The sequence below is a fragment of the Curcuma longa genome, chromosome 18 (assembly GCF_044706935.1).
Source record: "Curcuma longa cultivar G26 ecotype Majalengka, Jawa Barat chromosome 18, ITB_CL_G26_1.1, whole genome shotgun sequence".
Classification (NCBI taxonomy): Eukaryota; Viridiplantae; Streptophyta; class Magnoliopsida; order Zingiberales; family Zingiberaceae; genus Curcuma; species Curcuma longa.
In genome coordinates this window covers 5,514,960-5,574,245 of record NC_133878.1, presented here as the reverse complement: position 1 = coordinate 5,574,245, position 59,286 = coordinate 5,514,960, and the positions used below count along the sequence as shown (strand labels likewise).

The window sequence follows — 59,286 nt, the reverse complement described above, 5'->3', positions numbered from 1 at the left end:
CTGAAGTATGCTAAACTTATTCTAGCGTTGATGTGGTATGCTCTATATAAGTCCATGTGGTCTTTACATAACTAAGACAGTACTTGTTGAGCTTGAAAAGCTAGGAAACATGGTGGACAGGTTAGTATTGGTTGAGGCGACTTATTGGGGTTTCAAGACATAAATCTAGTTAGTTGATTGTGTTGCAATAGTCACTTTCCCCCCATTTTTCCATCATCCCACCTAATAAGAATTGTCTTGATATTTTGGCAAAGTTTCTTAAGATAATTAATCACGACATTTCAGGTTGATAGTGAATTTCAAAAGGCATATGAGAAAGGGATGCCCAAAGCCAAGTAAGTTTTTCTTTTCTAAAAAAAAAAATAGTTTATTCAAGTGCATAAAAAGGCAAAAGAAGAAAAAAAATGTCTTATTGTGTTAGGTTTTGGGAGCCAACATATGAAGATTCAATGAACTTGATTGCTCGCCTTCCAACAGTGGCTTCATATGTTTACAGAAGGCAAGTATCTTCCTTTTTCCTCTTTTTTCCTTGTATATGCTTACTTTATTAATATTTTGGTGGTCTTGTAGCCTTCTACTTAAGTTTGTAGATTATATAAGGACTTGATTTCACGTGCTCTCTTTTATAACAAGCTGCCTTAATTTTGATATTTTAGACAGAAATTAATTTCACTTACTCTTCTAGATGTTAGACATATTATTGTTTTTTTGTACAAGTGAATGCTGAAAAATACCATAGTCAATTGCTTTATGTTATTGTGACTAATCCGTCCAAGTAGTTGTTATCTGTTATGATTCTTATCATCTTGAAAAGAAGTCTGTGGCTTCACTTTTTCTTTTTGGTTATTGTGCAGGAAGTTCTATTGATTGAATCTCTTGTAAAAAGAGTGTGGAGAGGATATCACTACAGATCAATTGAAGGACTATATATGTCTGGAAAACCTTGAAAAGTGGCAAGGTACTACAATATATGAGTGATGGATTGGAAAAGGCACAAGTTTAATTGTCTCATTGCGAAGGGAATATAATGCCTTGACCGTTTTTTATAATTTGTTGGATGTTGTCTTGGATTGACGATTTAAATAGTGTTTCTGTTCTGAATTTCAATTCCTATGCTACAGGCCATGGAGTGTTATGAAAGACAGATCCAAGATATACTTGCCAAAGAGAATTTGCTCTGAAGCATTTGCCAGATGATCCACTTTTTAAGCTGGTTAATCCGTTAAACTTTTCTGTCATTGATTTTGCTAGAAAAAAGGATTGGAACAAAATTGAGCCATCTTCCTGTGAAATTTCATTTGTAGATTTCAAAATTGTATGAAGTTGTTCCTCCTATACTCACTGAGCTAGGCAAGGTAATGTTATAAGCATCTCATCGTTCCTACTTGATTAGCAAGATTTTTTTTATAAATGATTTTTGCTTGCAGGTTAAGAATCCATGGCCCAATGTTGATGCTCATAATGGAGTCCTGCTGAAGTATTTTGGTTTATTAGAAGCACGGCAAGCTTTTGTCAAACGATTCATTACTTTGTAAGTTTCTGGTAAACATCATCGACAATATCAGTATCCTTAGAAGGTGAGTTATTTTGATTGTCACAGATAATTTTTACCACAAAATCATAATTTCAGAAGAAATAAAGATGAATCCATAAAGAATAGAATTGAGAGAACACCCCCGTTATTGAGATTAACAAGTGAACAGATTTGGTGGAGAGTGCATAATTTTTCATCTGAATTTTGTGTAATTTGGAAAGGATCTTTCCACCATCATTTTTTGATTCGATGGAGCATCTATTGGTTCACTTGCCTTATGAAACCAAAGTTGGAGGTCCTCTACATTTTCGATGGATGTATCCATTTGAAAGGCAATATTATTAGTAATACTATTTATTTTTTTTAAACAGGTAGTTTTTATAAACAAATCCAAAAAAAAAGGTAAGTCTTTACATATTTAATTTATAGGTTTTAGTTTTATTTTCTATGCAGGCGAAGACAAGATAGTGACGAAGAATCAAGCAGAGTTTCCGGCGGACCACGATGATCTCTTCTATCTTGTCTTCATATATCTTCTGATTTGTTTGTATCAGTACTTTGTAGCTTCTTTGCTGGATTATGATGATGTGACTTGGTTAGACTTATAGACATGTACATACATGTCTAATGTAGTTATTTGCTGGATTGTATTATGATTTTTATGGATTGTAGATGTTATGGATATTTGGATGTTATGGATATGGATATTTTGGATGTTATGGATTCGTGTATGTTATGGATATTTGGATGAAATGAATGGATGTTATTGCTTTATTTGTATTGGATTTGATATGCTTGTTTGTTACAGGTTACATGTATTTATGAATCGATCCGATTGGATCGATATTGTTTGTATATACAGGATAATCAACAAATAAATTGTCCCAGAATTTTTTTTTATTTTGCAACGAAATTGGCGACGAAAACTAATTTCGTCGCCAATTGAGCGACGAATTTTGCAACGAAACAACGTTCGTCGCAATTATATCGTAACTTACTATTTATCGAATATTTAAGACGAAATCACCATTCGTCGCCAATTGGCGACGAAATCGATTTTCGTCCAATTGGCGACGAATCGCGTCAAAGTGGCGACGAATTAATGTTTGTCGCCAATTGGCGACGAACACTCTGTTCGTCGCCAATTGGCGACGACTTTTTATTCGTCGCCAATTGGCGACGAACACAAAATTCGTCGCCAATTGGCGACGAATACCAATATTCATCGCCAATTGGCAACGAATACAATTCGTTCGCCAATTGGCGACGAATAAAATTTCGTCGCCAATTGGCGACGAATACAAGAGTTCGTCACCAATTGGCGACGAAAGCCATTAATTCGTCGCCAATTGGCGACGAACTATTTATTCGTCGCCAATTGGCGACGAATTACTTGTTTTGTCGCAAATATTTGCGACAAACAGAAAGTTTTCGTCGCAGAAATTTGGCGACGACTTTATAGCAACGAAAATTTTTCGTCACAAAATTCGTTGGAAAACTTTTTGCGATGAATTTTTTTAGAAAATTCGTCGCAGAATTCGTCGCTAAATGCTATTTTTTTGTAGTGTAAATAGTAAACTTACGATATATTTGTTAGGAACTGGTTTTCGTTGCTAATTTCGTCGTCAATTGGCGACGAATCCTATATTCGTCGTAGATTTCGTTGCAAAAATAAAAAAAAAATTCAATGCAATATTTATTTTGGTGATTATCCTGTATATACAAACAATATCGATCAAATCAGATCGATTCATAAATACATGTAACCTGTAACAAATTAGCATATCAAATCCAATACAAATAAAGCAATAACATCCATTCATTTCATCCAAATATCCATAACATACATGAATCCATAACATCCAAATCATCCATATCCATAACATCCAAATATCCATAACATCTACAATCCATAAAAATCATAATACAATCCAGCAAATAACTACATTAGACATGTATGTACATGTCTATAAGTCTAACCAAGTCACATCATCATAATACAGGAAAGAAGCTACAAAGTACTAGTACAAACAAATCAGAAGATATATGAAGACAAGATAGAAGAGATCATCGTGGTCCGCCGGAAACTCTGCTTGATTCTTCATCACTATCTTGTCTTCGCCTGCATAGAAAAATAAGATAAAGAGAAAGTATCATTCTTAAAATTAAAATTAATACTAAAACCTATAAATTAAGTATGTAAAGACTAACCTTTTTTTTTATTTGTTTATCAAAACCTGTTTAACAAAAAAACAAACAGTATTATTAACAATATATAAATTATTAACTTGCAACTATAACAAAATGCATGTCAAATAAATAAAATAATGTAGAGGGGCCTGCACCTGAAGGAGTACTACTGCGTCTACCCCGTCGCCACTGTCAAAAAATATATTAGGAAAGATAGATAAAATTATTTGCATAATTAAAATTTGTAAAAACTTACCATGATGTCAGGATAAATGATGTCTGCAATCTGAATGCACCAGCAAGTCAGGATAAATGATATATATAAGAAAAAAATGCACAGTTAAAATATTGTAAATGAATCTATCAAAAATTACATATTATGAAGAATAAAAAGAAATTTACAGATTAAAATGAAATATATACACTTACATTCCATTAGGGGGTTTAGGGTTTTTGGATTTAGGTTTAGATTTAGGGTTTGAGGATTTATGGTTTAGTGTTTAGTGTTTAGGGGCTTTAGAGTTTTAAATTCTAGAATTTAGGATTTATGATTTAGAATTTAAGATTTAGAAATTTTTAAGATTTAGTGTTTAGTATTTAGGGTTTAGTGTTTAGTACGTGTTTAGGGGCTTTAGAGTTTTAGTGTTTAGAGTTTAGGATTTATGATTTAGAATTTAAGATTTAGGAATTTTTAAGAGTTTATGATTTATTGTTTAAGGAACATGCTAAACAATTTATGGGCTGCAGAAAAACAAGCAAGATAGGTACAAATTGATAAAGACAAAGAAAGCAATAACATTAAGCAAGATGATCATATAAAGGATATAGCATATCACTTATGGGAATTAAGCAAGTAATTAGCATAAAATAAATCATGCAAAACACTATAACATTCAATAGTTTTCAATACAAGTAACAAATGATTCTTCCTCCGTGGAACTAAGATGTCCACCATCCACCAAATTCCTCAAGCTATTTACTAAACCAATACCAGTAAGGGTTGGACAGCGCCGGCCAGGGGCGGCCAACGCCGGCCAGGGGCGGCCAGCGCCGGCCAGGGGCGGACAGCGCCGGCCAGTGCCGGCCAGGGGCGGACACGGGCTGCCAGCGCCGGCCACAAGATGCCAGCGCTGGCCAGGGCCGGCCACAAGCTGCTAGCGCCGGCCAGGGTCGGCCAACGCCGGGCAACACCGGCTAGCGCCGGCCAGGGGCGGCCAGCGGCGCCCGACGCCAGCCAGGGCCAGACAGCGCCGCCCGACGCCGCCCAGGGCCAGGCAGCGCCGCCCGACGTCCGGTGATCTCTCTCCAGCGACGCCGACAGCGAAAAACACAGAAAAAATAAGTAAAAAGGAGGGAGAAAGCTTACCGAGCGAGGAGGAAAGATTTCGAAGAGAAAGCACCGAGATCCGGTGAGACAGAGCTTCGGCGAGGGAGAAAACCGGCGAGGGCTAGAAAGACTGAAGTACCATAAGTAGTACCGGTAAGATGAAAAGACGGCCCAAGTAGAATGACTGAGATGTTGTTCCGTGGTGCTTAAGAAGGAAGGAATTTGAAGTCTGGCTGGCAGCAGCAGGAGCTCGGGTACGTGTGGGATCTCTATGATGGGAGGAAGGGGCACATTCCATGACGCGGTCAAAGTGAAGGAGAAAGTCTTCGGCGAGAGCAGTTCGCGTGGGAAGAAAAGGAAAGTCCGGATTTAGGTTTAAGTTTTTTTTTTGGCGACGAAACCTATTTCGTCGCAAAATTCGTTGCCAATTTGGCGACGAATTCCAAATTCGTCGCCAAATTGGCGACGAACTCTAAATTTCGTCGCCAAATTCGCGTGGGAAAAGCGGCGAAACGTTTAGATCTAGGGTTTTTTGTGACGAAACCATTTCGTCGCCAAATTCGTCGCTAATTTGGCGACGAATCGAGTATTTCGTCACCAAATTGGCAACGAATCGATTATTCGTCCCCAATTTGGCGATGAACTTTAGTTTCGTCGCCAAATTGGTAACGAATAATCGATTCGTCGCCAAGTTCGTGTCGGAGGAAAAAAAAGGTCATGCTAGGGTTTAGTGAAGTTTTGCGACGAATTTATTATTCGTCCCCAATTTGGCGACGAACTTAGTTTTCATCGCCAAATTGGGGACGAAATTGCCGACGAATGTTTTTTAGCAACGAAATTGGCGACGAATATATTGAGTTGTTAAATTGGCAACTAATATTTCTTTCGTCGTAAATTTTGTTGCAGATTAGCGACGAAATGTATATTCGTCCCAAAATTCGTTGCTGATTGGCGACGAATACGATTCGTCCCAAAAATTCGTCCCAAAAGATCTGTTTTTTTGTAGTGAACCCTAAATTAATCAGAAAATCATAATTGATTTCAGAACTACTTTTGAACCATTCAGCAGCTACAGTTGATTATGTCTATATTTCTTTTACGCATCTTATACCCACTAAGTTAAAGACATGGTTTATATGTTAGTTAAAGACATGGTTTTTATTAAGTTTTATATTTTAATTTTAAAATTTAAAATAAATAAATAAACTTTCTTAACCCGCGGGCCAACCCAAGCCCGTCGCGGGCCAACCCACGCGGGTCGCGGGCCTAGGCGGGCCAACCCACCTCAACCCATCTTAAAATGGGTTGATAAAATTTCAACCCAATCCGTCTAAATTTCTTGACAGGGCGGATCAACCCGACGGGCCTAACCCAACTTGACGGCTATACACGCGGTTTTACACTTAGTACAAGTTTGACAAAAGAGGATAAGAAACCGAAATAATACTTTAAAAAAAAGGATTAGTTGTCCTTCCTCATAAAAAAAATAAAATTTATTACTCCAATAATTTTATATGATTAATTTTATAATAAAAAATAAATTAAAAAATTATAATTAATCATAATAGAAAAGGATATTATCAATTAATCATAATGAAGAATGATATTTCGACTTCATCAAAATTTAAATCTTTATCTGTAATTTTATTCTATACGTAATCAACTCATTATATTAATTTTAAGCTGAGCCTCTCTCTCTCTCTTTGCTTTGACTCCGATGTCCTATAAATATATATCATTACTAGCCAACTTTCGCCATCACCTGGACTCTAATGGCTCACGCCTTCTCCACGCTGCTGCTTCTGCTTTTGCTTCTTCTTCTTCTCCCCTCTTATCTCCCTGCTGCACTCGCTCAGAGAAGCAGTTTTCCCACTGGCTTCATCTTCGGCGCAGCCTCCTCTGCTTACCAGGTCCCTAGCTCGCCATCAACTTCACTTGCATCTAATCTTCCAAATACCAAAGAAGCTACACCATTCTAATCTTCAACCATAAAGTTTAAAGCTTTAATTATGTGCTTAACGTCGTTTACAGTATGAAGGAGCAGCATCAGAAGGGGGGAGAGGACCGAGCATTTGGGATACCCTCACCCACATTCACCCAGGTCTCTTTCCTTTCTCTCCATTTTTTATCTATTATCTATTATAGATAGAACATGTACTGTCTTTAACAGGCATGCAATGGCCAGCTCTTGAACTGCTCTTAAATGTTGAAGACTTAATCTAATTATAAAATGAGTGTTAATGTTTTTGCAGAAGCAATAACGGATAGGAGCAATGGTGATGTGGCTGTTGATTTTTATCATCGTTATAAGGTACGTAATCATATTAAAGATAATCTATCTATCGATATATATATTTATATATTACTGATGAACTCTAGCTGTGGATTGTTGCAGGAAGACATAAAGTTCTTAAAGTATATGGGGATGGATGCTTTCAGGTTCTCTATCTCATGGTCTAGAATCCTACCAAGTATGAAACCCACATTGAAATAAGCTTTTGCTAATATATAGAACCTTGAGATGAATAAAGAATTCAAAACTTTCAGATGGAAGCTTAAGTGGTGGAATCAATAGGGATGGCATAGATTTCTACAACAATCTCATCAATGATCTTCTAGCCAATGGTAATCACTAGCTATTACAATCAAGAAACTGAAACTGAAACTGAAACAAGAAGTGTGTTTGTGCAGATTTGCAGCCGTTTGTGACCCTGTTCCACTGGGATCTTCCTCAGAGTCTTGAATCCAAGTACTTGGGCTTCCTTAGTCCCCTTGTCGTGTGAGTTCAGATGATAGATAATTCATTCATTTAATTTTCACCTTCATTAAGAAAAAGAAGAAGAAGAAGAGACAATCACTGCTCTGTGTGATGAAAATGTATGACAGAGATGACTTCAGAGATTACGCCGAGCTGTGCTTCAGGGAATTTGGAGACCGAGTGAAGCACTGGATCACATTCAATGAGCCATGGTCATATTGCAGCAGTGGGTACTCAAGTGGTGTGTTCCCTCCAAACCGATGCTCTCCCTTCGAATTTGTTAAGTGTGGAAGAGGCAACTCATCCACAGAGCCCTACCTCTGTGCCCATCATCAATTACTGGCCCATGCAACTGCTGCCAAGCTTTACAGAGACAAATATCAGGTATCCTTTGTCCTCCAAATCATATGTTTTTGTACATCTTCGTTTAATTTAGACAGCGAAAGCCGATCGAACTAAAGCTTTGAGGATTGCTAATGCCTTGCCAAGAAAAGTTCAATAGAACAAAAAAGGACTATGAAAGAATAACCTATTTAGTGACTGTCTTTGTTCAGTATCTGATATAAAAGAGTCTACATCCTCTTTTGTGTTTCAATGGTTTGGACTCAATGGTTCTAGCTTCTAATCAAAGTTCTTCCTGGATTAAGACTTTTTGTAATCCATTCTTAGGTATCTCAAAAGGGATTGATAGGCATAACATTAGTAAGCCACTGGTTTATGCCTTACTCCAACACCAAAGCTGATGAAGATGCAGTCTCTCGTTCTCTAGATTTCATGTTTGGATGGTGAGCTCTATCATTTATATATCTCTTTTTAAATAATAATTATTCATGAATGAAATAATTTTGTTGCAGGTTCATGGACCCCTTAACTCAAGGGGACTATCCTTTCACAATGAGAGCCCTTGTTGGGGATCGCCTTCCAAAGTTTAGCACAAAACAATCTCAACTAGTTAAATCATCATTCGATTTCATCGGACTTAATTACTATACCACATACTTTGCTGATTCCATTTCACTCTTGTCAAGAGTTAATGTTAGCTATGATTCAGATTCTCACACCCTACAAACTGGTAATGTTTCTATAAACTCAAATCAAATAAACTACTAATGCTTGAACCCATGCGGTTTCATCTAACTGTATTCGATATTACAGGTATACGTAGAGGAGTTAGAATTGGCACACAGGTATATATTGTTAGTTTGAGAAAAGATGAATAAATAAAAACTTTATAGAAAACTATTTTTGTTATAATAAGAAGGTATGTGATCCATGTAGGCGGCCTCTAGTTGGTTGTTTATCTATCCAAGAGGGATGAGGGAGATACTTTTGTATCTCAAGAACAAATACAACAATCCACTCATCTACATCACAGAGAATGGTAGGGTTTCTATTTGATAGTTCCTAGGAAACATCATTTATTTCTTTTTTTATGTAAATTATTTTGTTCATTAGGAGTTGATGAGGCGAATAATGCATCATGGCCACTAGACAAAGCCCTACAAGATGATATGAGGATTGACTACTATAAACAACATTTACACTTTGTTGAGGAAGCTATCAGGTATGAGATTAAAACATTAGTAGAATTTATCTACTTTGACTTGAAATAGAGTTTGATATATCTTTAAAAACATATATAAAATTATTATTTTTTACTTACATATGTATGTTACTTTGGCAGGGAAGGAGCCAATGTGAGAGGATACTTTGCGTGGTCATTGTTAGATAACTTTGAGTGGTTGAATGGCTACACAGTTCGATTTGGTATCATATATGTGGATTACAGAAATGGATTAAAGAGACACCCCAAGAAATCTGCTTCTTGGTTTCAACAATTTCTGAAAAATTAATTTCCTAAAACCTATACTAGTAAAAAATAATAACAATAATAATATAAAGATTGTTCACCTCCAAATTGTTATTCTAGTAATGTAAGTTGTCTTCTCCTTTCCAAGTTGCTAGAGATAATTAAGTTAATGAAAAAAATTATAATGGAAGTACCTAAAGAAACAAAAAAAAAAAGAGATGTCCCTATTTAGGATGGTACTTTTTCACCTCTATGAGGATATATATGTGTAATGTTGTATATATGACAATAAAATATATATGGATGAGCTTTTATGCATCTTTTTTGTATGAGTGTATCATATTAATTAGTCTAATAAAGCAAAAGTAAAGATTATCCGTATGAGCTTTGAGATTTATATTGTTCTATCAAGAGAACAATCTTCCACTATTTCACATATCTTTGTTTAATTTCCTCTATAACTTTTTCTCTAATAATGTTCTTCATATTCTCATAATTGGATAACTTTTTAAAATTTTCATTGGCAACTACCCATCTACAAACATGCTCAAAGAATTAAACCCTATGAGCTTAAGGTGGAAATTTATAGTCAGCAATTTTAATTGTGGTTGTTTAAAAATTTTCAAAAGCTTATATGTTAACAAACAAACTCTTGGGAGGAATGATCTTTTAGTTCCCCTTGACTATAAAATTGAAGTACAAGGTTGATAGATCCCCTATTATGAGAAGGCCAAACGGTCGCCTAACTATTTGCAATGCCCTTATGAATCTAAAGAGGATCGGAAAAATGAAAGAGATAGAAGAAATGGAAGAACATTGTGGGAAAGAAAAGAAGATAGGAGATGAAGATGAAGAAAATGAGAAAAGAAGAGGAAAGAACACTGTGGGAAAGGGAAGTAAGTAAGAGAGGTTTAGGGTAAAATTATGGATGAGAATGGAAAGGGAAAGTGTTTATGAAATTTAAGATAGTGGCCAAAAAGCTTATCTAACTAAAAGGGAAAGAAAAAATCATGGTGTTCAATTATAGTCCTCAGATTGGAGCATAGGAGGCTTTCTCTAGGGGCTTTAAGTAATCCATCTCTCTTGTTTTTATTGTTATATTCTATAAGAAAAGATCTTGTATGAGATTTCTCCTTTTGATGAATTTTGAGAGTGATTCGCCTTATGAATCAATAGACCATAGAGTAGGATCGGGGATCCAAACCATGTAAAATATTTTGTGTTGATATTGTTTTTTGTATTGTTGTTGTTTTCATTACAAACTAACACAACACCATAAAATCCATGCACAGGCATCAAGTGTACTGACAAGTGTTTTTTGGCCTTGCACATATGCAAAAAAAATCAAGAACTTGTAATATGTAGGTACAGGCTATTCGCCTCCCATCTAGTCGTCAACTATCCATACAAACAATTCGACAAAAAAATCCTCATACAACATGTATTATCCTCTTCTATTGCTATGAATGATCTTGATCATTTTACTAAGTTAATTTTCAAAATCATTCTTGTAATGTTTAAACACTCAAGGGCCTTCTCCTTTCTCCTTAGCAAGAATAAGTAACAATATATTGGAGAATCATCAATAAAGGTGATGAAGTAATTCTTTCCACTTGCTTGAATGAACTTTAGGCTACAAATATCACTATGAATTAGTTCCATAGCCGCCATGTGTTAGTGCAGGTAGCAACAGATAATTAAACTTATATTTTGATATTGGTAAAGGGTTTAAAGTTAAGTCCTTAAGATCGAATTTGGTTGTTAAGTGTACAGAACACTTGACAAGGAAAATCCTAGTAAGTCAGCAGAATTGGACACTAGGTAATAAAGTCATAATGGGTCAAGAGGACTGAACACTAAACAGTAAAAGCCCTAGTGGATCAAGAGGATGTGATACTGGGCAATTAAATCATAGTGGATCAGGAAAATCCGACAGAAAAAGATCAGATGGGTTGATCTGAAAGAACATACTTGATGGCAGTTGGATTGGATATTAAGTAAAGGGTGAAGTCTTGGTAGGTTGATCGGACACTAAGTAGAGGAAACTCAAATAAGTCAGTTGGATCGGATGTTTAACAAGTAAGGTAAGTCCTGAACAGTCCTTTTAGAATAGAAGACAGTGAGAGTATGCCCTAATTTTGGGACAAACGCTTAGGCAATGATTCGACTATGAAACTGACCTAGATTTTGAAGTCGCGATCAGACAATCGTACTGGAGCATATATGAATACAGTGTTGCTAACTCTATTTTACAGGACTACTATTATTGCTATGTTGCTAATTTTATTTTGTAGAAAATAAAATTTTCAATTGACCGGTTGGTTTAGTCGATTGAACAGGGAGGTTCGATCGATCGATTACCAGAGATAAGGTTAAGTTGGATATGATCTGACTTTAGAAGGAAAGAACAAGATCGATCAACCGATTATATGGATCAGTCAACCGAATACGAATTTGATTAGTGAATTGAGCGTGATGCAATCTGGATAGTGAAAGAAACTAGAAGATCAATCGATCAATCCTTACAATTAGTTGATCGAAAAAGAAGATCGGATTGAACTTGTAAGGAAATCTTGAACTGACAACCGATCTAGAGGATTAGTCGACTAAAAAAGGCAGAAATCAAGCGCTGATTTAGTTAGATCGGATCTAAATCAATTGACCAATAATGTTGATCGATTGATCGATAAAAAATTATAAAAGTACCTTGGCAGTCGAGCTCAGAACAACACACATTCTTCAATTCTTTCATTAGTTCGTGCATGTTCTGTCGTTTACACGCCAAATTTGTCCAAGCACCAACGCTAAAAATTTACACTTTATTGTTGTCAATAACATTTTAATTAATGCATTTCATTTAGAGGTATAGTAAAGTGTTACTATACTGTCTCAAATGGTAAAAGGCTTTCTCCACCTCCAAGAGACATTTAGAAGGAGAAGCTTAGCGATTGCCTATTTGTAAACGATCCTCCATAGGATCATAGGTCTTACAGTAGTAACCTTAAAGTCTACGAACCAAGTAACCAACTATATAGTCTTGCTTGTATTTTAAATTCCATTGCATTCTGATTTCAAAGAAAAGTTTTAAGAGCAATATTCACCCCCTCCTTTCTATCGTGCTTTCTGATCCGACTTTGTCCCCGGGGCAATGATGCCACGGTAGGACATCTAGGTTGTCACCCAGGCACATGCAGTTCGATCCACAGCTACGGTGTATTTGTAAGAATTTTCCTCCAAATGGGGAGCGCAATCAAAGGATGTTGGACGTTTGGGCTGGCCGTTGCGTGCACTTCCCGATTTATCCTGGTGGCCGGTGGGAAACTTCTGTGGGACCGGGCCGGTCACCCCAGAGATAGTCAATGGGGCTAACTGGGATTTATCATTTTTTTTTACCGTGTTGGACTTGTGTGAGTTGATCATGTAGAGCTTTTCTTGAGATAGAAGTGTAGGAAGACAACACCAATTTGTGCAAACGTATCATGTCGCTGCCATGTCTATCCACGCATCCTCCAAGTATCAACCATGTGGTTGAGTTTCCACATATATAGTAATTCCCTTTGAACTTTTTGGTTGTTTGATTATAGTCACTATAAAAGTGCCCCCTTTTCTTACTAGTACCTTGTTGGGCCAGGTTGGCTTGTACCTCCATTAGAGGTGGGCAACCCTCTCCTGATTCATCCATCGGATAAATTTAAAAGTGTTCGCGGTAGTGCGTTGACAGCCGACCTCCACAATCCATCCATCATTGTAGGGTTACGTAGGCCCCAAATCGAGTACTTGAACCTTGGATCCATCAACACAATATGTCCCAATTGAGGATTGATCCGTGCCCTGATAATCTATCTTGATGCCTTACTGTTATATCATGCCTGGGGAGCTATCTTCCCTTATTCAAGTCAGGTAATGAGATCTTCTAATATTATTTCTTTGTGCTTATGCTTGAGACATAGTTCTTAAAGTCCTTTCACATTGATGGTAACTTCTTGGAGTTCATAGCCACTTGAAATAAATCATAAATATTTATATTTTTGGCATAATTCCCTTACAAAATCACATTGCAAAATCACTTATAACTCTTGGAAGATGATCGATTCGATCTTATATATGAAAGGTTTTCACCGATCACTAGAATAAATCCAAAAACTGTTACACAATCAACGTTCCAAAGTTGTCTTTTTACTGAAGAAAACCTATGGATGTTTGATTAACTTCAGAAGCATCTTACCATTGTCCAGTAGGTTATTAAAGTTGATCCAATCCTCAAAATTGTTAAATATAGACATAATTGTTATGTCTTTATGTTGTCACCCATTAAAGTTGGTCCCCTAAAATTTCTATTTCTTCTTATTTGCAGGAAGTGGAACCATAATAGTCATAATTGTTAATATTGTTAAAATAATTATTTAAGATTCTTCTCGTGTAATTTTTCTACTTCTAAATGAGGAGCTCATCGTCTCGTTGGTAGTTTGGTGTGATGAAATCTTTCAGGGTGTTGACATGGATGGATTGAGTATTCGATTAAAATTAAATTAAATCGAATTAATCAAAATCGAATTGAATTGAATCGAATTTTTTCAAACTAATCGAATCGATCAAATTTTTAAATAAAAATTGAACAAACCGAATCAATAAAATATCAATTAATTCGGTCGAAAATCGAATTAACTGAAATAACTAAAATTTTTAAATATTATGAGAGATTTACCAATTAGTTGGTAATTTATAAGTTTATTTATTTAGGAATTTATTGATTATTTTTTTATTTTGATTAATTCAGTTTAATCGAATAAAGAATTTTAAAATCGAAATAGAACCGAATTAATTAATTTTTTTTTATAAATAAAAATTGAAATTCTAAAATAACCGAATCAAATTTTTAAATTCGATCGGTTTAGTCGGTTTGTTAAGTTTAACCGAATTTTTGCTCACCCCTAATTGACATATTTTCTTGGTAAATTATAAGGTCAAAGAAAAGGTTGATATTGTCCCATCTAATTACTTATAGTTATTGCTATTCATCTCTTATGATATAATGATATTCGATTCAAAATAAAAGCATTTTAAATGTATTTGGTGAACTTTCTATAAAAACTCACTAGTAGTAAAAAAATAATAATAACACGAGAAAGATGAACATTTGAGAATATATATATGTATATAATAGAGAAGTGACTAAGTGAGGAGAAAAAAAAAGAAAAATACAGAACCACAACAGCATGTGATAAGATAAAGAGACTAGTGAGAGTTTTCACATCTCTCCCCATTATTATTATTGTTATTGTTGTTGTTTCATCATAATAATCTCCTCTCTTTTAAACTTTTTTAGCCATAAGAAATCAATAATAGCTAGTTATTAAAAGATGTGGTAATTTTATTGATATAAATTTGATTAGGTCACTTGTGACTTGACCTAATGTAGCTTGGTCTGCCATAGTTATAAATATTTTTTAAAAAAATCATAGATACTTTAAGTTTCATCACCAATCTAAACAACTCACATTTTCACACTAAATCACTCAATATCTCTCAAAATATAATGATTCACAGACATTATACTTTTTTTACAACTAAAATATATTAATGCATCATAATAAATGTACAACTAATTAACATGTTATAGATCTAAACACATGCATTTCAATTTTAATGAACATCTTATTACAATTTAACACTCCATCATCAAAATTACATCCATTTTTAATCGATCATACGAGATATACTACACATGACATAGCTAACATCTTCATCTTGGTGATCATCCTATTGCTCTAAAGTTTGGTATGATTATCAAATAGTGAGGATTATTTTAAAAATAAAAAAGTGATAATTCTTTTAAAAATAAAAAGAAATCGAGATGATCAACTCATCTTATTATATATATTATATATTTTTATTTTAAAGTATGGAAAAATATAAAATAAAATAAAATAATTAAGTCCAATCGAACGAACGTGATCTTGTTGGGCCATATTTAGCACGCCAGGTGGCTAGTCACGTGACAAACAACCTCCCGACCGCCGTCTCTCCCACCACCACGTCCGCCTCCATTTTTTTTAAAAAATCATTTAAATATTATTTATTATTTTAGAAATAATTTTCTAACTTTATTTATAGTATTTCAAATACGACGACGCCTTCTCATTCCTTTTTAATCCAACCACAGCAGCGGCCGCCCTGCTTCGCTGCATGCTCTGCCGCTGCCTCCTTTGTGTTGTGTTGATTTGCGTGCCCTCTCTCTCTCTCTCTTTGCCTCGATTCTCCCGTCGACATCTCCTTCTTGCTTCAGATCTCTGCTTTGTTCCCATCTGCTGAGCGATCAGGCGTCGGAGGACCTATGAGCGAATGTGAGGGACAGAAGTGCAGCACCCACCGAGTCCGTCGCCTGCGCTTTCCTTCGAAGCCCATCGGCGTCTCATTCTCTCTCCTCCTCGTTTGATCGCCATTGTGCTCCTCTGAGGTATTCCCGATCGCTTAAAGGCTGAACCTTTTTGGTTCTTTCTTCCTTTTTTTGAGTTTATCGGAGTGTTCTTCTTCGATGCTGAACTTCCTGCTCGTATCTTGGTTTTCTCTGAGGAAAAAAGTCAGTTTTTTACCATCCCGTAAAAAAAAACCAGTTTTTTCTTCCCCTCATTTTACGCTTTGTGTGTGTGGGTAGGGGGGATTAAAGAGCTTACTATGTGAAAGTTTAGGGTTTTAGGGTTTCAGTGGATGAGTTCGATTCGGCTGGGGCTGATAGTGTTCATTTCAATCTTCTCTAGGTCTGGAAGTTAGAAGCATATGACATTCTAGAGTTTAGAATTTGCTGTTTCTCAAGCCTAAGCTTTTGTAGATATTATCAATGTTACTCGTGAGACACATGCCAGTTTACTAGAAAGCAAGATCTAGGCTTTGGATTCCTGAAACTTTGGGTTTTAACGTGGAACATCTACATTTCTTCTGATCTTTCTAATGCCATGTAGATCTCTCAATATTCTACTGCAAAAAGAACATTTGAAGTGTTTCTTTCAGGGTTTTATTTAACAAAGTTCCGGATTCCATTGGATTCTAGCTTTGTTTATATGAGAAGGGTAAAAAAGAGAGTAAGGATTAAACAGGGTAGAATAGAAGATAGAAAGGATGGAAGAGGGTCGATTCTTTCATTCTCTTGTTTGTTTAGAAAGAGGAAAAATTATGTTAAATCTTTCTTTCCTTTGTTCAGAAGGATGGAAGGTTTAAAATTTATTTAAGAAAAAATTACTCTCAATTTGACTGTAACTCTGAGCAAAGATCAGAGTTCAATTGTCTTTTGGATGAAAGGATGTTTTCTTCCTTCTACCCAAGGATAGAAAAACTCATTTACCGCCCTTCCCGTTGCATCCTTGTGCATGTTTTCATAGTTACTGACTAACACTGTGATTTTAACTCTTCTCATTTTGCCAATAGCTTCAGAAGATGCAGAGACCATTCCCTCTCCCTCAGGAGGATTTCTCCTTGAAGGAGACTGCTCCCCGCCTCGGTGGAGGAGGACTTGGCGGTGGTGACAAGCTCGCCAACACCTATGACCTCGTTGAGCAGATGCAGTACCTCTACGTGCGCGTCGTGAAAGCTAAGGATCTGCCAGCTAAGGATGTCACTGGGAGTTGTGATCCTTATGTGGAGGTAAAGCTCGGTAATTACAAAGGTACAACTCGTTATTTTGAGAAGAAGAGTAACCCTGAATGGAACCAAGTGTTTTCCTTTTCCAAAGAGCGGATCCAAGCTTCTGTGGTCGAGGTTTTTGTCAAGGACAAGGACTTAGTAAAAGATGATTTTATCGGAATGGTCTTGTTTGATCTTAATGAGGTTCCAAAAAGAGTTCCACCGGATAGCCCATTGGCACCACAGTGGTATCGCTTGGCAGATCGCAAAGGGGAGAAGGTGAAGGGAGAACTGATGCTGGCTGTTTGGATGGGTACACAAGCAGACGAGGCATTCCCAGAAGCTTGGCACTCTGATGCTGCAACAGTTCCCGGTGATGGCCTTGTCAGTATTAGGTCTAAGGTATACCTTTCCCCCAAGCTTTGGTATCTGAGAGTTAATGTCATTGAGGCCCAAGATTTGCTTCTCGTACCAAAACCCGGGTTCCCTGATGTCTTTGTTAAAGTTAACCTTGGCGGTCAAATTCTAAGGACAAGGTTTTCGGCAAGCAGATCCACCAATCCTTTGTGGAATGAAGATTTGATGCTTGTTGCTGCAGAACCTTTTGAGGAACATTTAATCTTAAGTGTGGAAGAACGAATTGGACCAAACAAAGATGAGGTGCTAGGGAAGGTGGTTATTCCTCTACAGAATGTTGAGAGGAGATTGGACTGTCGCATTGTAAGTTCAAGGTGGTGCCATCTGGAAAAGCATGTGGCAGCTGATGGCGAGCAGAAGAAAGAAGTGAAATTTGCTAGTCGCATTCATCTGAGGTTAAGTTTGGATGGGGGTTACCATGTTTTGGATGAATCCACACATTATAGCAGTGATCTTAGGCCTACGGCAAAACAGCTGTGGAAACCAAGCATTGGTATTCTAGAGCTTGGCATATTAACTGCTCAGGCATTATTGCCAATGAAGACTAAGGATGGGCGTGGCACCACTGATGCTTATTGTGTCGCTAAGTATGGCCATAAATGGGTTCGGACAAGAACAATCATTGACAGTTCCAATCCCAAATGGAATGAGCAATACACTTGGGAAGTTTTCGACCCTTGTACTGTTATAACGATCGGTGTGTTTGATAACTGCCACTTACAGGGTGGAGAGAAGGCTAATGGTGTTACAGATAACAGAATTGGCAAAGTTCGGATTCGACTTTCTACTCTTGAGACTGATAAAGTGTACACACACTCATATCCTCTCTTGGTTTTGCATACATCAGGGGTTAAAAAGATGGGGGAAGTTCAGTTGGCTGTTCGGTTCTCCTCTTCCTCTTTGCTTAACATGCTGCATACTTATTCCAGGCCATTACTGCCGAAGATGCATTACCTCCATCCGCTGACCGTTAGCCAGCTTGATTATTTGAGGCATCAATCCACACAGATAGTCTCGATGAGGTTGAGTCGGGCAGAGCCGGCGCTAAGGAAGGAGGTGGTGGAATACATGTTGGATGTAGGTTCCCATATGTGGAGCATGAGAAGGAGCAAAGCCAATTTCTATAGACTCATGTGTGTCTTCAGTGGTTTGATTGCTACAGGAAAATGGTTCGGCCAAATTTGCCTTTGGAAGAACCCTATCACAACTGTACTCCTCCATGTTCTCTATGCGATACTGGTTCTGTACCCGGAGTTGATACTTCCAACAATGTTCCTCTACTTGTTCTTGATTGGAGTATGGTACTACCGGTGGCGGCCGAGGAAACCTCCTCACATGGATATTCGTCTGTCTTACGCAGACACAGCCCATCCGGATGAGCTGGATGAGGAATTCGACAGGTTTCCTTCAACCAGACCTCATGAAATCATAAGGGTGAGGTATGATCGACTAAGGAGTGTTGCAGGAAGGGTGCAAACTGTGGTTGGCGACCTGGCTACACAAGGAGAGAGGTTCCAGTCTCTGTTAAGCTGGAGAGATCCTAGAGCAACTTCCCTATTTTTGATATTTTGCCTTGCAGCTGCCATTGTTCTCTACGTAACGCCCTTCCAAGTCGTCGCCCTCCTAACTGGATTTTACATGCTGAGACACCCGCGGTTCAGGCATAAGCTACCATCGGTGCCGCTCAACTTCTTCAGGAGGTTGCCGGCTAGGACAGATAGCTTGCTTTGAGAAATCCACGCATGTTTATGCTGCGATTCGGGTTCTATCAAGCATTGAAGCTTTTTTTTAGCATATCAATCCTGAACTTGTATTTGAACTTTATCTGCCGTTTGAATTGTGCTGTAGCTGTTACTGCTCATGGTCAAGTGCACTAAGTTCCTAAAATGAAGTATTGTTTTAACCATTTGGAAGATTTACTTATGGCATTTTGCCCGTGCCATGTCTTCTCTTCTTGCAGTCATTGACGATCCCTAGTGCTTCTACCATGGAAGAAATCAGATTGGTTTGCTGAAACTAAGTGTTCTTTCTATAACTGGTTGAAACTAAGTTTCTTTATAGTGTTTGCTAAAGCAATGGGTCTGAATCCACCACAAGAAAAGTTGAATCTTTCTTAGGAATTGCAGCTCTCTTAAGCTTAGATAATGCAACTCCAGTCCAGTAGGTTTTGAGAAATTCTGTGAAAGAGTGTAATTTTTAGAAGTTGAGTTAGAGGATTTTGATATTAAAGAAATTACTATACGTGAATAGAATATGAAAGTGATAGAAATATATCACTTTTTTAAAGTAAAAAGGTTGAAAAAGGTAAGTAAGTTATATAGACTTTGATTCGCCTATAGTTTAAGGGAATAGGTAGGCATCTTAAACAAGTTAAAGATTTCGATTAAAGTTAAAGGTTTAAAATTTTGAAACCTTTAAATGGTTAATTTTCAATCGTTAAACCTCTAGGAGACTCGAATAATCACTTCAAATCTTGGGCAAAGGAGTCATTTTGAATTGAATAACCTCACCTCCTCACAGATGGTCGTGAGGCCGACCGTGTGGAGCCGCTAAGGTGACGGATCCACCTTTTTTGCAGAAAAGAATAACCTTTGCATGGCGAACACCATTATCACATACAAAAATGATAAATTCTAGTTAGTCCCATTGACTATCTCTAGGAGTGACCGATCTGGTTCCACGGAAGTTTCTCATTGGCCACCAGAGTAAATTGGGAAGTGCACGCAGCGGTCAAATTAAACGTCCAGCATCCTTTGATTGCGCTCCCTAAACCATTATCACATACAAGAAAGATAAGAAAGTGAGTGATTAAAGATGTCTTTCTTCAACTCCGATGAGAACATTTCTTTCTAAATCAAATCTAATACTAAATTTATTCATAAATATTTCAAATTTAACATCATGGCTCCCGTGGACACAGGAGTTTATTACTCTAGTGCTACCAATCGATTTGTACATGTCTGCTAAAAGCAAAGCCCTATTGCAACCCCCCCAGGCCTTCAGGGTCCCTCCCTCATGAAGGTGAGTTCACCGTACAAGGCCGGTCTCTCTCTCTCTCTCATGAAGGTGACTTTGTAGTACAAGGCCCTTAGAGCATCTGCAACGCTCTAAGGTTTTAACGCGTTCAAAGGTTTTAAAAAATAAAAAAAAAATGGGTGGGACCCACCTCTGCTCCATTAACGCGTTCAAAGGTTTTAACGCGTTCAAAGGTTTACTCTACACTCACTCCTCCACGTCCACACTCTCTCCTCCACGTCACCTGGAAAGAGATTAAAAGAAGCGTTATTAACGCTCTTTTAACGAGCATTGCAGATGCTCTTACTAATGCCTTCTTATCTGAACTGATGACATATAATATTCGATATGATTATCTCCTACCACGTAATTAAATATTCTTAAATTGATTAGATGGATTTAATCTATTCAACAACATTTATATTAATGATTTTATAATTATTATAATATGAATTTATTTTGTTTAATAATATTTATGTTGTGACCGTTATGAAATCGTAACTATTACAATATTGTAGCGGCTATCTAGTATAATATAGACTTATCTTATTAAATAACATTCATATTGTAACAGTTATAAATTGTAATTGCTATAATTATGATAGCAACTGCGAAACTGTCACTGTTATAATATTGAAGTAATTATGATTTAGAAACTACTATCATATAGATTTATCATGTTTATATAATTGACTGATAGGACTAGATGATAGGAGATAATAATATCAGATAGTATATTAAATAATAGTTATATCATTTTATAAGAAAAGTTATTGTTATTGTACCCCTTTAATGATTCTGAAAAAATAGGACTTCCTTTTAATTTTTGTCAAGCATATCAAAATAACTTAACCACCATTTGATAGAGTTATCGTTCTTTTAATTCCATCAGTCTTGACCTTTGTTTCATCCCGTCTAACCTAATTTCTCAAATCCCTAAGTGACCAAATTACGATTCTACCCAATTAACACTCCTAAAGCACTGGGGCTAAATAGTCATTTAACTCACCGATCCCACTCAAGGCCGGTTTTAGGCATAGGTCATTAAGGCCTATGCCTAGGGCTCCAATTTTATTGGGACCCAATTTTTTAATATATCAATTATTATATATATATATATATATATATATATATATATATATATATATATATATTTTGAGAGAGAATAAAAAACTATTAAAATATCTTTATTGGATTTTGTAGAAATTTGACATGATCATTGGATTTCGTAAAGATTTTAGCATGATTCCAATATATTTAATATGTCTCAATTCTTAAAATTTTAATTTATTAATTATTTATATTCCTCTTCTTCCTTTCTTATTAATCTAATAATCTATTTTGCTCAACTTTAAACAGTTTACTAGTTTGATAGTTTGTTTTCTCTCCTTAAGACATTTCTGAAGTCATCATAAGGGGTACAAGGAGAGGAACGATCAGAATTAAGATCCTTTGTTATAGATTTTCAGTGATCTTAAGACCTAAAGGTATCATCTTCCTCATTTCCTTATCAAATCTTTTTTTATGCTTCTGTTAATTTTTTATTTTCTTATCAATGATTTCTATTATAAATTTGTAATCTTCACATTTCACATTAAAAATAATTAAAAATTTCAAACTTATTATGTCACTTATGATTTATTTTTATATTTCATTTTTATTTTATCTAAATTTTTTTTTAAATAATAATAATCATTTAAAAAAATTGTTTAGGACTTCTAGGAAACTTAGCCGGCCCTGATCCCACTAGAAGTTTAAAAAACAACTGCAAAGAACATTTTCGTCATTTTCTCGACACCCTTTTATTTACCACCCGCGTGGCGATCCCACGTCGATTCCATTGGCGGGTCGGCTCGGCTCGGCGCGGCGCACGGGGAAGGGTGGCTGGCCCACAAGTGCATCAGATAGGGAGATATTGTGGGGTCTGAGAAAGCGAGCGTAGTTTTTTCTATCAATTATTTCACGTGGCAGCCACGTGGGCTCGTTTACTAGGCGTTAAACCCCAAGCTAATCCACATGCTTAATGACAATAATCGATAAATAATTTATTCAAGTTCGATCATTAAACATAAACAGAGAGTACTACGAGTAAAGTTGTTAATTAATTAAAACAACGTACGGTTACGTTGAAGCCTAACAAGATAGCAACATCTTTGCCCCCGGGGCATAGGTGAGTTGATTACGACGCAACAGACTTACAGAAGAAGGCAAGGGTTCGAATCCTGGCGAAGTCAGGCATCTTTGTCGTATAGTCAACGCTCGCAGGATTGGATTTTTTTTTTTAAAAAAATATAATAGAAAATAACATATAATTAATTATTCATCGCTGTGATCTCAGCCGTTGATTCTTAGCAGACAAATTTTAGGTTGCTATGAACGTGTACAGCTCTCCGGATCTGATGGTAAAAAATAGAATATTTTTATTTAATAATTAAGATTTGAAATTAAATTCATAAGCAGATGGAAGTTCACATAATTAATGATGAGAAATGATAGAGAACATGAAATCGTAGCAGGAATCGCAGCATGACACACGTGGCGGTCCACGTGTGTCATGCCACGTGGACTGCCACGTGGGTTTCATGTTCTCTCCCCCCTCCCCAAAATCCCGAAACCCATTTCCTCCTTCGGCGAAAACTCATTTCCCTCCTTCGGCGAAAACGCAAACCCTAACCCTCGTCTCTTCCTCCTCCTCCTTCGCGCCGTCTCTTCCTCCTCCTCCTTCGCCAGCTTCTGTTTGCCGCCGTTGTTGCCGCCGAGAGGACCGCGCGTTCCTCTTCTCCGCGCCGCCTCCTCTTCTGCGCCTTTTCCTTCTCTTCTCTGCGCCGCCTCCTCTTCTCCGCGCCGTCTCCGCTTCGGTAATCGAGTCAAAATTGGCTCTTTCTTAGCAAGATTTCGATTTCGTCGGTTTTTTTTTTTGAGAATCTGTGAAGATATTGGTAATGCATGTTGTGTTATGCCGGGAAAGTGATGATTGGCCTAAAAAATGATGAAAGATTTGATCTTTTAGCTTCCTTTTTGTCAAAGTTGAGTTTTTGATGAGTTTGGTTGTATAATTTTCAAGCTTGTGAGGCATCAATATGGAATTTGAGGGTAGGTACAAGAAGGTTCAGTCTCAGGGTGGCCGATTTGATTGCCTTCTCTTTGGTGAGTCTTCGCATTTGCCTGTTTGGAGTCTCCTTTTTGTATTCTCTGAATGCAGATGAGACGTTTGTAAATTTTCCTCTGAGACCAAGCTTTATTAATGCAGATCTTGATGACACACTCTATCCATTGAGTTCTGGCATGGCCGCAGAGTGCCGCAAGAATATCGGAGGTAGAGCAAACTGATGTATCTTTAATTCATTGTCTCTATGGAGTTTTCCTTCTTCTCATTCTTTTTTGAGAAGATCATTTCTTCATTTTTTTTTCCAGAGTATATGCTTGAAAAGATTGGGATTGAAGAGAGCAAGATACCGGACTTGTGTACTGTCCTGTACTAGAAATATGGAACAACAATGGCTGGCCTAAGGGTACTTCAAAAAGCCTGTGAACAGGGTAGTGAACAAGAAATTTGACCCGTAGTTGTTGAATACCTCAATCAGCCAGGGCAAATCCTTGTAGAGGTACCATTTAGAAATAATTATTTGCAACATCTCCCTCTATAACTTGTAAATGTTCCTTCCTCATGGCTGTCTTGGTAGGCATTCTTGCCTTCCAGTTCCTGTCAAGTTTTTCACCACATCCTTTTCCTAAGCTATGAATCCCATCAGGTTCTGTGCAATGACTACGGGCTCTTTCTCGAGATTGCCAACATCATTAGGCACCTAGAGCTGACGCTAGGTTTGAACTTGGTTGGTAGCCTGATTCTTGTTTAATCTCTCATCTTTTGTTCTTCTGAGTTCTGAGATCGGATCGATGGAAACGTAAATATTTCATTGTTAGCCTGTAAATATTTCATATTTGATTTTGAATTTAGAGCATAATCTTTAAATTCTTGTATTTTGTGTATACCATGATATCTGCCATAGGATGTCGGCTCATTATTGTATGTTAATATTGTGATGATGCAAATTGATTCATATATTGTTGAAATTTAAATTTTTTAGTGGTGTTTGGAGTTTGTAATTTATAAAGTATGTTTGTCCTTGCAGGTTAAAAATGCCTAAGTACTACACTAATACACCGAAATGCAGATGTGGACTAACGGCGAAAATCATCACCTCATGGACTGTTGATAACCCAGGAAGAAGATTTGCTATATGCTCACTATTTGAGGTAGGAAAAAGTTAACATTATTTGTCAATTTTTTATGTGTAAAATATGGATATTTAATCTCATAAATAACTTGGAATTGCATAATGAAGGGGTGTGTGGTTTCTGGACATGGGTTGATGATGAGATGTGTAGTAGATCAACACAAGTAATACCAGGATTGCTAAGAAGAATAACCAAATTGGAGGATGATGCTAAAACTGCAGAGAATGTAATGAAGGAGTTAGAGGCTAACACCAAAAGTGTAGAGGATACCATGAAGGAGTTGAAGATCCAAAATTGCAAGTTACTCTTTGATTTGGATAAAACAAAGAAAAGAAATCGACAACTACTTGTGGTGATGAAGTTGTATTACTTTTGATGCTTAAATTGTCATATTAGACCTCTGTTCGAAGTTTATAATGGTGTTGCATTTGCGCAGAGATTGGTTGGCTTTCTAGTGTGTGTGATATCTGTTAACTCTTGTATGACTATGTTGATGTAGTTTACATGAACAGAAACATTTTGTGCAAAAGTGTACTCAATTTTTGTTTTCAAAAAGAACATATTGTGTACTTAATCTCAGAATGTAAGTTTCAGTAGTTTGTGATTGCCACATGATTCTTGAATCCTGGTTCATTCAATGTGTAGGCCATGCTATATATCCAATGAATGTCTTGGGGAACTGGAAGTTGTATGTTGCTTTCATCCTACATTTTTGGCTTCAATTCTAATCTTCCTAAAGGCAAAATTGCAAGGTTACCTTTTGTTTGTCGTTGAGTTGCATTGGAAAGAAGAGCAGATCAAACATCATGTTCAATGAACCGAAGTCACTAGTTGAATTGGATAATATAAATGCCCATGTAGTTGCAAGAGACATCACAATGTCAAGCATTCCTTGGTCATTGAAGGGAAATAGAAAATTGACACACACAGCAGTGTACATTATGCAAACCTCAACTCCTAAAACCATTTCCAACTTAACCATCAATGGTTCAACAATAAATCAAGCACAAGCACTCAAGCTTCTTAGTATTTGAGCGTAAACAGTAACCGACACGAAGGTGACACTGCAGAACTCTATTATTCCTTCTACCAATCCATCCTTTCCTTTGACAAGCTTATAACATATTGAACTCTGATGCTTCCAGAACAGCTTCAATGAACTTGATTCTAGCTTTCCCATCGGCGGATCCAATCATAGAGTGTGCCTGCAGCACCGACGGATCCAAATCAAGATAAGACATATACATATGAGGTAGTGTACATTGCTAGACAAAAAGAAATGTGATGACTGATGATATAACCTAGCAAATTTTCTCCCTAAAAAACATACCAAATGTTCACTCGACACTGCAAATGCAACAGCAGCTTTGCCAAGAGCCTAGAGAGACAATGATGTTGCTTTATTGGTTGAGTGAGGTAAATACACATGAGATACAAGGTAGATAATATCCTTCGATACAAGGTAGATAAACCTCCACAAGATAACTGCCAAGGAAGATATGCATCATCACAACTAAAAAAACAAAAGCCTTTCACTAGCAAAATAGGAAAAAGAAGAGCTTACACAAGATAACCTCCACATGATCCCTGTCCTTTTGATTGATTTTTTCATAATCTCGTGATTTTTGGATCTACAAATACAAACAGGGGTATAAAAATCAATTAATTCTTGTAAGAAAGAAGAGCTTACATAATCTCGTGATTTTAAATGACAATTACAGTTGATAAAGGCATCATATCTAGGTGTACCAGCTGGAGAAGGGAAAGAAGGTGAAGTGCAAGTCAAGGTTAGTAGCATCATCCCATTCCTCTTCCAAATCTCATTTAGAGGAACTTAATTGTCTGGTTCAACCAAAAAAGAGAACTAACATAAGGACTACGTCTCGATTAATCGACCCTAATTAGAGTTTCAAACGGCATGAGGACTACAAGCTTTGTCCAAGTAGAGGGAGAGGATGAATCAATAGAAAGGAACATCAAAACAAATCTCGAAGCAAATAATGCTCAGTATATTTAAACGGCATCAGTGTCTCGAAGCAAATAACTCCCTCAAAACAATCCTCCAGACCAAGCCGCTTGAGAACTTTGGCAGCATGATCTTGATCGGCATTCGTAAATATCTATGTGTGAGCAAATTGACAGATGAACTTGTTAGTGAAATGGAAAAGGATAATTAGTTGAGCCAACAGAGTTTTTTAATAACTTTGTCTTGCAAACTTACAACTTTACGAATTGGAAGGCTCAGCAAGAGTTGCCTTAGAACAGGATCTGGCTTTAATGATTCGTAAGGTAATCTTCCATGAACAAAGCTGTTGAAGTTAAACAACAAGAAATCAATATCGTCTTTGATTCACCAACACTATCAGACAAGAATCGAGTCAAATTCAAACCTGTGGTAATCATCATAATTGAAGTTGTAGCCAACGGCCTGAGAAGAAAGAAGCAAAGTTTGCATTGATACAACACCTACTCAGCAAAACTTGAATAAAACATAAACAACTTTTTGAAGTACCCTTAGGCCAGCCATTGTTGTTCCATATTTCTGGTACAGGACAGTACACAAGTCCGGTATCTCGCTCTCTTCAATCCCAATCTTTTCAAGCATATACTCTGGAAAAAAAAATGAAGAAATGATCTTCTCAAAAAAGAATGAGAAGAAGGAAAACTCCATAGAGACAATGAATTAAAGATACATCAGTTTGCTCTACCTCCGATATTCTTGCGGCACTCTGCGGCCATGCCAGAACTCAATGGATAGAGTGTGTCATCAAGATCTGCATTAATAAAGCTTGGTCTCAGAGGAAAATTTACAAACGTCTCATCTGCATTCAGAGAATACAAAAAGGAGACTCCAAACAGGCAAATGCGAAGACTCACCAAAGAGAAGGCAATCAAATCGGCCACCCTGAGACTGAACCTTCTTGTACCTACCCTCAAATTCCATATTGATGCCTCACAAGCTTGAAAATTATACAACCAAACTCATCAAAAACTCAACTTTGACAAAAAGGAAGCTAAAAGATCAAATCTTTCATCATTTTTTAGGCCAATCATCACTTTCCCGGCATAACACAACATGCATTACCAATATCTTCACAGATTCTCAAAAAAAAACCGACGAAATCGAAATCCTGCTAAGAAAGAGCCAATTTTGACTCGATTACCGAAGCGGAGGCGGCGCGGAGAAGAGGAGGCGGCGCAGAGAAGAGAAGGAAAAGGCGCAGAAGAGGAGGCGGCGCGGAGAAGAGGAACGCGTGGTCCTCTCGGCGGCAACAACGGCGGCAAACAGAAGCTGGCGAAGGAGGAGGAGGAAGAGACGGCGCGAAGGAGGAGGAGGAAGAGACGAGGGTTAGGGTTTGCATTTTCGCCGAAGGAGGGAAATGAGTTTTCGCCGAAGGAGGAAATGGGTTTCGAGATTTTGGGGAGGGGGAGAGAACATGAAACCCACGTGGCAGTCCACGTGGCATGACACACGTGGACCGCCACGTGTGTCATGCTGCGATTCCTGCTACGGTTTCATGTTCTCTATCATTTCTGATTAATGATATTAGGATGTGATATCAAAAGTCTTTATTTTTATAGTGTTCAATTCTTCAATAAAAAATAGAATCCGTCACTCTAACAGTCTCACATGATCAATTTCACGATCATCTATGAAGAAGTAAATTGAAAAACTATAGTTGAATATTACGGAGTAGGGCATTACCTTGATTTTATCGAGATTCGATCATTACTCATTTCAATAAATCTGTTCCACAGTAATCAACTTAATTATACCCCGAAAGTATATTTTTATAGTGCTCAAGTTCTTTAGAAACAACTGATTTACCTGAGGACTTTGGAAACATTGTCTCATGCGATTATAAAAAGAAACTATAAATAATTTTTATTTGAAAGATGCCTCGCCTTTCAAGATGTCCTACTAAGTCTCACAAAGCTTGATGTCGCATTCATCTTAATTAGGACTATTATATTGTTTATTCCACTTTTACTTTAATTTTAGAGTTTCACTTGCATATTAAATACATTTAACTATATTCATACATGGACTACTATTTGCTAATAAGCCAAATCAAGCGTTCTTTCTTCCCTAAGATAAAGAAAGATCATGTGAAGGAAGACATCTTCCATAAGCTCTTTCTTTATTCAAGTCCTAATAACTCTATAACTTTGAAATGTACTAGAAGGAAAATTGCAACTTTGTAATTTTGATATATGTGCCTTGATGCAACAATGGAGCAATAATTAAGATTTTCAACATCAAATACAAGTTGGTCGTATTCCTTGGCACAACTATGTCTCTTGCTGCCACTTGATTAAGAGAAGTCTAGAGTCGAATACGATCTAGTTGTATTCCCTGACATGATTGTGTTCAATCAACCACAGACATCTCAACAACCAATACGATTTAATTGTGCTTACAAACATGGTTGTAGCACGATGGTGATGCCCCAAACTGGAAAGTTTTATGATATAGGAGACTTGAACTTTGAGACGTTATAATTTTTGACTCGAGTTAAACTATGAGACCTTTAAGCTATCAAATAGAAGCTCGTTCAGAGATCTTCATTCATTATTGAATGTAACTCATAACGACCCATTTTTAAATTCAAAAAATATTGTTTAGAATCTTTTCGGAAGCTTCGAACAATCTTTGTTATTATATAAGAGTTATTTTCATCTTTTGTATCGTTAAAACTCCTTCAAAATGATAAAGTAGTAGTTTTAATCAAAAATTACTTTAAAAATCTAAATGTTTAAAATTGGAAAAGGAAGCCATAATATAAGTATAGAGGGTCGAAGGAACATGAGTGTTTTTTTAATGTAAAATTATATTAATTTGGGTTCATGTAGTAGTTTTGGACAAAACTATTACATGGATTTAAATTATTCAAAATTGAAAAATAAAGTCATAGCATTAGTCTAAAGGGTCTAGAGAACATATATAGTTTTTGTTTATGAAATTAGACTAGTTTGTGTCCATGAAAAAAAAATTTACCCAAAATTATTACATGAATCCAAATTAATCTAAGTGCACAAACAAATATTCCTCTAAGTTCTTCTGTAACTTCCTTTTTAAATTTTGAACATTTTAGGTTCCTATTATAATTTCATCCAAAATTCAACAAGAAATACTCCTTTGTATTTTTTAGATCCTCTAGATTTATATTGTCTTTCTTTTCAAATTGTGAAAATATTTTGGGTCTATGTAATAATTTTGAATAAAATTGCTATATGAATTTGTACTAGTCTAATTTCACAAATAATCATTTCTCTCGTTCCTTGGTTCATTTGAACTCATTATATAACTTATTTTTTCCAATTTAGATCAATGTAGATTCATATAATAGTTTTAATTGGTTAAAATTATATATGAATTTAAATTAGTCAAATTTCATACTGTTTTCATTGGACCCTTTAAGTCCAAATAACTATTGAGATATAATCAAAGTCCTAAATTAAAAATATATGAAAAAGATTCTGGGGTTATAAGATGGAAAAATATCTCATTGGTATGACACCTTTTGGATAAAGTCCAAAAATAAAATCATGAGAGTGTGAGCTCAAAGTGGACAATATCGTACTGTTGTGGAGATATATATAGATTCAATCGGATCTAATAGTGATATCAGAGCAGATCCATATGGTGGGGGCTTCTAGTAAAGGGTCTGTTGGGGCTGTTAAGGCAGTGGTCTATTGAGACCCGTACTAATAAAGGGTCTGTTGGGACCGTATATCTCATTGCTACGATGCCTTTTGGGTAAAAACTTAAAAATAAAACTATAAAGATGTGGATTTAAAGTGGACAATATTATACCGTTGTAAAAATGTATATAAATTCTATGGATTTAACAATAGCAACTTTAGATAAAATTGTTACATCCACTCAAACTGAGTTAATTTCACAAATAATTAAGCACTACTCTATGCTTCCTTACCAAAAAGTAAAATTTTTTTAATATCATACAACCTATACATGTACACAAAACTACCACATACAACATTTGACCAACAATATGTTTTTACAAGATTTATGTGGATAAATTTTCAAACCAAGTTAGAAAGATACAAGTTGAGTATATAACCATCCTTACCTTCTTTTTAAGTTACAAAGTTATAATTTTCATCATAAATTATGTCATTTCACAATATAAAGTTACAATTTCGATCCGTTTGCTATGTGAGCATGCTCCATTTGCATAAGTTTTTAATTTTTCCTTACACAAAGATCAATCAAAATTCCACCTCAATCAATTTGTCTTGCACATAACTACAGTGCGATTTGAATTGAGCTCGATGGGGGACTTGGCCAGGTGGACGGGGCAAGGGGGAGAGTGGTTGGGGGAATGTGGACGGATGTGTAAGGAATGTGCGGTAAGGCCCTCAGCCACTCTCCCTCAGTGTGGTATAAAAGAGTGCCCGTATACTGTTTGATACTGTTTTTCATCTAGTTAGTTATTTCATTTTTCTTGAGTTATTCTCTTTTCTTTCCTATGTCTGACTTGAAAGTTGAAGGAGTTTCATCAACGTATGTCTTGACTTCCCTTCTAATTTTGTGTGGTGATTGCCAAGCCTTCTGGACTTTGGGTGTGGATTTGTCTGTTTTTATAAAAAGAATCAATTACAATGTGGAGAGGGCTAGCTTAAGATAGCTCTTGAAAGATCCGTCCCTGGTGATTGCAGTCTTTAAACATTTTTTAGGCATTTGTCAGTCCACTAATTTTCGTCGAAACGGAACGTATCTTTTATGACCATCCTCACTCGCTTTAGGTTGACAATGATTCCTGATTCATGTATATAAAATAAAATAGTATAAAACGGAAGTTTCCAATGGGGAATCCCGGATTCATGACATAACTAATGAATTTACATCAAATAGTATAAAAATATTAATATTTAAATTTGAGTTTAAAAAATATATATGATATCAATTCAAGGTTCAAAAATATAAATAATTTTGATTCAAAATAAAATTTGAATATAATTGAATTATAATTCAAAATAATTTAAATTTGAATTCAATTTTAATTATTTAACTTTAATGAAATTAATTTCAAATTTAATAATTTTAAATATAAATTAAATATTTTTAAATCAACTCGAAAAACTCATGAACAGATTTGATTCATTTGCACGCGTACTCGTGCCCCTTATCGAAGCACATAATTTGACCATGTAACTTTTTACTAGCTAGGTCTTTTATTCATCCTTTTTCATGTTTTAATTATTTTTTTTAAAATAAAATTTTATTTAAAAAAAAATCGGTCTATGAATAAAAAGAAATTGATTTGAAGCCGTCGATTACAGAGCGAGAAGAGCACAAGAGCTGCAACACTGAGCTCCGAAGAAGCTGCGCCGAGCCGGCAATGGCGACAGCTCACTGCCGAACTGACAGCTGTAAGCAACTCCCGCGATGGTTTCCTCTTCCTCTCTCTGTTGGATCATTCGATTGGAGTCTAGTGCCGTCTTCAAAATTTACTGCAGATCAAGTTTGCATTTCAACTTGTCCTCTTTCTGCAATTTTTTATGCCTAGATTTGCAAAACGAGAGCAGCGATCGCAGATTCCCCGAAATCACGCCGCTGTCGGTCCACTGCTTCTCTGGCGCACACATTCACACTTTCTCTCCTGATCCCATCCTTTATTCTCGGGCGGAGGGCTGCGGACGGGACCAGCCAGGTTCCGCTCGGCGTTTTTGCGTGGGAGCAATGGGGAGGAGGAGCTCTCGGGTGGGCGTTTCCGCGTCCCTCGCTGCGTTCCTCTTGCTGCAGCTGGGTCTCACTGTTGCCCAGAATGCCTCGCCTTGGCTGACCTTGAGTGGTACTCTCTCTGTTGTCGATTTTTCGTTTGTAAAGGATGGATTTTTGCGATCTGTTTTTTTCCCCTTTTGAGTTCTCGAATGTGTTTGATTGTAATATTTTCCCTAGGATAAAAAAAGATCCATACTTTTGGTTTTGATTTCTTTCTCGGAAAGTCGTTCTAAGTTTTCCTGTCTTCATTTTGGAGCAACATATGTGATGGTTAAGGTGGATTCTCCAACCTTTCAACTAAGAGATTGTCGTTTGGTGGATTATACTAATACTTTTGGTGCTAGCGAAATACCTACCTTGTCAAGCTGGTGTTATGTGCTTATGTACATTTGATGCAACTTCACCTCCAGGTAGCTTCTGTAGCGAGGAACTTAATGATGGTGCAGAAAAATGGAACCTTGTTCCAGAAAAATTTTGATGCGGCTTTGTGAAATATTTGCTATGATTCTCTATTTAGTTATTCCCTCTTCTTTTCATTTCTCTAGTTTCTTAGTCCAAGGTTGCATTTTAAGGAGAAAAAATTATAAGGTTGTATGTGGTTTTGATTACTTGCTGTACTGCACTATTATGTTTGCTTTAAGCTACAAATATTTGCCCATCTATATATATATATATATATATATATATATATATTCAGACCCTCCTGATAAGTGTTCTTGTTCAAATCCAAACACAAAGTGTTATTGCTCTAATAGATCCTGTACTACACAACTTTCCCAGCAACAGGGAAACTAGAACTACTTGGCTATAGAAGCCCCATCACAGATGACACTATAGGTTTAGAAGATTTGGACTTGGAAATACCTATAGATTTTCTTCCTCCAGGATATCTCTTACAATTATTAACAACACAATCCGATATAGATACTTTTATCTCAAGGCTAGAGAAAATAGAAATTATAGGAGAAAATCCTATCAAATATTGGGACAGAGACAAGGTTTATTGTAAACTAAACATTATTAACCTAGACTTAACAATTAAAGCACACGATTTGACCTATACAAATTGAGAAACAGAAAAATATAAAATGCACATAAAACAACTCTTAAACTTAAAAGTCATACAAAGATCCACATCTAGGCATAGAAGTCCAGCTTTTATTGTCAACAAAGGAGCAGAACAAAAGAGAGGACAATCTAGAATGATCTTCAATTATAAAAGATTAAACGACAATTGTCATGAAGACGGATATAAGATTCCTAATAAAGACCAATTGCTAAATAAGATACAATACTCCAAATGGTACTCAAAATTTGACATGAAGTCAGGTTTTGGCAAGTAAAGATGCATCCTGACTCAATAGAATGAACAACTTTCTCTTGTCCAGAAGGACATTTTGAGTGGTTAGTAATGCCTTTTGGGTTAAAAATAGCACCACAGGTATTCCAAAGAAAAATGGATGACATTTTCAGACATGTCTCTTCTTTTACATGTGTTTACATTGATGATATTTTAGTCTTTTCAAAAACAAAAGAAGAACACTATGCACATTTACATATGATATTCAACTTATTTGAAAAACATGGGCTTTAGTTTCCAAAAAGAAAATGAAATTAGGAACTCAACATATAGAATTTTTAAGAGCAGAAATTTGTCAAGGAACCATAACTTTACAACCACATGTAACAACAAAAATACTAGCATTTCCTAATAAAATAGAAGAAACAAAAGACTTGAGATCCTTTTTAGGATTACTAAACTATGCTAGACCATACCTAAAAGACATTAGAAAAATTAGTTGACCATTATATAATAAAACCTCTACTATAGGACAAAAATATTTCAATCAACAAGATATTAATCTTATTCAGCAAATTAAAGCTATGGTAAAAATCATACCTACTTTAACTCTTCCTTTAGATACAGACTATTTGGTAATCGAAACAGACGGAAGTGAACTTGGATGGGGAGGTGTATTGCTAAAGAAAAAGATAAAATATGATCCCAAAACAACAGAAGTACTCTGTAGATACACGTCTGGCCAATATAAAGAAAAAGGACACTTAACTTTCTTAGATTATAAAATTTTAGCAGTCATTTACTGTCTTGATGCTTTTAGACTTTTTATCTGTAATAAATCAGAAATTACAGTAAGAACAGATTGTGAAGCCATTGTGAAATATAGTCAACAAACAAAAGGACTTAGGAAAGGCCTAAGTACTAAATGATGGATAAAATTTGTCGACACCATTATAAACAGAGGCTTAAGAATTCACTGGGAACATATTAAGGGAAGTAACAATTCCTTAGCAGATACATTATCAAGGTTATTTCACTAACATCCTTTTATTGCAGATGGACAGATAAAGAAAGGTCAGATCCTTAGCCATGCCTAATATGAGGTTTGGCTCTCAAGCATTACCACAATATCATCGGTATGAGGAACAATTTCATTTCGACAATAGAAACAAGTTTGATACACAACAGTTATGTCTTATTGACAACATATGGAACATTCCTAGCACTCCTGGAAGTGCTGGTTATAAAATCTCTATTATCAATGCCTTATAACATTACTTCCTACAAAAGACAGAACAAAAAAAGTTTACATGTTATACAGTCTTTACAGGGACCTCATGCAGGGATTTACCAAACCTAGGCTGAGGTTGCATGACATCATTCCTTAATGATTACAATACAAGACCTCGTTAGAAAATCCTTTATACAAAGGATATTACACAATTGAAGAATGCCCTGACTGCAGTTCAAGAGCTACTGCTGGGCCTAATTTCTTCATTAGTACCATTCATAAACATATTATCAAACAAGTTAAAAACCATCTGGGTCAAATCCATCTTCTATACACCTCGATTCCTCCTACATCCTAGTCCCAAAGGAAATACAAACAGAAAGTGAAAGAAATACAAAACAAAAACATATTCACAAGCCTTACTGGCTACATGAACAACAATTGCTATTACAGGACAAAAAGCCCATGACAGTATGGCAAAAGCCAGAGTAAATATACTACATTAGCAGACTTACAACAGAACAAAGCTTCAATAAAAGCATAAGCCTGCTACTACAGAAACAATAATGACACCAGAAGCTCTAAGATTACAACAAATAATGTTTGACAATTTCCATGGTCTTCCCATTGACATACATACCTACATCAACGACAAAATCAAGTCTACAACTTAATAACAGTTTGCTGAATTATGTGAACTGTTAGAAATGATACATAAGGAGCTAAGTTCTGGAATTGGGATTTCTGTAACTTATGAAGCCGAATTTAGTTTCAAACTGAAATGCCAGAAGATTTCCACCCAATGTTAGGAGACAAATTCCCAAGGATGTCCATGCATGCTCTCTTATTCCATCAGAAAGGCCAATATTGACTATGAAAAATTCCAGCCAAAGAATTTTCGAGGCCGTCTGGTGACTCCGTTGACCTTCATGGACTATGACCTTCTTCACAAACTCTGGATACATGACTTAACCTCGATCCAAGAGTTTCCTTATAAGCTCCGACAGATACTTCAGTATATTTTAGAGCAAGAGACATTTGTTATCTTAACCATGGATAGCACACCTCCTAAATGGCAGGTACTAAAAATTGAACCTGCTAAACATCTTATTAAAATTGATGTAAATGACGTGAATGGTCTACACTGCGGCCAAGAGGATTATTTATCCGATCCAGATGTACATTGGACTGCCAGAACAACACTGCCAGAACAACTTATTGAATGGCGAGCCGCTGTCCTAGGCAATCAATGGTACTGGGATAGAGAATACACCAACAATGATTATATTCTCGCCGGGGAATCCTTTACAAAAAAATCTACTGGCCAAAAGAAATGGGAACTGCCTATTTTTCATTTCCCATAAATACAAAACATGAAACAGTTTATGAGAAATACAAAAAGAAATACGACCATTGGGCTTCCAGAAAAAATGGCTAGTTCCATGTTGGTGAATAATGCTTACTTGGCTCGAAGCCATATGGCCTCTACCAGGCTCCCTGCCCCATTCTCAAACAGACTCCAAGCCCAAACCCAACAGAAGACCAAAATTTGGACAACATGCTGGAATATTGATTCCATCAGCCATGAATGAAGACATGACGACAACAATAAGGTGTGACATCAGCCATGACAACAGACTCCACAATGAACCTCCATTGACAAAAGATAAGGGACAGCTCACTCCTCCACTACCAGAAAGCTCCTTCCACCCAGAAGATTCTCTCTTATCTCTTCTCCTCCTTTGCTTACTATGTATCTAATGTATCTATAAATACCCTTGTATGGATGCACCTAAGGCATCCAACCCACTAAGAACTTCTCTAGTAGTCTCTGTTTTCTCTGCTTTCTTGTAATCACTCCGAAGTGCTTGTAAGTTTTAGTTCTTGCTTTGTAAGATACTAGTTGTTTTTTTTCAATAAAGTTTGTGTGTTTATCTATTATGCAAGGCTAAGTTGCTAAGGGTAGAAAGAGTTCTTGTTCTTCCTTCTTCAACTCTGTCCTCAGTCCTTATCTGTTCTCCAAAACAGTAACTGTGAGAACTGGACTAGTAAGACCTGTGCTGGCTTAGTAAGGCAAGGCCGAGAGCCATAAGACCTGAAGATAGCCGGGGCATAGTTCCTTTTTGTTCTTCACAGGTGAGGCTCACTGGAAGAGGAAGAGGAAGAAAGCAAACAAGACTCTTTCTAACCCTGTTTTCTCATACAACTCTTATTTGCTTTCTATCTATTTTCTTACTGCTTATCTGCTCATTATCTGTTTGCTTTAAAAAAATGGTATCAGAGCCTAAAGAACTTGAGACCTTAGACTTTAAACCATGATACATGAACACAACTCTCACACCTAAACTAGACTACTTAGATCTAGCCCTACATTCTAGTAGAACAATAACCACAACTGATTTAGGGAAACACACTTGTTATCTAAACTCTCAAAGAACACACACTTTACATTCTAATTCAGCACAGCTAACATGTTAACGGACATACACATAGGATTGGAAAAAATAGTAGAAAGTTGTCAGCTTCAGACTTATATAACTTTAAAACAACTAAGCCAGAAGATAGAACAACAAAGGCAAGACATAAAAGCTTTACAAAAAAATCTCGATTTTCTGAAAGAAACACAAGAAGCTTTAAATAACAAGTTTAGTCAACTTAATCTAGCTACTCTTCCTCAGAAACAAGACTTTATTCGATTAGTCAGATTAATTGAAGATAATAAACCAAGACAATTTGAAATACAATCTAAAGACTTATTAGTCCAAGTCAAAAGCTTTGTAGAAAAAGTCAAAGAACAACTTGACAATAATTTAGAATCCATACATCTTTTGTCAGTGGAGGTTCATTGTGGAGTCTGTTGTCATAGCTGATGTCACACCTTGTTGTTATCGTCTTCGTCATGGCTGATGGAATCAATATTCCAGCATGTTATCTAGATTTTGGTCTTCTGTTGGGTTTGGGCTTGGAGTCTGTTCTGGGAATGGGGCAGAGAGCCTGGTAAAGGCCATATAGCTTCGAGCCAAGTAAGCATTATTCACCAGCATGGAACTTGCCATTTTTTTGGAAGCCCAATGGTCGTATTTCTTTTTGTATTTCTCATAAACTGTTTCATATTTTGTATTTATGGGAAATGGGAAATAGGCAGTTCCATTTCTTTTGGCCAATAGATTTTTTCTGTAAAGGATTCTTGGCGAAAATATAATCATTGTTAGTATATTCTTTGTCCCAGTACCATTGATTGCAGTTTTAAAGTCTATAATTAGTTTACTGGATTTGTCTTTGGCTTTTTGGTCTATCTGATATCAATTATTTTGATTTTAGAGCATACTAATTCTTTAGATTGTTATTTGGGACGAAATTTTTTGTGGTATTTTCGATTTACTTGATCCAGACTATGAGATGGGACGGACAGCGACATGATCTCTCCAAGTGGTTGTAATTTACCTTTTATATCTGATTCAATCTGAAATTAATAATAGTTGTGTTATTAGGTATTATTTAATTATCTTATGACCCTGTACAAAATCGAGGACATAGTCAGCCACCAAGACGACCTGCTACTCCAGTGGAATTGGGGAGTTCTGAGGATGTTGTCGATAGTCGAGAGTAAGTAATCGAGATTGTGCAACAAGGTTCTCAAGTTCAAGCTTTTATGTCTTGCCGACTACTACTAGTAATATTGTGGATAAGTGCCAGATATCGTTGCTGACAAAGTCGGTAAACGATCGATTTACCCTATTTCATGGGGGATCTGCCCATGGGTGGTGCGTTCCTTGAAAGTTTGACTATATCACTTGTAGTGATACAAAGAAAGTAGATCATATACAGTATTTTAGCCTTGTTTTAACGCTCATCTACTTGTAATTCATTGCATATGCTACACTTTGTCACACCTTATTCATTTATATTGCATATTTCTACTCTTTTGCTCGGAGATCTACTTTTTGTATTTTTTGTATGATAGGATGCGATTTTGAGCCAAAATGATGCACTATTGATGGTGGAGCAAGAAATGGAGATTGAAGCACATTTTGATGAGTTTGGAAGTCATTTGAAGTGTTTTAGAGGCTCCCGGGGCCGTGTTTGACCTCCCCAGGCCGTGCCTAACAAGGCATGGCCGTGCCTCAACTTGCCACGGCCGTGCCTCACCAGGCACGGCCGTGCCTCATCATCCCAGGGGTGAAGACACGGCCATGTACTCTGCTGGACTGCTCTGCAGACCAAAAGTAAAACGGTCATAACTTTCAACTCCGATGGAACTACGGGACGTACCATATACCAAATTGAAGAGGACTTTCTTCAGATCTTATGGCTTTCGGCTTTGCCTTACTAAATCAGCACAGGTCTTACTAGTCCAGTTCTCACAGTTACTGTTTCGGAGAACAGATAAGGACTGAGGACAGAGTTGAAGAAGAAAGAACAAGAACTCTTTCTACCCTTAGCAACTTAGCCTTGCATAATACATAAACACACAAACTTTATTAAAAAAAACAACTAGTATCTTACAAAGCAAGAACTAAAACTTACAAGCACTTCGGAGTGATTACAAGAAAGCAGAGAAGACAGTGACTACTAGAGAAGTTCTTAGTGGGTTGGATGCCTTAGGTGCATCCATACAAGGGTATTTATAGATACATTAGATACATAGTAAGCAAAGGAGGAGAAGAGATAAGAGAGAATCTTCTGGGTGGAGGGAGCTTTCTGGTAGTGGAGTGAGTTGACCCTTATCTTTTGTCAGTGGAGGTTCATTGTGGAGTCTGTTGTCATGGCTGATGTCACACCTTGTTGTTGTTGCCATGTCTTCGTCATGGCTGATGGAATCAATATTCCAGCATGTTGTCCAGATTTTGGTCTTCTGTTGGGTTTAGGCTTGGAGTCTGTTCTGGGAATGGGGCAGGGAGCCTGGTAGAGGCCATATGGCTTCGAGCCAAGTAAGCATTATTCACTAGCATGGAACTTGCCATTTTTCTGGAAGCCCAATGGTCGTATTTCTTTTTGTATTTCTCATAAACTGTTTCATGTTTTGTATTTATGGGAAATGGAAAATAGGCAGTTCCCATTTCTTTTGGCCAGTAGATTTTGCTGTAAAGGATTCCCCGGCGAGAATATAATCATTGTTGGTGTATTCTCTGTCCCAGTACCATTGATTGCCAAGGACAGTGGCTCGCCATTCAATAAGTTGTTCTGGCAGTGTTGTTTTGGCGGTCTAGTGTACATCTGGATCGGATAAATAATCCTCTTGGCCGCAGTGTAGACCATTCACGTCATTTACATCAATTTTAATAAGATGTTTAGCAGGTTCAATTTTTAGTACCTGCCATTTAGGAGGTGTGCTATCCATGGTTAAGATAACAAATGTCTCTTGCTCCAAAATATACTGAAGTATCTGTCGGAGCTTATAAGGAAACTCTTGGATCGAGGTTAAGTCATGTATCCAGAGTTTGTGAAGAAGGTCATAGTCCATGAAGGTCAACAAAGTCACCAGACGACCTCGAAAATTCTTTGGCTGGAATTTCTCATAGCTAATATTGGCCTTTCTGATGGAATAAGAGATCATGCATGGACATCCTTGGGAATCTGTTTCCTGAATTGAGTGGAAATCTTTTGGCATTTCAGTTTGAAATTGAATTTGGCTTCATAAGTTACAGAAATCCCAGTTCCAAAACTTGGCTCCTTATGTATCATTTCTAACAGTTCACATAATTCAGCAAACTGTTGATAAGTTGTAGACCTGATTTTGTCGTTGATGTAGGTATGTATGTCAATGGGAAGACTATGAAAATTGTCGAACATTATTTGTTGTAATCTTAGAGCTTCTAGTGTCATTATTGTTTCTGTAGTAGCACGCTTAGAAGCTTTGTTCTGTTGTAAGTCTGCTAATGTAGTATATTTGCCTGGCTTTTGCCATACTGTCACGGGCTTTTTTCCTGTAATAGTAATTGTTGTTCTGTAGCTAGTAAGTCTTGTGAATATGTTTTTGTTTCTGTTTCTGCTTCTATTTGTTTGGGACCAGAAGAGGACCCAGATGTTTTTAACGATGTACTAATGAAGAAATTAGGCCCAGTAGTAGCTTTTACTGCAGTCAGGGCATCTTCAATTGTGTAATATCCTTTGTATAAAGGATTTTCTAAATCTTGTATTGTTGTCGCAACCTCAGACCAGGTTTGGTAAACCCCTGCATGAGGTCCTGTAAAGACTACATAACATGTAAACCTCCTTTGTTCTGTCTTTTGTATGAAGTAATGTTATAAGGCATTGATAAGAGAGATTTTATAACCAGCACTTCCAGGAGTGCTAGGAATGTTCCATATGTTGTCAATAAAACATAATTGTTGTGTATCAAACTTGTTTTTATTGTCGAAATGAAATTATTCCTCATACCGATGATATTGTGGTAATGCTTGAGAGTCAAACCTCATATTAGGCATGGCTAAGGATCTGACCTTTCTTTGTCTGTCCATTTGCAATAAAAAGATGTTAGTGAAATAACCTTGATAATGTATCTGTTAAGGAATTGTTACTTCCCTTAATATGTTCCCAGTGAATTCTTAAGCCTCTATTTATAATGGCGTTGGCAAATTTTATCCATCGTTTAGTACTTAGGCCTTTCCTAAGTCCTTTTGTTTGTTGACTATATTTCACAATGGCTTCACAATCTGTTCTTACTGTAATTTCTGATTTATTACAGATAAAAAGTCTAAAAGCATCAAGACAGTAAATGACTACTAAAATTTTATAATCTAAGAAAGTTAAGTGTCCTTTTTCTTTATATTGGCCAGACGTGTATCTACAGAGTACTTCTGTTGTTTTGGGATCATATTTTGTCTTTTTCTTTAGCAATACACCTCCCCATCCAAGTTCACTTCCGTCTGTTTCGATTACCAAATAGTCTGTATCTAAAGGAAGGGTTAAAGTAGGTATGGTTTTTACCATAGCTTTAATTTGCTGAATAAGATTAATATCTTGTTGATTGAAATATTTTTGTCCTGTAGTAGAGGTTTTATTATATAATGGTCCACTAATTTTTCCAATGTCTTTCAGGTATGGTCTAGCATAGTTTAGTAATCCTAAAAAGGATCTCAAGTCTTTTGTTTCTTCTATTTTATTAGGAAATGCTAGTATTTTTGTTGTTACATGTGGTTGTAAAGTTATGGTTCCTTGACCAATTTCTGCTCCTAAAAATTCTATATGTTGAGTTCCTAATTTCATTTTCTTTTTGGAAACTATAAGCCCATGTTTTTCAAATAAGTTGAATACCATATGTAAATGTGCATAGTATTCTTCTTTTGTTTTTGAAAAGACTAAAATATCATCAATGTAAACACATGTAAAAGAAGAGGCATGTCTGAAAATGTCATCCATTTTTCTTTGGAATACCTGTGGTGCTATTTTTAACCCAAAAGGCATTACTAACCACTCAAAATGTCCTTCTGGACAAGAGAAAGTTGTCCATTTTATTGAGTCAGGATGCATCTTTACTTGCCAAAAACCTGACTTCATGTCAAATTTTGAGTACCATTTGGAGTATTGTATCTTATTTAGCAATTGGTCTTTATTAGGAATCTTATATCCGTCTTCATGACAATTGTCGTTTAATCTTTTATAATTGAAGACCATTCTAGATTGTCCTCTCTTTTGTTCTGCTCCTTTGTTGACAATAAAAACTGAACTTCTATGCCTAGATGTGGATCTTTGTATGATTTTAAGTCTAAGAGTTGTTTTATGTGCATTTTACATTCTTCTGTTTCCCAATTTGTATAAGTTAAATCTTGTGCTTTAATTGTTAAGTCTGGGTTAATAATGTTTAGCTTACAATAAACCTTGTCTCTGTCCCAATATTTGATAGGATTTTCTCCTATGGTTTCTATTTTCTCTAGCCTTGAGATAAAAATATCTATATCGGATTGTGTTGTTAATAATTGTAAGAGATATCCTAGAGGAAGAAAATCTGTAGGTATTTCCAGGTCCAAATCTTCTAAACCTATAGTGTCGTCTGTGATGGGGCTTCTACCGCCAAGTAGTTCTAGTTTCCTTGTTGCTGGGAAAGTTGTGCAGTACAGGATCTATTAGAGCACCTCAGCTTAGGTTTGGTAAACCCCTGCATGAGGTCCTATAAAGACTGTATAATATGTAAACTTTCTTTGTTCTGTCTTTTGTAGGAAGTAATGTTGTAAGGCATTGATAACAGAGATTTTATAACCAACACTTCCTTCCAGGAGTTCTAGGAATGTTCCATATGTTGTCAATAAGGCATATATATATATATATATATATATATATATATATATATATATATATATATATATATATATATATATCTGTTCAGCTTGTGAATAGTTGGAATAGTTTTGCAAATGATGACTGAGTTTGTGTTGGAAGTTTGTTCAGTTGTGCTTGAGAAATACAATTCAGGGAAACTGAGGATTCTGTTGTCTGGAGGTTGACAAAAGTATGTGTGTGTGCTCATGAACAAATTGTATGATTTTGCATTTTGGGGCTGTTACAATATTGTTTGGAGATGAAATGCACCATGGTTAACCTCTACTATTCAGAGTTCAATGTGAAGTTGAATTGACTCTCCTGAAAACATAAAATCCTAATCTGGTTATATGTTTGTACGACTACTTATCATAACAGCCAATTGACTGTCATGACATCGGCTTCAAATCATAAAACAACAGGAAGAGGTAGTTATGTGAAATTAAATAAGCTGGCAAAAAGTTGGCACATGAAAAAGGGGCTGTACAAATCTTGAAGGAGAGCGGAAAGTGCCTCTTGTAGATGCGACAATATGAAATGTTTTCATCTATTATTTTCATTATTCTCTTATGAACTAATTTTGGTGCTAATTGATTTGTTTGACAAGTGTGTGCTAGAGTAATTCTTTTGCATTGTTTTCATCAGTCAGCTTTATGTTCTTCCTTAAAATTTATGAACATTTTAATATTTCAGGTAATGCCCCTGCAATAATAGCTAAAGGAGGCTTTTCTGGATTGTTTCCTGATTCCAGTTCCAATGCCTATGGTTTTGTGTCACTTTCCAGTTCTAATGATACAACTTTATGGTGTGATGTGCAATTGACAAAAGATGGCATTGGGATTTGTGTTCCCAACATCAATTTAGACAATTGCACTGATATTGGATTTGTCTATCCTCAAAATAAGACAGCATATGTGGTTGATGGTGTAAACACAACAGGCTGGTTCTCTGTGGATTATAACATCAATGATTTGTCACCAGTATCTTGTAAGTAAAAGATCACTTGCTTTTAACATGGGTTATATTATTTATCTAGAAAATTATTCCATACAATTAAAATAAGGTTACTCACTGCCTTTTCCTAAACTAGAATGACTTATAGCATTTTTCTTGTTTATTCACATTGTTTAGCAGTTTTTTTTTTTTTCAAAATTCCTGGTGTTTTATTGAGGGTCGATGGTCACTTATCAGATATAAGTACACACCATTCTACTTTGGTCCTCTTATTATTATCTTTTCAATCACAAAAAATATGCTTTCATAGCATTTACTAGGCATTTTGGGAATGTGATGCAGTGGCATATGGTAGCTAATGGAGATCCTTACATTGATTATATTTTAGTGGGAAAACCTGACACAAAGATAGGCATCATTTTGCTTATGCAATTTACCTATGAATTTTGAGACTGATTGATCTGGAAGTTTTATTGATGCTGTTGTATAGTTCAATTTGATTGACTGCAGTGGATTCTCACTAACCCTCATAGATTGCATAAAGAATATTTTAAAACTATTGGATTAGTTTAGTAACTGGAAGATTGCTTTCCTAATATATTTATAATTTTCTTCCTGTTAATGAAACCTTAATTGGTATTCAGAGTAGATAGTTGTAGCAATGAATGTTGTCTATATATGCATGTTATTTAAACAAATATGAAGGATACATCTCTTTCCAAGAAAAATGTGAAGGATAATATTCTCATAATTGTTTTCATCTTTGGCAGTAAAGCAAGCAATCTATTCTCGAACATTTAGATTCGACAGCCTTGCATTTCCCATTCTTTCTGTTGATGATTTGGGAACACAAATTAACCACAGTTCTCTTTGGTTAAATGTACAGGTAAACCTATATTGTCATTCCTCTTGTCATATCTGTGCAATTATTTAGCACTTTTCATATTACTTATTTGGTCATTATCATCGTGCAGCACAATGCTTTCTACATGCAACACAACTTGAGCATGAGAAACTTCCTTCTTTCTGAAGTGAGGCGAATTGTTGTGGACTATGTGTCCTCTCCAGAGGTTGCTTTCCTTAGTGGTATAGCACCAAGACTTCGGAGCACCAAGACAAAGCTCATTTTCCGTTTTCTTGACAAAAGCAATATAGAACCTTCCACAAACCAGACATATGGTTTGCTGTTGAGCAATCTCACATTTATTAAGACATTTGCTTCTGGAATTCTTGTCCCAAAGAACTATATTTGGCCAGTTACAACTGACAATTATCTTCTACCTTACACATCTATTGTCATGGATGCTCATAAAGCTGGGTTGGAAATTTATGCAGCAGATTTTGCAAACGATAACATTTTGAGCTTCAACTATAGCTACGATCCACTAGCTGAATATTTCAGGTTCTTTGCTAATAGAGTTTTCTCAGTTGATGGGGTTGTTACTGACTCCCCTATAACTCCATCTGAGGCAATAGGTAAATCTTTCTCTCAGCTTTTCACATATCAAATTGGTATTATCTCAATGATAGATAAGCTCCTTTTCCTTCAAAATACAATTTGCGCGTTTTGTGATACAGTCTTACTTCTTAGTGTAAAATATTATGAAGGATGGATGGCGTGTGTTTTTGGTTTGATCTAATCAGTTTTGTATTTTATTTTAGTAACATAAGTTAGCGAACATAAAATTCTAATATGCTAGCTGCATATTATGCACATTTGAAATCATGTGTTACTTTGGCTTTTCTCCACTAGGAACAAATCAAGAACTAAATTGGATATATCTCCTTGCATGCTTTTGATGACTGTGCTTGTTTTCTAGACCTGTACATTTTGTTATTCTTTCTGTTGACATATTTGTTGACTCTTCCAGGTTGTTTTTCTCAATTAAACCAAAGCAGTGTTGATCATGGTATGCTAACTTTGTCACAGTCAGCTTTCAGTACAATTACCACTAATAGTAAATTTTCACAGTTTTTCTTTTTCATTTCTGCTTCAGGAAAACCTTTAATCATCTCGCATAATGGAGCTAGTGGAGACTATGCAGACTGCACTGACCTGGCTTATCAAAAAGCAATTGACGATGGAGCAGATGTTATCGATTGTCCTGTTCAAGTAACACAAGATGGACATCTAATATGCATGAGTTCTGTAGACCTTTTAGATGATACTACAGTCACAAAGTCACAATTCAGCTCTCGATTTTCTAATATTCCTCAACTTAAGAGTACGCCTGGTATATTTACTTTCAATTTCACATGGAACCAAATCCAAAAGAATCTGCAGCGTGAGTTCTAATCGCTTTCCTGTTCTATTCTTATAGGATGTAACTTGACACAGAAGAATTTGATAGTTTGACTTTGGAGGAAATATATATTTGTATTTCCAGTAATTATTGTTATGTAGTTCCCTATGTAGATATTGGATGTTTATCAAAATCAGTCCAACTAGTTCAAATCTGATTAGTTAGCTTGTCAAGAAGTTGACAGCGCTATAAGGTGGAGCATCAGTATGACAACATAGATCGTGTCCTCTTTAAAATTCTCAATACGGCCTATGGTTTGAAATCTTGTACCGTGTAAAGTGACACAATTGAAATTTATCATTTCAATAAATTATTGTAACACAATACTAACACAATTGATAAAATGGCTGAATGCCTCTTTCTTTGATGATTTTTCCTTTAAATAAGAATTATTGTACAATCTATTTTAGACAAGAAAATATTTACAGCAATTATACTAATTACTATTAGTCTACTTAAGGTAAGCATATATATACAGCTAATATTACACATTATTGCTAATCTACAACTAATAAATTATGACAAATTAGATCTTGAAATCTCAATCATAATTTCTTTCATAATCTTATCAATAAATTATGATAAATTAGATTTTGAAATCTCAGCCATAATTTTTATCATAATCTTATCAATTGATAGTCCACAACTTCTGCCATTGATATCTCCCCTCAAATTGATGCTCGATGATCAGAAAATATCAATTTGGTAATCAGAAAATGATGTCGTTGTCGTGAGAGAGGCTTAGTAAATATATCCACAGTTTGTTGATCAGTGGTGATGTGAGCTAGAGAAATAACATGGGCATCATATGCTTCACGAATAGAGTGACAATCTATTTCTATGTGCTTGGTGCGCTCGTGAAACACTAGGTTAGCTGTAATTTGGATAGCACTAGTATTGTCTGTGTGAAGCGGAGTAGCTTTTATTTGAGGAAACTCAAGCTCACCCAACAGTCCTCGAAGCCAAACAATCTCAGAACATACAGAGGATATAGTATGATATTCAAACTCAGTGGAGGATTTCAACACATGATCTTGCTTCTTGCTTTTCCAAGAGACAAGAGAGTTGCCCATGAACATGCACCAACCAGTAATGGAATGTCGAGTATCATGACAACTAGCTCAGTCAACATCACTATATGCAACCAAGTGAATAGTAAAATCCACAGGAAAGAAAAGACCTTTGATAGAAGTGTTTTGCAGATAGCGAACAATGCGATGAGCAGCAACCAAGTGAAGGTACCGAGGGGCCTGCATAAATTGACTAACTTGTTGGACAACAAAAGAAATGTCAGGCTGAGTAATGGTCAAATAATTCAAGCTCCCTACTAAATGTCTATATAAGGATCAGGGAGAAAATCACTCTCATCATGACGATATTTAACATTCACTTCTAAGGAAGTATCAATAGATCGACCATCTTGAAGACTAGCCAATGTAATTATTTCCTGAATGTATTGATGTTGATTTAAGAAAATACTAGCCGTTGTAGGGTTCACTTCAAGGCCTAAAAAATAGCATAATGGACCCAGGTCCTTCATATGAAAAGAGCTTTGAAGGCGTTGTTGAAGCTGAAATATCAATTCAAAGTCAGTTCTTGTAATAATGATATTATCAACATATACTAGGAGCAAAATAATTCCTTTAGCAGTCTTGCAAAGAAACAATGAAGAATCATATTGACTCTGGACCAAAAAAAGCATGGATCGAAACTTATCGAACTAAGCACGCGGAGCCTGTTTTAAACCATAAAGTGACTTTTTTAGTTTACAAATATCAGAAAAGGGTGTAGAAAATAATCCTGGTAGTGGAGTCATATAAATTTCTTCCTTAAGATCCCCATGTAAAAAGGCATTCTTAACATCCATCTGTAGTAATAACTAGCCCTTAAAAGCAGCAATAGATAGAACAAGTCATACTGTCGTCGTTTTTTCTACTGGTGCAAAAGTCTCCTCATAATCAATTCTATACTCTTGTCGATTTTCGAGTGCCACCAACCTTGCTTTTTATCGGTCAAGTGAGTCATCAGATCTCAGCTTAATAGAATATATCCATTTACAATCAATGAGTTTGATACCAGTGGGACAGGGAACAATATCCCAAGTATTATTTTCTAGAAGAGCTTGAAGTTCCTCTTGCGTAGCTTTCTCCCAACATACATATTTAGTGGTCTGAGAATAAGAGGTAGAAACTGTAATATCGGCTAAAATCGTAGAAAAACCATACCAATTAGGAGGACGACTGATGTGATTAGATCTTCGAGGAGCCATTGAAGTGGGCACTGGATTAGGGTCGGGAAGGATTTGCGATGATGGGGGTTGTCGAGACAAAATTAGGTTTAAAACGCTCAATGGAGGGAGATATATCATCAAAGCTAGGAAGAAGAACACCATTTGAAGGGAGATGAGTAGTACTATGTTCTATAAATGCATACCTTACTGATTGAGCTGTAAGCTTGGGGTGTTCATGTGAAGGTAAGTGAACAAAGCAAACACATTCAAAAGTATGTAACATACGATAATTAGGTTGCATACCAAAAAGACGGAAGTAAGGAGAATCAAAATTCAATTGTTGAGAAGGTAGCTGATTAATCAGAAAAATTACATTCGACAGAGCTTCCATCTAAAATCTAGGCGGAACTGATGTCTCTAAGAGTAAAGTGCGAACCATATCCAACAAGTGACGATTCTTCCGTTCAACCACCCCATTCTGTTGAGGGGTATAAGGGCATGATCTTTAAGATATAATGCCTTTCTGTTGTAAGAAAGCTTGGAAATCATGCGAGATATATTCACCACCATTATTAAACCGTAAAACCTTAATGGAGGTGGAAAATTGAGTCTCAATATAAGCCACAAAAATTTTGAAAATAGTTAACACTTCAGCTTTGATATGCAAAAAATATCTCTATGTGAAACGACTATAGTCATCAATAAATGTTATGAAATATTTGTACTGTGCATATGAAATGATAGGAGTAACATCCCAACTATACATAATCTCAAAACATGAATTAGCACGAGTACCATAAGTAGGAAAAGGTAACACTTTACTCTTTCCTAATTTACAAACAGAACAATCAAGAGATAAACTATTAGAAGAACATTGATTTTTATCGCCAAAAAAATCATTATTCATTAAATGAGACAATATCATATTATTTAGATGACCCAAATGTTTATGGCAAACGTTTGTCTTATTTTCAATAATAATAGAAGTCAAAGACAGTTTTAGGAATAGTAAATTGTAATGGAAATAATCTGTCCACTTTAGGCCCCCTCGCGATCACCTTCCTTGACCTCTGATCCTGTACAAGATAACCACGATGAGAGAAATTTACATCACAGTTATTATCCACCAACTGCCCAACAGAAATTAAATTAGTAGACAATTTAGGAGAGACAAATGCATGGCGAAAGGAAGGTTCAATATCACCAATGACATCTTTAGGTACCTTTATATAGATAAGACCAGAATATTCGCTCCATAGATTAATAAATCCAGAATAATACTGCTCAATAAGGAGATTACCTTGACTAAAGTTACCAATCTTCAGTTCTAGTTGAAATCGTCTTGCAGTGTTATCTTGAAGATATATGCGTTGCAGATAATCCCACATTTCCTTAGCTGTACTAAAGGATCATAAATTATTCACCATATGAGGTTCAATAGAACCTAAAACCCAAGAGATGATTCGAGCATCCTTTGTCTCCCATTGACTAAGTTCTGTACCTTTTTTAGGAGTAAGAGTAGACTCATTAATGTGATTTCAAAGCTCCTTCCCTTTTAGAAACATTCTAAACTGAAATTTTCAAGTTGCATAATTCTTTCCTACAAATTTGATAGCCAAAGTTTCTATAGACATTCTTCCAAGAAAATTCTCAGTAGTCATTCTTCCAAAAAAATGATATCTCAAAGCTAAAATTGTTGATTAGAAATTAATCAACCCAAAATTTGAAAGCAAACTAGAAAACTTTATAGAATAGAAAAAAACTGACAGAGATTCAAAGATTTAGTTATGAATTTCAGAAGCAAGCTCTGATACTATGACACAATTGATAAAATGGCTGAATGCCTCTTTCTTTGATGATCTTTCTTTTAAATAAGAATTCTTATATAATCTATTTTAGACAAGAAAATATTTACAACAATTATACTAATTACTACTAGTATACTTAAGGTAAGAATATATATACAACTAATATTATACATTACTATTAATCTACAGCTAATTAATTATGATAAATTAGATTTTGAAATCCCAGCTATAATTTCTGCCATAATTTTATCAATACAACAACAACAACAACCAAGCCTTTTCCCACTAAGTGGGGTCGGCTATATGGATCCTTTTACGCCATTGAGCTCTATCTCCTATTATATCATCATTTATATTTAAATAAATTTTATCTTGTTTTATTGTTGCTAACCAAGTCTTCTTTGGTCTACCTCGCCCTCGTTTGATATGCGTATTTGTCATAGTTTCACACCGCCTAACTGGAGCATTTATCGGTCGTCTAAGTACATGTCCGTACCACCTTAAACGTGTCTCACGAAGTTTTTCCTCAATAGATGCAACTCCAACTTTCTCTCTAATGCTCTCATTTCTTATTCTGTCCATCTTCGTATGTCCACACATCCATCTTAACATTCTCATCTCCGCAACTCTCATCTTTTGCTCATGTGCTCGAGTCATGGCCCAACATTCAGTGCCATATAACATGGCAGGTCTAACTGCCGTTTTATAGAACTTTCCTTTAAGTTTTAAATTATGGTAAATTATGGTAAATTAGATCTTGAAATTTCAGCCATAATTTCTGTCATAATCTTATCAATTAACAATCCACAACCTCTGCCATTGATAAATACTATTCAGCATACATAATCTGTCCTATGTTATTGTGTTAATCATATCAATAAATACCATGTGATATTGTCACTTGACACCCCTTAACATACTATAAAAGTGTCAAGATGAATTAAAATAATATTTTTGAAATTTTTTTATGTATGATACATTGTCAAAATCTCTTCTTCTTTTTCATCTTCTTCCTCGTTTCTCCTCCAATTCTCTACCAACGCTATACATCAAAAAACTAGTATGGTACGAAACAATATCATTCTAGTCAAACTTTGAAACTTTAGTGTGGTTTGAATTTTGAACCTTGATACAACCCCTTGATTGTCTAGTCATCCTTATTAGATGATTGACTCGCTCTTTTAGGAAGATTGTCATCAATGACTTTATTTGTCGTGAAGGTACTCCTTTGGGTAAGGTAGATGTGCCCCTTTCCATACACTCATCGCCTACTTAGTATTTTTAGTTACAACTTTATGTCGTTTGTCATTAGGTCACTTCTTTGGATGCCGACACACCCTTTTGAGAAAATTTATCCGTCTCTAAGATATTTAAGGTCGAAGCAAGAGTTGACCACTTTTAGCACCTAGGTGTTTATGATTTATTGGCATCTTCATTGTATAATGATCTTCAACTCGAAATCAGAGCACTTCGAATTTGAAGCCTTGGAACTTGTAGAGAGGAGAAAAGGAGAAAAAGTATAAGAGGAGATTTCAAACTTGAGAATTAAGTGATTTGAATGAAGAGAATATTATTTATAGGAGTAAAGGGAGGTTCTAAAAATCATTTTTTTAATATTTAGGCCTTTTTTGCAAAAAGGAGATTAATTAATTGGCAATGTGCCTTTTCAGTTATCATTTGTGTGGATTTGGATCCGCTGAACATGCAAACTGTACCTTGTGTTTAGCATTTGTACTTTTACATCTATGGACCATGCTTGTGTATGAGCCAATGCTTTGGTTAAATTATCGGACCAACTCTTTATCACTAGAATAGTTTTGGATATTAATTTCTCAGTCAATGAAATAACTGCTCATTAATTTTTACCACGTACTAGTAGCCAGGTCAGGACTTTAAGTTTATTGGTCTTTGACTTATCAAGATACCTTCAAGTATTTCTTGAAGTTCATGAATCATAAGACATCTTTTGAATCAATCGGTTGCCTTGAAGTATTTATTTAAGAAGGTCATAAAGCATCAGACATTTTAGACACCTTTTTAGTTGAAGTGATATGTAAACTTGTTTTAACTAATCAAGATATTTTGTAAGGACAGGACGAAGTTGAAACCAATGCAAAGTCAAATATCTCAATAGGTTTGCTGGGAGCTTAAAGCTTCTCTGTCTAGGAACAAAACCACTCCTTATGCTGCTGAAACTGAACACAACAAAAAGTGAGGCAATAGGAAATACAATATCATAACAAGGAAAGGAGACACAAATGCACATGGTCTGCAAGGTGCATATGTCTATATGGTCACAATGGAAATATCTATTACTCAAAACACACTTCTAGGGCGTCCATAAGACGTTTGTAAACTTTCTTCATAGACCTTGAAGTTATGGCTTATAGTCAATGAGATCCACAAAGCATCAAGTGTAATGTAGACTCAATTGCTTGTAAAACCTCTGCTGCCAGCTGAGACTTGGTTAGGTCTACACTTCATAATCTTCAGTTGGCAACATATACATTATGGATTTCTGATTGGCACAGTAGTTGCTCAACACCGTTCTCCATATAGCCAGCTGGTCAGTTTGACATATTATCAGCTGATTAGTTAGGTTGAACTCCAAGATGAATCTGCTTGCTAAAACATCTTGGACACGCCTGAACTCTCAACAAGGGCATTGACCTATCAGCCTAGGCGAACTCACCAGGGAGCTTGACTCCTATGCTCAGACATAGCACAACTCCTTCGACAACCATACCTCTATAAGGATCAGATATATTGCTCCTTACACTAACATAGTAATAATTTAACAACACCACAGTAGGTGTGCTATTTCACATTACTGGGTGACTGTGAAGGTGATCTTGATGGAAAGCACAAAAGTTAGACCACTTGTGGTGGTTGGGGAGGATTTTTAACAGTTTTTATGGTGAACTGTTGTTCTGAATGTGGTTGCATCTTACTCTACTTCCTCCTTTTCTTCTTCTTCTTTTTGTCTCTCCTTTTCTTCATCCTCCTGTCCTTCTCATTCCTCTTCCTCGCACCATGGTTGACATGTGTCAACCTATAGCAGATGCAATACATGTCAGCATCAATACGGAATTGGTTCCTTCAAAGGTTGAAATTGGTTTCAACCCAATAGTTAAAAAAACCTTAATAGGTTTCATATGGGATATCAAAGTTTTTTTTCTTGAATTGGCACACATGAAATGCAAAATACATTTCATGAATATTCTCAAAAATTGAGTAAGACATATGCTATCCTGACCTGAGTTAACTTATGAGTTTCCGCATAAAAAGGAATTTAGAAATTCATGTAAGTGGGTGGAGCTTGTGTATTTCTGTGTAATCTACTAAATCATTAGCCAAGACTGCACATGATTGTGTTATTGATGAATGACTTAATTTGAGTTCATGCTTGGTTCAGGTAATCCTTTCAAACCGTACAATCAAACATAAAGTCATAACTGGCGCAACAGTAAACTTGCTTCCGTGTGACATTGAGATCACGGGTTTGAGTTGCGGAAATAGTCTCTTGCAAAATTGCAAAGTAAGGTTGCGTATAATTGACCCAATGTGGTCCACCCTTCTCCGGGACCCCGTATTAGCGGAAGCTTGTGCACCGGGCTACCCTTTTATCAATCTTGTAAATAATTGTGTCCAGTGATCTGGTTCCCCTCCCTTTGAACATGTTTTCTCACACCTCAATAATTATAATTCCGAGTTTCAATTGTAAAATTGATTGACTGTCAAGTTTCAAAAGTCTCAAGAAAGTAGATTCCCCTGCAGCTTTTCATAGACTTTTGATATGAGAAAAGAATCAACACGATATTTGATACTTATTCTACTATACTGAAGGCATAATCAATGAGCTCCACTGAGAGGATATGCCTTACCATTCAGGCAAAGACATTTTCTAGTTATACTAAATTTGGCTTATATTTATGCAGCTATTAAAAGTTTACTATAACCAAAGGCATGCAAGGTCCCCAGGAATGCTTCCAAATTCCTTGTATTTTTGTTTCTTTTTTCCTATGTTTACGTTTTATTTTAGCAAGGTTAGTATGGTTCCATTGATCTTAGTTCAATTGTTCTTTGGCTGCACTTATCATTATTTTTAATCGACATGCAACAATGGCACACTGGACTCCTTTTCTCCTGACAGTATAATGTGAATATTATCTACTTTTACATCTTGCAGCAATAATTTCACAGCCATTCTCAGCGTTTGGTTTGGTGCGTAATCCGCGATACAAAAATAGTGGAGCTTTCTTGTCATTAGCTGATTTTCTAACGTTTGCAATAGACAAGCCTTTATCTGGGGTCTTAATCTCGATAGAGGTGAGTGCTGAAAAATCACAGATATCTTCCAGAAAGCATTTTTTTTCTAATATCTGAATGTATGACACAGAGTTACATTACATATTTCGTAGTCTTCAATTTTCAATCCTTCACATGTCGATTATCCACAATACCAATTTGGAAACAAGTATGCAAGCATTAACTAGACACTTGCTTTCTTTTATACAGCATGCTGCTTTTATGGCTCAGCAATTAAGTTTTAGTGTGGTAGATTCAGTCATTGCTGCCCTTAACGATGCGGGTTATAACAAGACTACTTTAGAAGTCTTGATTCAGTCATCTGACAGTGCTGTTCTAGTGAGGTTCAAGCAGCTAACAAATTATAAGCTTGTCTATCAAATTGATAAGTCCATTCGCAACGCCATCAATTCCTCAGTAGCAGACATCAGGACATTTGCCAATGCTGTTGCCCTTGACAAGCAATCTATATATCCTGCTACCCTGCTGTTCACAACAGGTGAAACTGGTCTGGTCTCTCAGTTTCAGGCTGCAGGCCTCGATGTGTACGCTCACGTGCTTTGTAATGAGTTTGTATCGCAACCATGGGATTTCCTCTCAGATGCGACTGTTGAGATCAATGCATATGTTGCTGGAGCCGGAGTGGATGGGATAATTACGGACTTCCCAGGGACAGCTCGTCGATATAAAAGTATGGTTTCTGTATACTCTAGTCTCAACCATATTCATTCCTTTGTCTTTGCCAATGGTGTTATATATAGAACGATATAGTCATAGTCTCAAGTTTTGACCTCTGACTTCACTAATCACTATAATCTAATGGTATATAGTAAAGCTCTGTACTTGAGAAGAAATGCGACGAAATAGAGGGATAGTCCAAAGTTGGTTTCTTGCCTCTTATTTCTCTACATTTTTTAGCATGTTAAACATCGCCAAACTATCTAAACAGATTGAAGTTCTTATAAGAAGATTGAATGTGCAGATTCATGATTTGATACTAATGGCAACACATTCTGCAGGGAATTCCTGCAGGAACTTGGGAAGTAATGGACCAAACTACATGCAACCTATTCAAGCTGGCCAACTCTTAACGTTAATGACTCCGAGCTCATTGCCGCCGGCCTTATCGCCAATTCCACCATTGACTCTGTCTGATGTGACAGAGCCACCTTTGCCTTCTGCTTCAAGATCTGTGGCTCCTGGCTCTTCACCTTCATCTCTGAACCCTTCCAGCGGGCAGCGCAACGTCGTATCATTATTTGTTTCACTGTTGATGGCCAGTGGTTTTCTTCTTCTCTGAAAAATTTGTCGAGGCCGGCTGACATCGGAGCTTCTGATATGATCCTTTGGTTTCTCTTTCTATTCATTTTTTGCTAGATTATCTGATTTCTGGATTCATCATCTTTCTGCTGTTCATTCTACTCCACTCTGTAATCTATTGGATCTAGTGCAAGCATTTCACATGTGATACAAGACAAGAGGGAGCTAAAGTATTGGTTAGTGGTGTTCTTGTTCTTTCTACTAAATTTTTTACTTGTCCAGTAAAAGTCAACCCTAAATTTTTATACTTGTACTCTAAGTTGGTTTGGCTAAAGTTTTTGGCACTTTATCATACTAAGGAATAACCTTTGTGAGTGCTTTAGGGATGTTTTAAAGTTATATACTTATGATTTTAAATTTTTATTGTTCTCTTTTTTTTTCAACTCATCTTGATGGCATTTGTCATAAACAAGAGGAAAGTAACTAACATGAGTTTTTAGTTCTTTTAATTTTTTATCTTTTTTATTTTTATCTTTTGCCCTAATTTGACAAGGAAATAGTCCTATCAAAAGAATTAACTAGAGAGAGTTTATCTCTTTTGTCCCAAAGCTCTCCTTGTTGCTTTTGTTCAATGCTCCTTGGTCATGATTGCTAGTATATGTATATATAATTCAGGTATTCAATTTTTACGATCATAATTGCTAACATTTTGAATCTTGTATCGACTACTTGTACTAGACAGTTGTGCCTTGATATGAATCGGTTCATCGAATAGATCATCGTCTCGTGTGGATAAGGCTAAGTTCTTTGTCGTCCTTGGGTGCTTTGTCTTTGAAAGACTTAGATGAATAATCATCTCATGTAGCTTTTAGTGTTTCTTTTTTCGGTTTCTATGCACTCACTTTTAATGTTGTTTTCTATTAAGATCAATCTATTAAGTTTCATATTTTTATCTCGATATTTTAATGTTTTCTTTGAGTTTCTTGTTGATGCATTTCATTAAAAGGATACCTCTTGTTTAAAAAAATGTCACGATAATACTTAACATATTTTTCATCTCGAAAATATTTTTATTTCAATGTTGTTGTAACCACTACTCTATAACTATTGTATTATTATGTTAAAATAAATTGATTCAACTTGATCAAACATAATACATAGAGTATTTGTATATAAAAGAATTATTATTTAATCAAAATTATTTAAATTTAATTAAAAAATATTATTTAGTTAAAATTATTTAAATTTAATTAAAATCATTTCAACATGATCAAAATTATTTTAAATTTATTGTAATTGTCATTTAAGAATTGTTATATTCATGTAGAAGCCGCTAAACAATTGTTACAGAAATTTTGTGATGATTTTGATTTTTTAAAGCAATGTTAATTTGATAAATAAATTTTTTATATAAAAATAATTTAGGATCAAATTAAAAAAAAGAGATCCATTTGTACATGTTATAATTAACATAGGAATTGATTTGTGGCTAATCGAAATGTTTAGGTTGAGGCATATTGAAATATTTTCTTTTAAGATTTTATGCCCTCACTATTAACATTTGCTAATGAATTTTATCGGTAAATTACCTCCAAGATATAACTCTTTCAACTCAATATTTAGCAAAAATATTAAGTTATCAAAAACATATTTGAAATCTCTTAGAAATCTGAATATTTATAAAGAGATTGATGTCTTGTTACGAATCAATATGTCCTTTTATCAAATAATACAACCATCACACATTTCAGCCAAGAGACACATGAGTGCAATACTTCAAATGAAATGGTATATATTGCAACCTCTTACAATCCTCCATTAGATTGTAATATTTCTTTCAGATTGATTATAATAGATTCATACATACAAGAAGGTATTTTTCGATTTTAACCTTCAATTAGTGAAATACTTCAAAGCATTTGCAAGACTATAGTGTGTCTTGACATTGAACTTTGTTTCTAAGCAAATATCGGAAATACACCATGTATGAAGTATCCTAGATTTTAAAATATGTTCAAATTAGTTAGCACTATTATGGCCTTGTGCTTGATCTTGGATTCATGAACATTTACAAGACTAAATCATGGTCTAGTTAGAAATGACACCATTTCTCATGTTCAGTAGGTGAAATTTCAAATTATGTCTCTAGCTATTTTGAGACTTAAACTTCATTAAGAGTATGTACTCAACCTCAATAACATATTCACACTAAACATCCTAGAAGGGAATAGTAAAGTATTTTAGTGTCAAACCAATCACATAACAGTGGCTTGTTCTTGTCCTTTTAACTATGGAATAGTATTATAACTACTACATAGTCAGGTTACTATCACCGGTGATTCTTTCAAAACGTTTTAGTCTGATTCCACTGGATGTTTCCTTGATTAAGTCTCTCAAAAGACCCTTTGTCAAGGGATCTGCTAGGTTCTTATTGATCCTAACATAGGTCACATTGACAACACCATCTATTATCAATTGTTTCATATATTCATGTCTCAAACTAATATACCTAGACTTTCCATTATATACTTTGTTGTAAGCTCTTGACAATGTAGCTTCACTCGCAATATAAAGAAATAGATGACATCGGTTATGACCACAACTCAATATCATATAACAGATTTCTCAGTCATTCTGCTTCTTTGCCTGGAGCAGCAAGTGTTATAAACTCACTTTCCATAATCGAGTGAGTTATGCATGTTTGTTTCTTAGAAGCCAAGAAACATAACCTCCAATAATTATAAAAATCCAATAGTTGTGGATTTATTTTCATGGATATTGGTTATCCAACTAGCATCGAAGGATCCTTTTAGTACTGCAGGAAAATTATTATAAGACAAACCCAACTGTATGAATCTTTTAAGATAATCAAGTATTCTCCCAATTGCATTCTAATGTTCAACACTTGGGTTACTTGTGAATCTTGACATTTTGCACACTACAAATGCTATGTCCTGATAGATCTTGTAATTCATA

General features: G+C 35.9%; 4 protein-coding genes and 2 long non-coding RNA genes across 7 annotated transcripts; 5 read left to right on the top strand and 1 right to left on the bottom strand.

Annotated features, from left to right (window-relative positions):
• Nucleotides 1–6,823: 6,823 nt before the first annotated feature.
• LOC141812094 (beta-glucosidase 12-like) lies at nt 6,824–9,662 on the top strand. Its single transcript, XM_074700141.1, has 13 exons — nt 6,824–6,961; nt 7,083–7,152; nt 7,304–7,362; nt 7,447–7,522; nt 7,599–7,676; nt 7,743–7,830; nt 7,938–8,193; nt 8,479–8,594; nt 8,664–8,881; nt 8,965–8,996; nt 9,088–9,190; nt 9,265–9,373; nt 9,494–9,662. Exons 1-13 carry the CDS (start codon nt 6,824–6,826, stop codon nt 9,660–9,662), a joined length of 1,512 nt encoding a protein of 503 aa, XP_074556242.1.
• A 7,388-nt stretch (nt 9,663–17,050) lies between these two features.
• On the top strand, nt 17,051–19,384 carry LOC141812093 (FT-interacting protein 7-like). Its single transcript, XM_074700140.1, has one exon. The coding sequence runs from the start codon at nt 17,051–17,053 to the stop codon at nt 19,382–19,384; it is 2,334 nt and encodes a 777-aa protein (XP_074556241.1).
• A 4,335-nt stretch (nt 19,385–23,719) lies between these two features.
• LOC141812072 (uncharacterized) lies at nt 23,720–24,175 on the top strand. Its single transcript, XR_012600242.1, has 3 exons — nt 23,720–23,815; nt 23,919–23,984; nt 24,083–24,175. It is a non-coding gene; the product is annotated as an uncharacterized LOC141812072 (long non-coding RNA).
• Nucleotides 24,176–24,187: 12 nt separating this feature from the next.
• LOC141812071 (uncharacterized) lies at nt 24,188–25,348 on the top strand. Its single transcript, XR_012600241.1, has 3 exons — nt 24,188–24,273; nt 24,802–24,925; nt 25,015–25,348. It is a non-coding gene; the product is annotated as an uncharacterized LOC141812071 (long non-coding RNA).
• A 776-nt stretch (nt 25,349–26,124) lies between these two features.
• Nucleotides 26,125–28,161, bottom strand: LOC141812188 (uncharacterized protein C24B11.05-like). 2 transcript variants are annotated; one of them, XM_074700220.1, is made up of 8 exons: nt 27,785–27,866; nt 27,616–27,681; nt 27,420–27,517; nt 27,298–27,335; nt 27,129–27,216; nt 26,627–27,027; nt 26,472–26,538; nt 26,125–26,392 (listed from the first exon to the last, which is right to left on the bottom strand). In XM_074700220.1, the coding sequence occupies exons 1-6, from the start codon at nt 27,849–27,851 to the stop codon at nt 26,884–26,886; spliced, it is 501 nt and encodes a 166-aa protein (XP_074556321.1). In that variant the 5' UTR covers nt 27,852–27,866; the 3' UTR covers nt 26,125–26,392; nt 26,472–26,538; nt 26,627–26,883. The 2 variants fall into 2 exon arrangements, with proteins under 2 accessions (XP_074556321.1, XP_074556322.1); XM_074700221.1 differs by lacking the exons at nt 26,125–26,392; nt 26,472–26,538; nt 26,627–27,027 and adding an exon at nt 28,072–28,161 and having other exon boundaries at nt 27,045–27,216; nt 27,785–27,867.
• A 4,263-nt stretch (nt 28,162–32,424) lies between these two features.
• On the top strand, nt 32,425–56,641 carry LOC141812169 (glycerophosphodiester phosphodiesterase GDPDL4-like). Its single transcript, XM_074700204.1, has 9 exons — nt 32,425–32,727; nt 44,141–44,434; nt 45,172–45,287; nt 45,376–45,877; nt 46,273–46,311; nt 46,399–46,686; nt 54,932–55,071; nt 55,261–55,741; nt 56,070–56,641. Exons 1-9 carry the CDS (start codon nt 32,616–32,618, stop codon nt 56,348–56,350), a joined length of 2,253 nt encoding a protein of 750 aa, XP_074556305.1. The 5' UTR covers nt 32,425–32,615; the 3' UTR covers nt 56,351–56,641.
• Nucleotides 56,642–59,286: the final 2,645 nt, after the last annotated feature.

What these genes read in the sequence shown, in the direction of transcription:
- LOC141812188 (XM_074700220.1), bottom strand. Translation starts at nt 27,851, where the DNA reads ATGGAATTTGAGGGTAGGTACAAGAAGGTTCAGTCTCAGGGTGGCCGA. An exon ending in GTGCCGCAAGAATATCGGAG is followed by an intron (nt 27,518 to 27,615) that starts GTAGAGCAAACT and finishes TTTTTTTTCCAG; the next exon opens with AGTATATGCTTGAAAAGATT. An exon ending in GCCTTCCAATTCGTAAAGTT is followed by an intron (nt 27,028 to 27,128) that starts GTAAGTTTGCAA and finishes GCTCACACATAG; the next exon opens with ATATTTACGAATGCCGATCA.
- LOC141812169 (XM_074700204.1), top strand. Translation starts at nt 32,616, where the DNA reads ATGGGGAGGAGGAGCTCTCGGGTGGGCGTTTCCGCGTCCCTCGCTGCG. An exon ending in GCCTTGGCTGACCTTGAGTG is followed by an intron (nt 32,728 to 44,140) that starts GTACTCTCTCTG and finishes TTAATATTTCAG; the next exon opens with GTAATGCCCCTGCAATAATA. An exon ending in CCAAAGCAGTGTTGATCATG is followed by an intron (nt 46,312 to 46,398) that starts GTATGCTAACTT and finishes TTTCTGCTTCAG; the next exon opens with GAAAACCTTTAATCATCTCG.
- LOC141812093 (XM_074700140.1), top strand. Translation starts at nt 17,051, where the DNA reads ATGCAGAGACCATTCCCTCTCCCTCAGGAGGATTTCTCCTTGAAGGAG.
- LOC141812094 (XM_074700141.1), top strand. Translation starts at nt 6,824, where the DNA reads ATGGCTCACGCCTTCTCCACGCTGCTGCTTCTGCTTTTGCTTCTTCTT. An exon ending in CAGCCTCCTCTGCTTACCAG is followed by an intron (nt 6,962 to 7,082) that starts GTCCCTAGCTCG and finishes CGTCGTTTACAG; the next exon opens with TATGAAGGAGCAGCATCAGA. An exon ending in TTTGTTGAGGAAGCTATCAG is followed by an intron (nt 9,374 to 9,493) that starts GTATGAGATTAA and finishes TTACTTTGGCAG; the next exon opens with GGAAGGAGCCAATGTGAGAG.